This window comes from Peromyscus leucopus, chromosome X (assembly GCF_004664715.2).
Source record: "Peromyscus leucopus breed LL Stock chromosome X, UCI_PerLeu_2.1, whole genome shotgun sequence".
In the NCBI taxonomy this organism is placed as follows: domain Eukaryota; kingdom Metazoa; phylum Chordata; class Mammalia; order Rodentia; family Cricetidae; genus Peromyscus; species Peromyscus leucopus.
The window spans coordinates 103,786,381-103,857,350 of record NC_051083.1 but is presented as its reverse complement, the minus strand read 5'-3'; the positions used below and the strand labels follow the sequence as shown (position 1 = coordinate 103,857,350).

General features: G+C 44.8%; 2 protein-coding genes and 1 long non-coding RNA gene across 5 annotated transcripts; all 3 read right to left on the bottom strand.

Moving 5' to 3' along the window:
• Positions 1-3,430: 3,430 nt before the first annotated feature.
• On the bottom strand, positions 3,431-6,995 carry Slc25a5 (solute carrier family 25 member 5). Its single transcript, XM_028887304.2, has 4 exons — positions 6,759-6,995; positions 5,280-5,766; positions 4,407-4,547; positions 3,431-3,850 (listed from the first exon to the last, which is right to left on the bottom strand). The coding sequence occupies exons 1-4, from the start codon at positions 6,867-6,869 to the stop codon at positions 3,693-3,695; spliced, it is 897 nt and encodes a 298-aa protein (XP_028743137.1). The 5' UTR covers positions 6,870-6,995; the 3' UTR covers positions 3,431-3,692.
• A 10,511-nt stretch (positions 6,996-17,506) lies between these two features.
• On the bottom strand, positions 17,507-19,279 carry LOC114705444. Its single transcript, XR_003736388.2, has 2 exons — positions 18,608-19,279; positions 17,507-17,757 (listed from the first exon to the last, which is right to left on the bottom strand). It is a non-coding gene; the product is annotated as an uncharacterized LOC114705444 (long non-coding RNA).
• Positions 19,280-26,124: 6,845 nt separating this feature from the next.
• Positions 26,125-58,110, bottom strand: Slc25a43 (solute carrier family 25 member 43). Of its 3 annotated transcripts, XM_028887326.2 has the most exons (7): positions 57,255-57,744; positions 50,493-50,734; positions 45,305-45,477; positions 44,237-44,402; positions 41,436-41,449; positions 27,980-28,114; positions 26,125-27,022 (listed from the first exon to the last, which is right to left on the bottom strand). In XM_028887326.2, exons 1-7 carry the CDS (start codon positions 57,527-57,529, stop codon positions 26,822-26,824), a joined length of 1,206 nt encoding a protein of 401 aa, XP_028743159.1. In that variant the 5' UTR covers positions 57,530-57,744; the 3' UTR covers positions 26,125-26,821. The 3 variants fall into 3 exon arrangements, with proteins under 3 accessions (XP_028743159.1, XP_028743160.1, XP_028743161.1); XM_028887328.2 differs by lacking the exon at positions 41,436-41,449 and having other exon boundaries at positions 26,936-27,022; positions 57,255-58,110; XM_028887327.2 differs by lacking the exons at positions 41,436-41,449; positions 44,237-44,402 and having other exon boundaries at positions 57,255-57,733.
• Between the last annotated feature and the right edge of the window lie 12,860 nt (positions 58,111-70,970).

Sequence of the window (70,970 nt, the reverse complement as noted above, 5' to 3'; positions counted from 1 at the left end):
CACCCAGTCTGTAAATGACTGCTGTGAGTGAGAAACGATGCAGTTACAATTGTGGTAGGTATTTTCAACTGTGCTCTGGGAGGATTAAATCACCTAAACCAAGTCCTTTCATTGCTTCAGCATTTTATGTAAAAATGACGGAGCTGGAGGCTGTATAAACTGGAAGGGACTTTAGAGTTTGTCTTCTCCCCAGACTCTGTCATGGATGACAAACTAAGGCTCTGGGATGTTAGAAATGGTTTGATGATTTGCCCCCACCCCCACCCCCAGTTGCTCAGTGATCATGGCTAAAAACCCCAAAGGAAAGTACTGTTTTGGGGTGTTAATAAAGAGCCACACTCAGCAAGCGGTGCTCAGAGTCTAGAAGCCGCCGCTTCCCTGCGCTCTTGCCTCTAACAACATCTGTGAGTCTTGGCTCCCGCTGAATGACACGCTTCTCAAAAAAAAAAAAAAAAATGACATTTTAAAATCCAACCGGTGAGAATATGGTTCCGATAAATCATCTACTGTTGTAACAACAAGCATCAATTTGATGAGGATGGGGAGAGAGACAGAAATTGCCAAGAATGGTGACTTTTGAGGAGGGATGCTAGGCATGGAAGAGGCAGATGGATGGAGAGATCTTTACTTTGCATTTTATGCCTTGTCTTTACGATTTAGCTTTGATTATGATGTACAGACATTAACTGTATCAAAAAACTAAAAGGTAACTTACAAACACCATACCCACAAATATCAGAGGCGAAATAGAAAGCATCCTAGTAACACTGATGCCTGAAAAGCCATTGCACAGTCCATCAATACTTTGAAAATATTTTTTTTTCTCCCAAAGTATCCGTAACAGCAGAGGAGACTGAATGGACTTCCCCGTCTGGGGGAAGTGCCAGCAATGGTCCTTGTTTACAAGAACTCACTTTGCAGTTTAGGTTTTAAAAATAGTTTCTAATTAATAAACCCCTAGTCTAGCACATCTGCATCTCTTTTAACACAAAAATAATGGCTTAAATGACTTACCCTCCACGAAAGCTGTCCCTCTGGGAAGCCACCTCTTGTCTTTCCCCGGCGGTCTGGAGCACCCGCAGCACACCGCTTCCAGAGACTGAGTGGAGTGGCCCTCTGGAATAGAAAGCGCGCTGTGCACAAGCTGACCTGTATTCTGGCTCTCTCACCTGGAATCAGGCTCCACAGATCCTGTTATGCATTGAATAGTAACAAAACAACAGCATAAATTAGGGTGTTGCTAAGATTGTGTACCATCAACGTTTGCATGAGCATAATGGACGTAATGAATTCTATAGCACTATCCTGCACAGCTTGGAGAGATTAAAATCACTTTGTCTTTAAATTAAATTTCAAAAATCATTGAACAACAAGAATAGCAAGAACAACAACAGAACCCCCCCCCCACCTCATCTGAGTCAGCCACCCAATGACAGGAGGTACCACTTCTTGCTTTCTGATCATTAATGCCCAGTCCTACGTTTATTTTAATAGCTGGCAGCTCAGTGAGTACACATCTATTGTAATAACCATAAAGGGGGCTTGGGTCCTCTGTCCTCTTGTATTGTGTTTGCAACCCTTAGTGGAGAGCCTCTTATTCCCTTTCAGGAACAAAATCTATAACTGAAAGGCCTGAGCTGAAGTTTATTTTATATCAATGCTACACAAAATGGTATGTCTAGTTTTTTTTTAAAGGTGGGCTTGAATTTATTCATATGTTCTGCCATACTTTGTTCAATAGGAATGGGTGCTGAATGGCAAAATAAAACCTCACATCGGGGTGTTGATTAGATGCCATGTATCACGCCCACTACTCAACAGGGTTCTTCATCCTCACAACACCCTCCAAGAAATATGGCTAGCATCACTATCTCGCCATTTTACCAGTGAGGTAACTGAGGCTCCTGGAGATTAACTGACTTGTCTGAGGTCATACAGTATGAAAATCCAGGTACTTCTGATCATAGAACTCTGGAAGCTTAACTACCTCCTGATGATCACAGGTACCATTTAGGGAGTGCTTATTACATATTTCCGGGGCATCTGGTTCCCATAAACAATTTAGCCTAAGAAACAGAGGCTTAGAGAAATTAAGTAACTTGTCAAACCTAGAGTTCAGATTTTAGTCCCGGCCTCTGTGATACTAGAAAAGCATTGCTTTTAAATAAAATACTTCCCTCCAGAAACATCTCAGATGATGCTCTTTTCATCGTCTGTGCCGGAACGGGGACCAACCGTTGGAGAAGAATGAATTGAGGCAAAGCAACACCAAGTGCCATCTTCACACAGGAGAGAATGGAGAATGCTGTCGCCTCCTTGTCATCAATACAGAGCTCTTAACTAAACTACACCGTGACTCGGGTACTTGGCCAGTAGGTGCACAGCAAAAGCCTCAGCATCTCCCAGGCATTATTAATAGGTCCCATTATTTGTCTGTGAACAGCCTTAACACACACCAGTGAGTGGTGTTCATGTGTTCCTGAGCTTTATCTGCAAGTGCACCCATCTTACTTCCTACACATGTTGGGACACTTCATCCTTCATATAAATCTCATGGTACCGGCAAAATCCACTGTATTTGAGCCCTAATGAAGAGCTTCTGAAATTGCACACACTCCCCTGTGGACCCCAAATAAGAGCTTATTCAATAGAAACAGGAACATTCTCCCCTGAGGGCTGTGAGCATGTCAGGCAAGATGCAGGTGCTGTTTCTCCTTTGTCAAGGGAGTTCCGAGGTTGTGGCTGTCATCCAGCTCTCCATAATCTTGAAGAGCACTGCAATCTCAGCACTACAGAGCAGTGCCAGGCCTAATCCTCTGCTTTGAATGAGATTAAATAAAAACGGCTCGAGCCAGGTGAAGATGAAAGAAGGCAACTGGATGAAAACTGAGAACTGTGATTACCTCGCATCTCAAAGAAACATTTAAATGAGGTGATATTAACAGTCATTTGAAAATGAACAACTTGGCTTATGGTTCTTGTTTAATAACCACAGGAGTGGGAAAAGCAGGTACATGATACTTTTTGGGAGAAAGCTCATACAGCTATGACAGGCTACAGACCAAAAATGTTTAGATACACTGGTCCCAAATTTTATTTTGCTAGTGAATTGGGAATATTGACAGGTACATATGCAAGTTATTCCTTGAAAAATTGATTGCTGACAATTGGTTTTAAGAGTTCATCTCATCTCATCCGGGTGGTGCACACCTTTAATCCCAGCACTCGAGAGGCAGAGCCAGGCAAATCTCAGAGTTTGGGTCTAGCCTGGTCTACAAAGTGAGTTCTAGGACAGCCAGGGCTACACAGAGAAGCCCTGTCTCAAAATGTTTTTTTCTTCACCTAAGGAGATACTGCTGGCCTCTATTCAAATGTAGTGCTTACCCACATACAAAGCAGATTTTTATATGGAAACAACAACAAACAAGACTGTCTTTAGATATTTTTTATTTCTTCAATTTTTATTATCAGGAGTGACTGAAATAAAAAATATAATTGAGTCCCATCATTATTGTCATTATGGAAATGGCTTTAAGAGAAAACTGGTCAGATGAATATTATTGCTTCCCACTTTTCAACTGGTAAATAGTTGCCATTGATAAAACAGACAAGCCCAGAGAATCTGTCCAGAATGTTCAAGATACGGTGTATTATACAACATGCCTGTTCCCAGGAGAACACCTAAGACATAATTATGTGTACTTCTTGATCTCATCATACAAGACAAGCACAAAGGCACCACCCATTCCCCTGAGAACATTGGACCATGCACCCTTGAAGAAAGCCTTGCTTCCTTCATCACGAGCGATCTTCCTCCAGCAGTCAATCGTGCCTGTATACATGATATCAGCTGCAAAGAATAAAAAGACATGGAGTTGATGTCTATAGGCCAATGAACGCCCGTCCCCATGTTTATAACACTAAAGAAAACAGCCCTACCTTTAAAAGGTATTTTCAGTTTTTTGGGGGGAGTCATCCTGAGGATGGAACCCTAGGGCCTTGCGCATGCTAGGAAAGCTCTCTACTATTGAGCTATTCCAAGTACTTAAGGTCAGTTTTCAACCCAGTATTTACACATTAGCACAGGCAATGCTTAAATATTAATGTTCTGATTGGAGTAGAGGGATGACCTCTTAATACAATTTAGGCACCCCAAGTCACAGGCATCCAAAGGGCTGCTTGCTCACAAGGCAGTTGTGCAGCCGACATGGATGCGGTCACCTTCATCCCTTCACTGTCTACAGTGTTTTATGACACTGGAGATTGAACCCAGGACCTTGAGTATGGTGGGCTAGCATCCTACCACTGAGCTGCTTCCCCAGCCCCAGCCTGCGGTTTCAGTCATCACTAGTTTGTGGCCAGAACTTGCCCCATGCCCATGACTTTTAGGCTCAAGCAGAACTTACTTCCTTTGCGTCCCGACTGCATCATCATACGACGGCGAACCGTGTCAAAGGGATAGGAAGTCAGGCCAGCAACAGCAGTGACAGACTGTGCAATCATCCAGCTGATAAAGATGTGAGTATTCTTGGGATCCGGAAGCATTCCTGAAAATAATATATATACACATAGGTAGGTAGGTAGGTGCAATGATTTTCCAAAACCATCTCTTAATAGCTTCAGGCCAGGTGGTGGTGGCTCATGCCTTTAATCCTAGCACTTAGGAGGCAGGGGCAGGAGGATCTCTGTGAGTTTGAGGCCAGCCTGGTCTACAGAGTGAGTTCCAGGACAGCTAAGACTACACAGAGAAACCCTGTCTCAAAAAAAGCAAGCAAGCAAACAAACAAACAAAAAAACCCAAGAACAAACAAAAACCCCCAAACAACAAAAACCCCCACAAACACAGCTTCAGAGCTTAGCGTGGCGACACAATGGTACAAGCCTGAAATCTAAGGCACTTGGGAACCTGAGGCTGGAGGACCTTGAATCTAAGGTCAGCCTGGGCTAACTAAAGACCTTATCTAAGAAACAAATCAGGAGCTGGGTGTGGTGGGCCACGCCTTTAATTCTAGTACTCAGGAGTCAGAGGCAGGTGGATGGCTGTGAGTTGGAAGCCAGCCTGGTCTACATAGTGAATTCCAGGCCAGCCAGGGAAACACAGTGAGACTCTGTCTCAAAGAAAAAAGACAGAAAAGAGAGAGAGAGAAAAAATAACCAGGGCTTGGGAAGACAGCTCAGTACTGGATTAGTATGCACAAGACCCTTAGGTTGAGTTCCCAGCAGTGCAAGCAAATAAATACCCAAAGCTCCCACACCTTCGAAGTATATAGCATACTTACCCTTTGCGGTGTCATAGATGCCAAAGTAGGCAGCTCGGTAGATGATAATGCCCTGTACTGACACATTAAAGCCTTGGTACAGGCCCCTAATCCCATCAGATTTGTAGATCTTAACCAGGCAGTCACCAAGGCCTTTGAATTCCCTTTCAGCTCCAGCTTTGCCCACATCAGCTGCTAGACGGGTACGGGCAAAATCAAGAGGGTACACAAAGCACAAGGATGTGGCCCCAGCGGCACCACCTGATGCCAGGTTCCCAGCAAAGTAGCGCCAAAACTGGGTCCTCTTGTCCACACCACCCAAAAAGATCTGCTTGTATTTATCTTTGAAGGCAAAGTTGAGAGCCTGGGTGGGGAAGTATCTGATGACATTGGCCAGGTTACCACGCCAGAAGGACAGGACTCCCTGTTCCTTGGGGATACGAACCACGCAGTCTATAATGCCCTTGTATTGCTTATCTGCCGTGATTTGCTTGCTGGCATGCTGCACCTGATGGACAGGAAGAAGGCAATAGGGACAGTTATAACCACAGGGAAGGGAAAAAGGAAGAACATAGACATATAATCTTTAAGGCTCGTTCCTCTTTCTCCAAATCTAGCTTTCAGAATCACACGAGCTGGACACTCCTAAGCGCTGACACCATCACACGGGTTAAGAATTGATCTGCACCATCAGAAGAAGTGGCAAGCCTCCACCGCTGTGAGTGGGGCACCCCCAAGTGGACCTATGACCTTTAGACCTGGTAGAAAGGTCATTCCCTCCATGTCAGATCCAGAGGCATTAGGGTGGGACCTGCATAGGACACGGTCACCTTGGTGACCATGGTCAACTTCTCAGGTCTCCTGAGCCGCTTCCTTTTCGCCCCACCCCCACTTTTGTCCTGGGAGGGGGAAGGGCGACTAAACTTTCGCTCGCGAGTGCCCTCTAGAGGCACAGCGCGGCGAGCGCGCGGCAGGAAGGCCGGCGAGGGGCTGCGCGGGGGCGGACGTAGCAGCAGGCACATGCTCTTCCCAGAGTCCACTTCCGGCCTGCCGGCCGGCGAGGTTAGACCGCGTTGTTCACAGGCGGCGCGGCCGCGGAACCGGTCCGCGTGGCCTGCCCAAAGCTGTAATCTCCTTGCCGTGACCTTGAGGTTCTCGGTAAGGCCAGGTGTTGTTTTCCAGGGCCTGCTTTCAGGCCTATTGCCCTTACCCCTAAATCCGGGGTAGACAGTGTCTCTCCGGATGCCCTATCCTAGTTCTCTGTGCTGGGGATGGCCCCAAGCGCCCCGGCTCCCTCTGGCCCCGACCACTTGCGACACTCCAACTCCAGGTCCTTAAAGGCGCCTTCCTCCAGCTTGCCTCTTGGTCTGACTCTGTGACCAGGCCCGGCCTTCACCTTGCCCCAAGTCTAAAGATTGAGCCCCACTCTCCCTCTAGGGCACCCCCCTTTCTGTGCGGATCCCCGACTTCCTGCCTGGGCCCCTCGATCCCAGGACATACCTGCAGCAGCAGCTTGACCCGCTCGATGGGCGCTACCGCCGTCTTGGAGATGGCCGCGGCCACTCCACCTGCCAAGAAGTCCTTGGCGAAGGATACAGCGGCATCTGTCATGTTGAAAGAAAAAGAAAAGGCAGAGGACTGCGGGACAGGACTGGGTTGACAACCGGCTTTGACTCCCGGGCTCTGGGGCGGAGCAAAGCAAATGGCCGATTTATATAGTGGCAGCCGGGCGCTGAGCTGCCGGCGTAAGGGGCGGGCCGAGGCAGGCGCCCAGCACAGGCGCGCAGAATGGCTGAGCTGCTGAGTGGCTGGGGACCTGCGGGAGGAGTCTAGGGAGGTCGCCCTCCCAGCCTCTCCTGCCCTTGGCACCTGATCAGGCCGGAATAAGGGGCGGCCGCAGGTAGTACTTACAACTGGGACGCTGGATCCTGAGAAGGGCCTGGGAATGGTGAGGAAGGGCGAAGATAAGTGTGCCCAAAGGAGAAAACAAAAACCCGGGCCTAAGGCCAGGCCTAGGGTGAAGACGCTCCAGACAGGCAAAACCTCCCCAAACCTCAGGAATCGAAATAAATATCTATTGGAATATTAAAAGGATTCCATTCAGACACAGACTGCAGGCCACTCAGCCATTTTTGTAAAGAAAATTATTTGGAGAACCAGGACTGGAATTACAGTGAGGCACGCAAATCAAGGTCACACTAGTACAGGGTGGGATCCTGTCTTTGTAAAGTTCTGAACATCCATAATCCAAGGATTTTTGCCTTGCTTTTGAGTTTTTAAAACACTGCACTGAGATTCATTTCTCTTGGTTGCTGAGTTGTTTCTGTGTCAAGTTCTGTGAACTTCACCCTAGACCTGGCACTACCCTGAAGCTTGTCCACGAAGCCAGAGAGAACTGAGGTATCAGCAGGGTGCGATCCTGTCAGCTTGCCCTAGACTGGTTTGCAAACAGTGTAACAAAGATCTTTCAGGGAATTGGCCTAGGAGAGTCCAAAGGACTGGACTCAAGGGGAGGAAATGATTTTAACCGGAAGCCAAATAGAGAGTATCCAGAAGAGGAAAAGGTTTAAAAAGGTTAAGAATGCAGTCGGCATTTGACTCTGGACTCCAGGTAAAGTGCTTTTGGATTGAATAGATTGCTGAACGCCATCTGTAGTGCCAAAGGACCTGTGTTCACTGAGCCCCTTAATCCCTGAACTGAATAAATATTTGCCACAAACGACCTTAAGATCAGGAGCACTCCCTCAGGTTCAGAACGGCAGCAGATAATGGGATCGCAAATCTGCTTCTAAATAATCGATATTTATAGAACTAAAGGGGACAGATGAAAACTTCACTGCATCTGAACCATGGGTGCCCAGCCTTCAGAACTGCCAAAGGCAAAATGCCAGCGGGCCTGTCTACACTTAAGACATAGTGGGTTTTTTAGTTAGGGTTTCTCTTTCTGTGATAAAACACCGTGACCAAAAGCAGCTCGAGGAGGAAGGGTTTATTTCATCTTACAGCTCGGAGTCCATCATCCGAGGAAGTCAGGACAGGAACTCAAACAGGGCAGAAACCAGGAGGCAGGAGTTGATGCAAAGGCCCTGGAGGGGAGCTGCTTACTGGCTTGCTCCTCATGGCTTGGTCAGCTTGCTTTCTTATAGAACTCAGGGCCACCAGCCCAGGGTTGGCACCACTCACAATGAGCTGGGCACTCCCTCATCAATCATCAAACAAGAAAGTGTACCACAGCCGGGCGTTGGTGGCGCACGCCTTTAATCCCAGCACTCGGGAGGCAGAGCCAGGTGGATCTCTGTGAGTTCGAGGCCAGCCTGGGCTACCAAGTGAGCTCCAGGAAAGGCGCAAAGCTACACAGAGAAACCCTGTCTCGAAAAACCAAAAAAAAAAAAAAAAAAAAAAAAAAAAAAGAAAAAAGAAAGTGTACCACAAGGCCAGTCTGATGGGAACATTTTCCCAACTGAGGTCTCCTTTTTTCAGATGACTCCAGCCTAAGTCAAGTTGATATAAAACTAGCCAGCATAATTCTCTTGCCTTCTCCCACCCCATCTATCTCTGTCTAGTACAGTTTTCTCCAGGGGTTTTAGTCCCTTCTATGAGTGTGGTTTGTTAATTGTTAGCTCCAAGAAGCCCAGCAATGCAAAATGATGGGCACAAACTGTAGGTATTTGAAGGAGTGTTGTGGTTTTTTCTTAAAAGTTTCAGGGATCTACCTTATTTGAACCATATATCTACTGTATGCATGTGAGACGTGTGTGCTCTACTGCTGAGCTACAACCCCAGCCCCTAGATTTTTATTTGTAAATTCCATTGGTATATGTGCCTGTTTTTGTGCCGGTACCATGGTGGTTTGGGTACTGTGGCTCTGTAGTAGAGCTTAAAATCTGGTATTGTGATCCCGCCAGCATTTATTTTTCGGCTCAGGATTGCTTTGGGCACTTGGAAATCTTCTGGGCACTCATATACAGTTTAGGATTCTTGGAGGAAATGCCACTTGAATCTTTATAGGGTTTGCTTTGAATCTTTAGATTAGTTTTGTGATATAGCTCTCTTTACAGTGTTAATCCTGGTGACAGAAAGCATGGGAGAGCTTTCTGCCTCTTAAGGTCTTTTAAAATATGCCCTCAGCATTTTAAAATTTTGATTATAGTTTTCCTCTCCTTGGTTATATTTCTTCCTAGGTATTTTATTTATTTTTTTTGCATGCACTCACATATGCATTGGAGACCAGAGGTTGATACTGGGTCTTTTCCTTGGTTGTTTTTACCCTTTTTTATTTTATTTTATTTTTTGGTTTTTCGAGACAGGGTTTCTCTGTGTAGCTTTGTGCCTTTCCTGGAACTCACTCTGTAGTCCAGGCTGGCCTTGAACTCACAGAGATCCACCTGGCTCTGCCTCCCGAGTGCTGGGATTAAAGGCGTGCGCCACCAACGCCCGGCTAATTTCTACCTTTTATATTGAGGCAGGGTCTCACATGAGCCATAAGCTCACTTATTTGGCTCATCTACCTAGGGGAATCCTGTCTGTTTCCTGAGTGCTACATTTATGTGGGTCGTGGCGATCCTGACTCTGCCCTTGTGCTTGTTTGGAAAGATTTTCCCCACTGGGCTAGCTCCCTAGTCTTGTATTTTTAGGCTATTGCCAGTGGGATCCCAGGCCCCCCTGAGTTCTTAGGAAGTTTGCTATTACTATATAGAAAAGCTTTCTTTCTTCTCTCTCTCTCTCCCTTGTGTGTGTAGTGTGTGTGTACCCGTGTGTGTGTGAAGGTGCATGTATGTGCACATGCATGTGGCGGCCTGAGGTTGATGTCATGTGTCTTCCTCAGTTGCTTATATATTGAGACAGAGTCTCTCACTTGAACCCAGAGCTCCCTGACATGATTGGTCTAGCTGACCAGCTTGGTCTAGGGCAATGGTTCTCTCAACCTGTGGACCATGGCTCCTTTGGGGTCACATATCAGATATCCTGTATATCAGATCTTTACATTATGATTCATAACAATAGCAAACTTACAGTAATGTAATAGCAACAAAATAATTTCATAGTTGGGGGTCACCACAACAGGAGGAACTGTATTAAAGGGTTGCAGCATTAGGAAGGTTGAGAAGCACAGCTCTAGGGATTCCCCTGTCTCTGCCTCCTGCAAGGTACAGGTGGGTTGTCACACCCACTAAACTCCAGTCCTATGCTATGGCTTTCGGTGGGCCGAAAGCTACTAATTTTTGTTTATTGACTTTGTGTCCTGAAACTTTGTTGCAAGTGTTTATCAGATATGAGAATTTTCTGGTGGAGTCTTTATGGTCTTTTAACTATGGCTACTATCTATCATCAACAAATAAAGATACATTGACCTCTTTCAAAGCGGCAATTTCGAATCTAGCTTTGTTGATCCTAAGGGAAACCGTGAATACATGTGTAAATAGATGCTACAATGTTTCTTTTTTTTTCTTTTTTTGGTTTTTCAAGACAGGGTTTCTCTGTGTAGCTTTGTGCCTTTCCTGGAGCTCACTTGGTAGCTCAGGCTAGCCTCGAACTCACAGAGATCCGCCTGCCTCTGCCTCCCAGTGCTGGGATTAAAGGCGTGGGCCACCACCACCCGGCACTACAATGTTTCTTTCCTAGCTGACTAGTGATTCAGATTTAGAAATGACCATCTTGCGCTTGTCAAATAGTAGTAAGGCATATTCTGTGAAAGCCACAGTCACCCCTCTGCTGAAACAACAGTTAAAAGCAAAGTTAAGCTGTTGAACTTTGGAGTTAAAAGATTACTGCATTGCTGGGGATCAAACCCTGGACCTCATGCACACTAGGCACTATAGAGAATTTTATTTGAAGACTATGGGTTGTGTTTATGTTTTTTCTTTTCTTCCTTCCTTCCTTCCTTCCTTCCTTCCTTCCTTCCTTCCTTCCTTCCTTCCTTCCTTCCTTCCTTCTCTCTATCCTTCCTTCCCTTCCTTCTTTCTTTTCCTTCTTTTTGAAACGGGGTCTTACCATGTAACTCTACTGGCCTGGTAGCCACCATGTAGACCAGGCTGGCCTGAACTCACAAAGATTCACCTGCCTCTGCCTCCTGGGTGCAGGAATTAAAGATGTTTCCCACTACACTCAGCTGAACAATTTTTAAAAAGATTTATTTGTTATTATGTGTATATCTGTGGTGATATTTTGCTTGTGCTCTTAACGAATGAAGCTTGCCTGGAGATCAGAGTGGAGAACTAGCTACTTACTAGAGGTCAGGCAGTGGTGGCACACACCTTTAATCCCAACACTAGGGATCTCATGCCTTGGAGCCCAGTACTTGGGAGACATGCACCTTTCATCCCAGCCCTAGGAAGGAGGAAACAGGAAGTGATATGGCTGGGTGGAGAGAGGAATGTAAAGCGGGAGGAGACAGGAGGCCCCTCTTTTGGTCTGAGGATTCGGTAGAGGTCCTTATGTAAAGTTTAATTATAAAATATTTTTTAAAAAGAAGTCTTTAATCCCAGCACTCGGGAGGCAGAGGCAGGTGGATCTCTGTGAGTTTGAGGCTAGCCTGAGCTACAGATCGAGTTCCAGGACAGGCTCCAAAGCTACACAGAGAAACCCTGTCTCGAAAAACCAAAAAAAAAAAAAAGTCTTTCTAGTGGCTGGTTGTTCTGCTTCTCTGTTTTCACCCTGCTATCTGACTGGGGGTTTTAATTTTAAGATCAATTAGAATTCATGCTACATATATCTGTGTACTTGTGTTTATGTGTACCACATGTGTACTGGTGTGCAGATGCCCACAGAGTTCAGAAGAGGATATCAGATTTCCTGGAACTAGAGTTACAGGTGGTGTGACCTGCCTGAAATGGGTGCTGGGAGCTGAGCCTAGGTCCTCTGTAACAGCTGCAAGTACCCCTAACCACTGAGCAATCTTTGTAGCTCCAGTTTTTGTTTTTGTTTTTCTGTAGTGCTGGGGCTGGAATTCAGGGCCCTGTAGGTACTAGACAAACATTCTATTATGGAGTTACATTCCTAGCCTTTAAAAAACATTTTTTTGTCATTGTAAATGACAGGATTTCATTATTTGGATAGCTGAGTAGCATTCCATTGTGTGTATGGTTCATATTTTCTGTCTACTTGTCAGGTGATGGACATTCAGGCTGTATCTATTTTGAGGTTCTTGTGATTAGTGCAGAAATGACTGTGGGAAAGATGTCTCGGCCGGGCGGTGGTGGCACACGCCTTTAATCCCAGCACTCCGGAGGCAGAGCCAAGAGGATCTCTCTGAGTTCAAGGCCAGCCTAGGCTACAGAGTGAGATCCAGGAAAGGCGCAATGCTACACAGAGAAACCCTGTCTCGAAAAACCAAAACAAAAAACAAAAACAACAACAAAAAAGATGTCTCTTCCACATGCCAGATTGCATTTCTTTTGGATACATACCTTCTAGTGAGATTGCTGAATTATACAAACACCTGTCTTTTGAAGAACCTCCCTAGTTTTCCAGGGTAGCATTATTAATTTGCATCCTTACCAATGACATGCAAGGATTCCATTTTCTCCACTTCCTCATTGGTGCTTGTTCTTGTCAGTCTTTCTGATAAGAGCAGTCATTACCTCACTGTGGTTTTGGTTTGCACTGCCTTACTAACTAGTGATGTCAGACATCTTTTTTTTTCATGGTGATTGACCAATTTACATGTCTTCTTTTAGGAAATGTCTGATTACGTTTATTGCTATAGCTTTCCGGCCTTTTGACTGAGATCAAGTGTAGGTTTATTGCTCACTTTTAAATTGGATTATTATTATTGTTGTTTCTGTTGAGATTAGGAGTTCCGTGTATTGTGGATGTCAACCCGCTCTCAAGTGTACCCTTTTTGCAAAGTTGGGACTTGAACATAGGGTCTCATGCATGCTAGTTAGGCAAGCACTGTACCACTGAACTATATCCCCAGCTCCCTTGTACTATTTTTGCAACATTTTTTTTAAAGTCTGAAAGTTAAAAACTTTCAAAAGAAAAAGACCAGGAACAAGAAGTCAGGAGAATAGAGAATAATATTAATGATGGTGATGATTATATTGATGATCTATATTTGGTCAGCTCATTAGAAACTCACTTCTCCAGTGAGTCATGGTGGGGCTCTATATGAGTAACTACTGTGCCTCTGGGGGATATGGAAAATACAAGTGTAATAAAGAAACAGGAACTGAAGCTAAGGCACTGTCTGGTAGTTCTGAAGGAAAAAAAAACAGGAAAAGCTCAAGCAATACCAAGGCCTTGGATATCTATGTACCAATGCCTAGAATGTAGGTCATACAATGAATTTTCTACAAGCAGGAAAACACAACATTATACTCATTGTTCAGCCACCATGGGATGGGACTTCTGGCTGGTATGGTCAAGGAAAGGGAAACCTGGCTGAGAGATACCACAGGGAAGTGAAGACCAATGATTTCTCAAGAAGGTTATCACCAGTAATTCATCGACTAGAATGTGAAAAGCATCAGGAAAAAGCTGGACATGGGGGTATGTGCCTGGAATCGCAGCACTCTGGAGGTTGAGGAAGTAAGACTGTGAGTCTGAAGCCCACTGGGATTACACAGTGAAACACTGTCTCAAAGATAACTAGAGGAGGGTAAGCAGGATGGTGCCGTGGTGGAGAGAACAGACTCCACTAAGTAATCCTCTGACTTTCACACATGCACTATTGCACGGGGGTGCCTGTGTTCACTCTCACACGTGATGTGCACACACACACAATCATAAATAAGACAAGCTCTCTCTCTCTCTCTCTCTCTCTCTCTCTCTCTCTCTCTCTCTCTCTCTCTGGTTTTACGAGACAGGGTTTCTCTGTGTAGCTTTTTGCCTTTCCTGGATCTCGCTCTGTAGACCAGGCTGGCCTTGAACTCACAAAGATCCACCTGCCTCTGCCTCCTGAGTGCTGGGATTAAAGGCATAAACCACTGAATCCAGCTAAAATTAATTCTTGAAAAATGTTACTAAGAATTTCACTCTCGGGTGTGGTGGCATACCGTGTAATCTCAGCATTCAGAAGGCTGAGGCAGGAGATTGTAGTTTCAGGCTAGCTTTTGGGAAATAGTAAATTTCAGGCCAGCATGGGCTGCACTGGGAGACCCTCCACCTCTAAAAACCACCACAAAAATAGAACCAAAGAATGAGAGGGAGATACGAATATGTATTGTGGACATACATGAGACATTGCTCAGCAAGAAAAAATGAATAGTACTACATATAGCTCGCTGTCAGAGGCAAGACGTTATGACCCTAGACAAAGACCATCCATTATTATTTCATTATTTAGATAGCAACATATCTGATAAGTTCTTTTCAGAATTTAATTACATATGTTTACTCATTGTATGTGTGTGGGCATGTATGTGCTATGATGTATGTGTGTGTAGAGCTCAGAGGACGGCTTCCCAGGGGCTCTTCTCGTCACCATACCATGCACATCCCAGTAATTCAAGTCAGATCATCTGGCTTGCAGCAAGCACCTTTTTACAGTCCATGTCTGCTAAATTCTTGGCCCTTTCCCTGATAATTAGGAGTTCTCTTGAGAAGCAATGAGGTATGTCACCAGGCTGGACTTTAACCAACAATGGACAAAGAAGATCTGGTTAGTAAGTGTGAGTGGCAAGAATCGGGAAGGGTGTGACTGCGCCATCTGTCTCTCCTAGGCAAACAGCATGCTCACATAGGCTAGGTAAAGTGTGTGCATACATATGTGTCTCTGTCTATGCTTAAGGTAGAATTTAGAGAAAAGATAATGTGGTATTCTGGTCAGATACCAAAGAGAAAGACAATTCATGAGGGAGAGGAGTCCAAAGAGGAAATTCAGATTTGTACAATGTTGAAAAGTTCTGATGAGAAATTAAAAAGGGAAAGACACCTGGTAAATTACAATGTCCACGTAGGTTATTTTCTAATGAGCACAGCTGTTTTGTTTGTTTTTCCCCCAAAATACATGTAAAGGTAACAGAAGGACACCTAGTCTTCCCAGGACAAAGACCAACATACCATAGACTTCTGGGAGTTGACTCACAAAAGGCCAAGTTCAGAATAGGCCCAGGCTTGTAAAATGGGAAGGAGCACAGTAAAGGGTTTTAACATTCTTTCTTTATTATTTTTCTTTTCTTCTTTTTTTTTAAAGATTTATTTATTTATTATGTATACAGAGGAGGGTGCCAGATCTCATTACAGATGGTTGTGAGCCACCATGTGGTTGCTGGGAATTGAACTCAGGACCTCTGGAGGAGCAGTTGGTGCTCTTAACCTCTGAGCCATCTCTCCAGCCCCTTATTTTTCTTATTTTTCTTTTCTTTTCTTCTTCTTCTTTTTTTTTTTTTTTTTTTTTTCGAGACAGGGTTTCTCTGTGTAGCTTTTGCGTCTTTCCTGGAACTCACTTGGTAGCCCAGGATGGCCTCGAACTCACCGAGATCCGCCTGGCTCTGCCTCCCGAGTGCTGGGATTAAAGGCGTGTGCCACCACCGCCGCCGCCGCCACCACCACCACCCAGCTATTATTTTTCTTTATTAAGAAATTTTCTACTCACTCCTCATGCTACCCACAGACCCCCCTCCTCCCTCCTCCCACCCTCCAGCCCTCTTTCCCAAGCCACTCGTCATCCCCACATCCCCCAAGTCGAGGTCTCCCATTGGGAGTCAGCAGAGCCCAGCTCACTGAACCTAGGCAGATCCAAGCCCCTTCCCACTGCACCAAGGCTGTGCAAGGTGTCACACCACAGGCACTGGATTCCCAGAAGCCTGCCCATGCACCCGGGACAGATCCCGATCCCCCTGCCTGGGTGTCCCCCAGGGTTCTAACATTCTATTTAGAGCAAGGCATTTAAGGGTGCGGATTTAATGGCGGCATGTGTGCAAGAGAGGACTGGGAGTGCTGGATTCACTGATGGCTCAGCGGTTACAAGTACTTAAGAGCACTTGGTGCTCTTGCAGAGGACCCAGCTTTGGTTCCTAGCACCCACACGGTGGCTCACAACCACCTGAAACTCCAGTCCCAGGGGATCCAACACCCTTTTCTGGTGTCTTCAAGCACTAGGCACACATGTGGTGCACACACATACATGTAGGCAAAGCACCAACACACACAAATAAAGTGAGTGTGTGTGTGTGTGTGTGTGTGTGTGTGTGTGTGTGAGAGAGAGAGAGAGAGAGAGAGAGAGAGAGAGAGAGAGAGAGAGAGAAAGAGAGAGAGAGAGAGAGAGAGAGAACTGGGAGATCTTGGTTGATTGGACCTTGCCAGTGCCAAAAAGTGCTGATGATTCTTGCTTGAGTTGGACTAATGTGGTATAGAACATAAGATCAGGGAAACTTTCAGTTCCATTTTGTCTTTGCTGGCCAACCTGTAGTGTTAGGTTCAGTTCTGGGTGCCACACTTAAGAGGAAATTTAGAAACTAGGACAGCCGGCTGGTGGTGGCGTGCTGGGGCATGTCTTTCTGTATGCTGTGAATATATGTTGTTCCCACTGGTTAATAAATAAGCTGCTTTGGCCTATGGTAAGGCAACTTAGAGGCAGGCAGGAAATCCAAGGAGAGAGACGGGAAAGAGAAGGGCAGAGTTTGAGGGGATGCCAGCCACCACCAGGAGAAGCAAGATGTGAAAGTACCAGTAAGCCACAACCATGTGGCAACTTAGAGATTAATAGAAATGGGTTAAGTTATAAGAGACAGCTAGCAGGAAATCTGCCATAGGCCATACAGTTGAGAATTAATATTAAGCCTCTGAATGATTATTTTATAAGTGGCTAAGGGAACATGGGGCCAGGCAGGACTGGAGGAATGCAGACTGTGGGGCCGGGCAGGACCAGAGAAAATTTCTGACTACAGTGATAGAATAAAAAGTAATTTACCACCCAGTGGTGGTGGCACACACCTTTAATCCCAGCACTCAGGAGGCAGAGGCAGGTGGATCTCTATGAGTTCAAGGCCAGCACAGAGTGAGATCCAGGACAGTCAGGGCTACACAGAGAAACCCTGTTTCAAAAAAACAAAAACAAAAACAAAACAAAAAAAGAAAGAAAGGAAGGAAGAAAAGAAAGAAAAAGAAACCAAGATAGATTCAAACACGGCCATCATGAAAATGAAAGTGAAATGATATCATTATATCATATGAGAAATGGCTGAGTTAATGAGAGCCATTTAATTGGAAAAGTGCTTTGAGTAAAGGAAGAGCAACCTAAAAGGATGATCAGAGAATTCTATGTGGAATCACCACAGGTTGATAGGCACTTCATGAAGGTAGACTTCAGTCCAACAGGAAATTTTTATTGGGTGGGGCCAAATATGAGCAGAATACAATAATCTATATGTATAAAATGTCATAATAAAACCCATTGTTTTATGTGTCTGGGGGATGTAGTTCAATTGGAAGGGTACTGCTTTAGCATGCATAAAACCCTGGGTTCAGACCCCAACACTGCATGGTGATATACATCTGTCATCCCAGCACTTAAGTTGTGGAGGCAGAAGAATCAGATGTTCAATGGTATCCTAGGCTACAAACAAAGAAAAGAAAAAAGTAAAAGAAGAAATCAATTACTTTCATACACTAATAAAATAATTAAAATAAAATACAAAAAGAAATTGCTTTCTAAAATGAGTGATTTCAAGGCAATATGGGGTTGTATGATGGGGTGACCTTCTTCTTATTGGAAATTCAAACATTCAGAAGGAATAGTCACATATTTAGCAGGACACTGGAGGAGGTCATATAGGGCCTGGCCTTATTCCTTCAGTATTAAGAAAAATACAGGTTGACTGACTGAAAAGATTGATTGATTGCTGAGGACGGACCCCAAGCCTTAGGCATGGTAGGCAAGCACCACATCACAGAGCTACATCCTTAGCCCTCTACATCTGAATTTTAGCAAATGGTCCATTCTAACCGCTTAACCAAGGTGGCCATCTATTTAATCCAGTTGGTAACAATGCATTAGACCACATAAGCAGGATTTGAATTTCCAGTAAGCTCCCAGAAAAGGCACACTGTTCATTTTCAGATCTGCTCACATTGCCAGTTACGTTTGCAGTATAATTACTGAGGAAGAATCTCCTTCTGGCTAGTTAGTTGGTATATGGCCTTCTAGAATATTCTTACTTTTGCCTAGTTTGTTTGTTTATTTATTAATATTATTTTGAAACAGGATTTCATGTAGCCTAGGCTAGCCTTGAACTTACTATATAGCTGAGGTTGGCTTTAAACTACTGATCCTCCTGCCCCCAGCTTTCCAGTGATGGGATTACAAGCATGTGTACTATGCCTGGCTTATTGTATAGCTTTTATTATATCACATATATTGCTCCAAAACCTTCTGCCTCCCCATTGCTTACTGGATCAAACCTAACCTCAGAGTAGCATTTGAAGTCCTTGTTTCCTTTTTCTCCTTCTACCCCAGTGCTTGGAAGGGTTTGCTTTCTGGAAGGATGAGAAGGCATTTGATGGATTTCAGCCTTGGATGACTGCTCCAGATAAAGTAAATAAAAACAAAACTAGTTTTACTGCAGTGTTGTTGACAGACAACGGCACTGTACATTCTTTTCTTGTTTGAGGGCTCAAGCCTACGGCATTATGCATACAAGGCAAACACTGATCTACATCTTCCCAACCTTTGTTTGTCATTGAGACAAGGTCTTCCTAGGAAGCTCAGGCTTGCCTCACACTCCTGACTCGCCTGCCTCAGTCTCCCAAATACTGAAATTATAGGCTTGTGCCATTACACCCATTGAAAAATGTACGTATTTGAAGGGCACAATTTGATAATATTTTACATATGTGTATACTTCTGAAGCCGTTCACACAGTGAACTGACCCATTACTACAGTTTTCACATGTAACCCCTCCATCCACGCAGTTTTCAGCATGTGGTCACTTTATCTTAGTTTACATTCCCTAGAATTTTGAATAAATGGAACCAGGCAGCCTATGTGCTTTCCTTTGCCCTGGCTTCTCTTGGCATATTATCCATTGGTGAATATTTGGGTCATTTCTGCTCGTTGCTTATTTTATGTGAGCATAGGTTTCCTTCCTTCTATCCTCCCTCCCTCCCTCCCTCCCTCTCTTCCTTCCTTCCTTCCCTCCTTCCTTCCTTCCATCCATCCTCCCGCCCTTCCATCCTTCTGTCCTTTGTTCCCTCCGGGCTGTCTTAACCCTGTTTTTCCCTTAGAGTGACTGCACCATTCACTGTATATCCCTGACAGCAGGGCACAAGCATCTATCTCATCTTGGCATCTTTGGCTTCTGCCTCCTCGGTTTCATTTCTTATTGTGTTCCCCACTCTAGGAGTTTCTTCTCGTCCCCTCTTTCAGTGGTCATGTTCTAGCCCTCTGTTTTAATTTTTAAATTAAATTATCTTGTGTTTGAGTGTTTTACCTGCATGTATCTGTATCCTATATGCATGCACGGTGCCTGGAGAGGTCAGAGGGTAACATCAGATCCCTGGAACCTGAGTTACAGATGGTTGTGAGTAACCATGTGGGTGCTGGGAACTGAACCTGGATACTCTCAAAGGGCAGCTAGTGCTTTTAATCACTAAGCCAAATCTCCATCCCTCCCTCTCTTTTGGTTTTTCAAGACAAGGTTTCTTTGTGTAGCCTTGGCCATCCTAGAACTCGCTCAGCCAGGCTGGCCTCAAACTCACAGAGATCTGTCTACCTCTGTCTCCTGAGGGCTGGGATTAAAGGCATACATCATCATTACCTGGTAAAGCACTGGCTGGTTTTATTTTTGTTTTGTTTTGTTTTTGTTTTTGTTTTCTCAAGACAGGGTTTCACTGTATAGCCCTGGCTGTCCTGGAACTTGCCCTGTAGACCAGGCTGGCCTTGAACTCATAGAGATCTATCTGCCTCTGCCTCCGCCTTCTGAGTGCTGGGATTAAAGGCATGTGCCACTTCAGCCTGGCCATCTCCGTGTTTTAAATACCCTTTGTTTGCTAATGACAGCCAAGTTTCTGTCTTTCACCATCTCTCTTCTCTGACCTTTTGATCTGTCCCTGTTATTCTAAAACAAAACAAAACAAACACCATTAGGGTTCTGTTAGTTTCCTGTTGCTGTTGTAATGACCCACTACAAGCACAATGAGCTAAACAATACAGACTCACTACGCTACAATTCTGTACGTCACAACACCGATGCAGACCTCTTTAGGCCCAAATCTGTGGGTTCATTTCTGGAGGCTCCAGGGGAAAAGCCAGTTTGTAGCCCATTCAAGTTATTGACAAGTTTAGCTCTGTTTGGCTGTAGGACTGCGGTTCTTGTCTCCCCCTGGCTGTCAGCTGAAGGTCATTCTGAGCTTCTTGAAGCCATCACCATTCTTTGGCTCCTGGACTCCTCTGTGTTCAGAGTTAGTCCTTGTCATGTCTCCTTTGTCTTTGCATTTCAAGCTTACTCCCCATTCTTTGAGTCTGTCTCCCCAACTTTTGAGGACTCTTGTGAATAGATTGGGTACACCCTGACAAACCAGAATTATCACTCCATCTCACTGACTGTATCTGTCATCACTTGTTCAAGATCTCTTTTTGTCACAGGGAATGGTACCTCATGCCTGTCTGTAATCACAGTACTTGAGAAGCTGAGGCAGGAGGGTTGCTATGTCTCAAAAAAACCCAAATTAATTTTGTTGTGTAGGGAAATACATTAAAAGGTTCTGGGTGTTAGGGTATGGATACTTTGGGGTTATTATTCTATCTACTACAAATTGGGCAATTGTAGGTCCCTAGCCAATTTAGGCTCTAGCCAACTACTTATTTCTTCACTTGGATTTATTCTGGGAAGTTTGAATTTAACATATTACCAATAGAACTTTTAATTCATTCTCTAGCAAAACTCTGACCCTCTTCCATTGTTCCTATATCAACAAATGACATCATCTGATTTGTTAAATTAAAAGCCAAAACCTTAGGTCTCACCCCAACTCCTCCCTTTTAATTCCTGCATTCAGGTGTTCCAAAACTCTAAGTCCAACTGGAAAGTATGCAAAGTATGTCTTAACGTTATTTTTCTTTTTGCAAATATTATTTTTTTTTTCTTTTTTTGGTTTTTTCGAGACAGGGTTTCTCTGTGTAGCTTTGCGCCTTTCCTGGAGCTCACTTGGTAGCCCAGGCTGGCCTCGAACTCACAGAGATCTGCCTGCCTCTGCCTCCCGAGTGCTGGGACTAAAGGCGTGCGCCACCAATGCCCGGCCGCAAATATTATTTTTATGTGTATGGGTGTTTTGCTTGGGTGTATGTCTGTACACCACATGTGTACAGTGCTTAAATAGGCCAGAAGAGGACATTGATTTCCCTGGGGACAGAGTTCAAACAATTTTAAACCACTGTGTGGGTGCTGAGAATGGAATCTGGGTCCTCTGGAAGAGCAGCCTGTGCTCTTAACCACTGAGCCATCTCTCCATCCCCTATTTTTACTATTTTAATTTGTTTGTGTGGGTTTATGGGTAGGTGCAGATGGGTGCAGGTGCTCTTGGAAGCTAGAAGTGTTGGAGCCCTCTGGAGCTGGAGTTGCTGGCAGTTGTGAGCCTCCCAGTGTGGGTGCTGGGAATTCTACTCCAGTCCTGTAGCAGGGCTTTAATCTTTGAGTCATCTCCCTGGCCCTTGAACTTACTTTTGTTCTTGCCACCGTTCTAGACCAAGCTATCGCTTATAATTCCGGTGTCAGCTCTACTCTAACCTCTCCACACTACCAGAATTATATTTTAAAATGGAAAACCAGATTGTGTTGTTTCTTCTTCAATCTTCCATTCTTCTTATTATACTTAGAATAAAATTGAAGATCTTGCTGTGGCCTCTGTGACCGTATAAGATTTGGCTTTTAGAGCCGAGGCTGTGGCTCAGTGACAGATGGCCTGCCTGACATGTGCAGGGCACTGGATTTTATCTCCAGTATTGCAATCAAACAGATGCCAATGATCTGCCTCTCTAATCAACCTCGTCTCATACCTCTCCTTCACTCTGTGACACACTCTGGCTGCATTCCCTTCCTTTCTGTTCACTAAATTGGTTTTGGACAGCCAGCCATTTGCACCTGTTCTTTCCATCACTGGAGACATTCTTCCAGCTTCTCTCTGTGCTTGGCTCATTCTTGTCTCTTAGGTCTTATCTCCAATGTCACCTCTCAGAATGACCTTCCCTGGCTCCCCAATTGAAAGGTTTTCCCTTCCCCCACATAATCCTTTAATGAAAGCACTCTGCTTATTCCCCTCCCAGCATTACAATGTAAAACTACTCAATTTAGCCAGGCAGTGGTGGCACAGGCCTTTAATCCCAGCACTTGGGAGGCAGAGGCAGGCAGATCTCTGTGAGTTTGGGGCCAGCCTGGTCTACAGAGTGAGATCCAGGACAGGCACCAAAACTACAAAGAGAAACCCTGTCTCGAAAAACTAAAACCAACCAACCAACCCAACAAACAAACAAACAAACCCCAACTCCTTAGCTTTCAGATCAGTTGTCTGGTGATCTCTCTGCTCACTAGAATATGATCTCCAGGAGGACAGTGATCACATTTGCCTTTTGTATCACCGCATTCACAGTGCCTAGCAATTGCTGAATAAATGCATGAAGCCAGTCTTCTCACCCTGTCTCAAGCACTCTTGGCTTGCTTTCTTTCATCTCTGTGATACTGCTTATGCCCTTGTATTAGTTACTTGTTTGTTGCTGTGATAGACGCCATGACCAAAAGCAGCTTATAGTTCCAGAGAAGGCCTGGCAGCAGGTGGTAGGCAGCCAGATCAAGAAGCTGAGAGATAACATCCTCAACCACATGCAGAAATCAGAGTGGAAGAGGGGCGAGGCTATACACTTTCAAACTCTGCCCCCAGTGATGCACATCCTCCAGCAAGGCTGCTCCCCCTAACAGTTTTGTAACATCCCAATCAGCACCATCAGTGGCAACCAAGCATTCAAATATATGTACCTAATAGGGGACATTTCCATTCAAATTACTATAGTCCTTCCTTCAAAACTAAGTTCAGAGCCAGGTATGGAGGGGGAAACCTGTAATTTTGGCATTTGGGAATGTAAGGGAGGAGGATTATGAGTTCAAAGCCAGCCTGGGATACACAGTGAAATACTGCTTTAAAATATCAAAATGTAGTAGGCCATGTGGTCCCAGACCTGTAATCCCAGCAGTCAGCAGTCTATGGCAGGAGGATTGCCATGAGTTTGAGGCCACCCTGGAATACACAGTTTCATTCCTGCCTGAATGGACTACAGAGGAAGGCAGAATGGGGGAGATGCCAGCCTGCCGTCCAAGGAACAACATGCCAGCAGACCGGTAAAGCCATGGAACATGTGGCAAAACACAGATTAATAGAAATGGGTTAATTTAAGATAAAAGAGCTAGCTAGTGAGAAAGCCTGAGCCATTAAGCCATACAGTTTATAAATAATATAAACCTCTGTGTGTTTACTGCGGGACCAGGTGGGTCACAGGAAAACTTTCGACTACACCTTAATTCAAGACTCATTACCTCAGAGCTCCTGCTCATTACTAGGCCCTATACCCTGTGCTGAGCCTTTTAGTCACTTACTCAGCACTCATAGATTGAGGAGATACTACGCTGTCATGCTTTGCTTGTGTTTGCTTTGTAATCCTAGTCATTAATGAATGTAGGTATGTTTATTCCATAAGTCACTCCTGGAGTATCTCACCACACTTCTTTATAATTCTTCTGAAGTTCTTTTTTATAATTTTTATTTTATGTGCATTGGTGTTTTGCCTGCGTGTATTCCAGATCTTGGAATTACAGACACCTGTGAGCTGCACGTGGGCATTGGGAACTGAACCCAGGTCCTCTAGAAGAACACTCAGTGTTCTTAACCACTGAGCCATCTCTCCAGCCCCCTCTTCTGAAGTTCTTAGTCCTGTGTGGTGCACACTGGTAACCAGAAGTCAGGAAGGCAGAACATCTTGTTCCACCTCTAAGGAAATAAAAATAGCTCTAAGTTCATTTTAGGAACAGAATTAGAATTTTAAGGAGTTGTTCTGAAACTTCAGGAAAAGGAGACACATTCTTGATTTTATTGAAAAAAATTGCAACTCCGTGAGGCTAGAGAGATGGCTTAGTTAGTAAGAGCACATATTGATCTATAGAAGAAGTTTCCAACAACCACAGTCAGTAGCGTATAACCACCTGTGACTCTAGATCCAAGGGATCTGATGCCTCTGACCTCCATAGGTGCCTGCACTCACATACGTGTACCCAACACACAAATAACTAAAGGTAACTCTTTAAAAAAACCAAACCAAACCAAACCAAAACAACAACAAACCCTGCAGCTAAGAAAATACCTCTGTGCCAAGTGGCATCTCTCTTGTATTTGTGGAAGAATGCACAGAGTACTAAGATATAAATAATCTGAGGTTAGATTTCAACTTTTGTCAAAAACTATGCTCATAGAATTCAGCATTTTCTGAAATTTTGTTTTGTTGCTTCAAAGAAAACCACAATGGACAAACATGGAGTGTTGACTGGATGCAGTATTGCCTCCCCACAGACATTAACACATCAGGATACACATGTCAACACCACTCTCTATAAAACAGTCTGCTACAGGAGTTGGAAAAATGAGTTATTTTGTATATGTAAACCAGACTAAGGTCTGAGAACTTAACCATAGTTTTATAACTTTGATTAGGAATAAATGACAGTTTTCTCTCTTTTAAAAAATTTAAGGAAAAAAATTTAGACTTACTTATTTTATGTATGTAGGTGTTTTTCTGCATGTATGTATGTGCACCAGGTCTGGTGCTTCTTGAGTTCAGAAGAGGGTATTAGATCCCTGGGACTGGAGTTATGGATGGTTTTGAGCCACCATACAGGTAGGTGCAGGGAATTGAACCCAGGTCCTCTGCAACAAGTGCTCTAAACTGCTGAGCCAACTCTCCAGCCCCATTTTTTTCCTTTAGAAAATAAGTTTAATAAATAAAATACTTTCAACATTCTGAAAACTTTCATGTATATGGTAGAGGGAAGGAACAGAAAATATATGTGAATTTATGTCAGAAATATATTTATTTACTTACCTATTGTTTTCTGAGATAAGATTTCAATATGTATATGAGGAACTTGAACTTATTTATGTAGCTAAGGATGGCCTTGAACTCATGGTCTTCTTGCCTTAGCCTCCCAAGGGCTGTGATTGCAGATGGGCACTACTACATCTTGTTACATATTAATGCATTTTAAAATGCATACAATGGTAGTATTAGAGAAGTATATTTGTATAAATTTTACACAGAATCCCAATTTGAGTTCATTAAAACAAAACCAACCAAACAAAAACCTCTCCAATGGGTGATTAGCCTAAAGGATTTTTATTTCATGCCATTTGTGGGGGAGTGTGTGTATCGTATGTTCTATTTATCCTTTCTAGGCAACTAGGACAATCTTGTGAGAATAGTGGAAGATGACTGAATAATTTATTTTCAAGGTAGGCTTACAAAGCAAGTCAAAAAGGCAGATAATTAAGGCCGATGGAACTGTGCATGACTTGAGTCAGGAATATCAGTGCATCATTAAGAAGTCATGGGGTGGCGGTGGCGGTGGCGGTGGCGGTGGCGGTGGCGGTGGCGGTGCACGCCTTTAATCCCAGCACTCAGGAGCCAAAGCCAGGCAGATCTCTGTGAGTTCGAGGCCAGCCTGCTCTACAGAGTGAGTTCCAGGACAGCCAGGTCTACACAGGGAAACCCTGTCTTGAAAACAACAACAAAAAAAAAGTCATATGGAAAACTGCCTTCTTGAAGTAGAAGCAGTAGAAGCTTCTGGTGCCTAATTTTTCTTTTTCTTTCTTTCTTTTTCGAGACAGGGTTTTTCTATGTAGCTTTGGAGCCTTTCCTGGAACTCACTTGGTAGCCCAGGATGGCCTTGAACTCACAGAGATCCGCCTGGCTCTGCCTCCTGAGTGCAGGGATTAGAAGACGTGCGCCACCACCGCCTGGCTCCAGGTGCCTGATTTTTCAATGAAGAATGAAGGTTCCGAGGATGAGCATTGCAGTACACACTTATAATCTCAGCTGGCTGGGAGTCTAGGCAGGAATACCATGACTCTGAGAGGAGTCTCGATTTTGTAGCAAGATCATTTTGAAAAAAAGAAAAAGAAACATCAAAAAGTTCTCATTTGGGGTTTTTGATAAGGCCTAACCGACATGGTGGTTGGTGCTCTCAGAAGCCAACAAAGGTATGAGTTTAAGAAGTCTGTGTGATGAAGCCACAGGTCAAAGTGAGAAAAACTTGCCCTACTCTGCCTGCGCTCCCATGGCTGGGCTCGTGACATGCCCTCTGCCCTGCTACCTCAGCTACAAGGTGCTCTGAAGTGTTGTGGTAATGTTCCTTCCCGAGGTTTCTTCTGGGGTATACTGCGCATCTGATTGCTACTAGGCTTCCTTGTAGTCTGGTGGAATGCCATTGCGACAGAGCAGTGTCAGAAAAGCTTTCCAAGGCCCAGGTATTCACAGGGAAGATTCAGGGTTTCCAGGTGATGCACTGTTCCTCCTGACGTGCACAGGTAAGAGGCCATAGTCATCTGTGATTGCGCGCGTCTTCCACCAGCGTCGTTCCAGTCAGCTTTACAGAGTTGGCTTTTTAGATTCCAGTTTTCTGGGTTTGAAGAACTTCTTTAATTCCCGTAACTCCTGGGGCTTCAGACTTTGGTCCACCCCTGGGGTCAATTTATAGGTCACCGGGGACAGGATATAACCATTTTGATAAAGAAAAATTCTCTTACAGAACTCAAACATACTAAACATAACTCCAAAATATGGAACTACCTGTTAAACAGAAAATGAAAATGGCATTAAATTCTTTTTTAAAAAAAGATTCACATTATTTATTTATTTGTGTGTGTGTGTGTGTGTGTGCGCGCGCGCGCGTGCGTGCGCGCACACACCCATGGGAGCCATAAGAGGGTATTAGATCCCTAGGAAATGGAGTTATGTGTGGTTGTGAGCTTCTCAGCATGGGTGTGGGGAACTGAACTCAGGTTCTCTGGAAGAACAGCAAACACTGAACTATCTCTCCAGCTTACATGTTAAATAACTTTCTATAAATGAAAAAATAATTTTAACTTAATTAATTAATCAATTTATTTATTTATTTTGGTTTTTTGGAGACAGGGTTTCCCTGTGTAGCTCTGGCTGTCCTGGAACTTGCTCCGTAGCCCAGGCTGGCCTTGAACTCACAGAGATCTGCCTGGCTCTACCTCCTGAGTGCTGGGATTAAAGGTGTGCGCCACCACTGCCTGGCTAATTTTTATTTATTTTTTTATTGGTGTGCACTAGGGAGTATATGGAGTAACACTCCCTGTTTAATCTTTCCTCTTTAGCTAATTTAATGAACACATCAGGGAAGTTACCCTGAATTGAACTCAACACTTTGGAGCCATGTATTAATTTATTAAGAAAATGTGCTTCTGCAGGGGAGTTGCACCAGGGTAAACTAAGATAATAGCTGTGGGCAGTACTACACGGTCATTCTTTTTGGAATCAAATAATATAGAAAGAAGGAAAACTGGTACAGTGTGGGAGGGGAAGAAGGATGTCAGAGCCACTGAAGGGCATGCCCTGGGCAAGCACTGGGTCTACATTAATATGCATGTAGTTGATCTGCCACTGCTCATTTCTTTCTTTTTTCTTTTCTCTCTCTCTCTCTTTTTTTGAGACAGGGTTTCTCTGTGTAGCTTTGCACTTTTCCTGGATCTCACTCTGTAGACGGGCCACCCTTCTCACCTTCAGTAAGTTAGCTGTCAGTCCGCTCCAGAGCCCCGGCACCCCTTGGCTCTTCACTATCTGCCGGAAGCAGTCCACTGCTCCTGAGAAATGGACATCGACTCCTCCACAGTGGGCAAGATAAGGACTTTGAGCCTGGCAGGAAACAGAAGGTATGAGGAAGTGATTTACATAGGAATTGATGTCCTACACAAAGTAGGGTCTCAAGTTTGGACTCTGGAAGCTCTGGGCCAAGATGGCAGCAAAAAATAGTAACTTCAGAGTTCATGTTCTTCCATGGTCTTAGAATGAAAAAAAAAGGTTTTTGTTTGTTTGTTTTTCTTTTTTATATAAAGTTTTTCTGTGTAGCCCTAGCTGTCCTGGAACTAGGTCTGTAGACCAGACTGGCCTCAAACTCACTGAGATCTGCCTGCCTCTGCCTCCTGAATGCTGAGATTAAAGCCACCACTGCCCAACTAGAATAACATTGTTTTGAGACAAGGTATTCCTTTTCTTTTCTTCCTTTCTTTCTTTTCTTTCTCTCTCTCTCTCTCTCTCTCTCTCTCTCTCTCTCTCTCTCTCTCTCTCTCTCTCTCTCTCCCTCTCTCCCTCCCTCCCTCCCTCCCTCCCTCCCTCCCTCTCTCTCTCTTTCTCTCTCTCTCTTTTCTGAGACAGGGTTTCTCTGTGTAACTTTGGCACCTTTCCTGGAACTCACTTGGTAGCCCAGGCTGGCCTCAAACTCACAGAGATCCGCCTGGCTCTGCCTCCCGAGGGCTGGGATCAAAAGGGTGCACCACCACCGCCCGGCTGAGACAAGGTATTTCTTCTGTAACCCAGATTGGCTGGGACTTTACCATATTTCTGTCTCTTGAATGCTGAGATTACAGGTGTGATTCCCATGCCTAACTTAGAACAAATATTGATTTGCTATAGAACCATGATGCCTTCCTTGTTCACATATTTGTGGTGTATTTTGCTTAAAAGAAAGTAGGCATTTTGGACAGAGTCAATTTTATACTTACATTCCATCCTAGCCTATACCCAATGGACCTGTTACATATTCCTATGCCTTTAACCTTTTTTTTTTGAGATTTATTTATTTTTTGTTTTACCTATAAGGGAGATTTGTGTACCAGGTACAAGTGAGGATATCAGATGCCCTTAGAACTGGAGTTATAGATTGTTGTTAGCTGCAAGGTAAAGATAAGTGCTCTTAACTACTGAGCATTCTCTGCAGACTAACCTTTTTTTTTTTTTTTTGGAGCCGAGGATCAAATCCAGGGTCTTGTGTTTGCTAGGCAAGCGCTCTACCACTAAGCTAAATCCCCAACCCCGAGACTAACCTTTTTTGGTACCCTCCTAACTCCTTATTTTAAAGGATCCCTCTCTGTGGTGATATAAAATTGTGTACCCCAATAAAGCTTGCCTGAGGAACAAAGGACAAGCCACTAGATTAGACATAGAGGTCAGGCAGTGGTGGCACACACCCTTAATCCTATCACTCGGGAGTTCAAGGCCACACTGGAAACAGAGCCAGGCAGTGGTGGCACACACCTTTAATCCCAGTACTGGAAAACTCGAATGCCTTTAATCCCAGGAAATGACAGCAGTGTGGAGAAAGGTATATAAGGCGTGAGGAGACAGGAACTAAGGCAGTTCAGCTGAGACCCTTTCAGGTAGACTCAGGCTTTGAGTTTGAGGATTCATGGAGTTGGTGAGGTAATAGGTGTCTTGCTCTGCTTCTCTGATCTTTCAGCTTTCATCCCAATATCTGGCTCAGAGGGTTTTTTTGAGACAGAGTTTCTCTGTGTAGTTTTGGTGCCTGTCCTGGATCTCTCTCTGTAGGGCAGGCTAGCCTTGAAGTCACAGAGATGTTTGTGGTGGGAGTGCGCCACTCCCACCCCCCAGCTGGCTCAGAGTTTTTTTGTTATATGACCATCTAAGATTTGAACACCTCTCCTAAGAAACCACCACATAGGAGCTTATCTCCCCACAACACAAATGTTCCAGGGTTGAGAACAGAGTTATTTGTGGCATTCTTCTGGTTGGTTGCCTATTGCTGTCTGCTTGACTCTTGTGACATAATTGCTCATCTGGGGCTCAGGCCACTTCATATCCTTGTCCCGTTGTCATTGTGGACCTCCTGGCCACCCTTCGACAGTTACTGGAGACTGACACCTGGTGCTTCAGTTCAAGCCCAGCTTCACCATCATCTCAGGTAACTTCAGAAAGAAAAGGGGGAAGAAAATATTAAGCTGGAGAGGGGAGATACGCTGTGGGCATGGTCCAGGGGGAGTTGGGAGAGAGGACTGAGGGGTACATATCACCCAGATACTTGTACATGTATATAAACTTTTCCAAGAGTAAGAGATGCAAAAAAGGCCAGTCTGGGCCAGTCTCTGTCTGGCCCTCATCCTCAGGGGTCCTCACTTTTACACCTTTGGTCACCTTTCCTTCAGCTACTCATGGACTTCTTAACCACCCCAGAACTACTGATAAAACTGTCATCATTAAAATGGTCAATCCCTGAAAGTAACTCTCTTGTCTCTATAATCGCAGTACTTGTGAGGCTGAGGCAGGCACCCGCACGGGTGTGTATACTCACCCCCCCCCTATACATAGTTTAAATGAAAACAAATCTATGGAAAAGAGAAAAAACAAACTGGGGGCTGGAGAGAGAGCTCAGTGGTTAAGAGCACCTGCTGCTCTTGCAGTGGGCTAAATTCCATTCCCAGAACCTATGTCGGGTAGCTCACAACTGCCTGTAACTCCAGTTCCAGGAAAATCCAATACCCTCTTCTGATTTCTGTAGGCATCCACACTCATGTGTACATAGCCACACACACACAGACAGACACACATGTGTATAATTAAATATAAATCTTAAAATAGAAACAATAAGCTATTGCTGAATACAGCGGCATGAATACATTCCAGAGGAACTATACTGAGTGAGCTCTTCTCAGAAGATAACAGTACAGGGATGGAGAACACACGAAATGCTATCATCTTAGGGGTGGTCCTGGAGGCCTTGACTGCAAAGGGAGGGCACGAGAATGTGGGGAATGACCGAACAGTTCTAAGTCTTGACTGTGGTGGCAGTCATCCAAACCTATACATCCATCCAAGGCTCCTAGAACTCTGCACCAAAACCAGCTAGTTGGGCTGTTGTGATTTGGGAATCAGAGAGTGGGCCAAGATGCAAAGAGTTGAGTCTGTCGATCACTCTCATTTCCCATGACAGAGCGAGCCAGGTTAACTACCCAGGGAGGAGGTGATGGGTGTGCAGGGAGGAGTTTGGTAAGGTTTGAAAAGTCGTTTTGAAGGACATGCCAAGGACAGCCTGAAGACCAGCTCTGCAGACTGAGGAGTGCCGCAGATCTGAGGCCATGAATCTTCCCTGGCCCCCAGCTGCCCTTCCATGCATTCATCTTCAGCTGTACGAATCAGAGGGAGTTTGTGGGGTTGACGATAAGCTGAGGGACAAGCGGCATGGATTTCAGAATGGGAGCAAAAAAGCCACAAGAATGAAAAGCCAGGGGCCTGGAGTTGCAGCTCTCTTGGTAGAGCGCTTGTTAGCACTCTAACAAAGCCCTGGCCTCCCTCTGCAGCACCGCATGGACTGGGCGTGGCCATCCATGACTGTAATTCTAGCACTGGGGCGGTGAAGGCAGCAGCAGCAAAACTCCAAGGTCATCCTCAGCTGATATCAAGTTCAAAGCCAGCCTGGGATATGTGAGACCCTGTCTCAAAGGAAAGAATGCAAAGGGGCTGGAGATAAGTCCTGTCAGTAAGATGCCTGTTATACAAGGTCTGGTTTCAACCCCCAGCACCCATGGAAAAAGATGGGCATGGGGGTGCCTGCTATGCAGTGCTGGTGAGGCAGAGACAAGGTGATGCCTGCAGCTCAGTACTCAGCCATCCTAGCTACTCGCCTAGTGCAAGGTCCCCGTGAGAGACTCTCTCAAAAACCCAACACTGACCTCTGGCCTCCACACGCATGTGCAGACATCTGACAGGCACCAAAAGACAAACTCACAGAGTGGGGGAAGAGGGAGGGAGGGAGGAAGGGGCAGGGAGAACATGGGACCGAGGAACATGAAGCCAAACAGGACATAAAGGAGCCAGCCAGTGACCAGAGGCATTAAGGAGCTGAGGGACTGTGCTGAATAGAATCATAAGGTGTCTTTGTCCTTGATGTGGTTTTATGTTGGTACTTTGGGCTGCTGGGGATTGAATTCAGGACCTTGCATATACTAAGCAAGGCCTCTTCGGGGTTCATTCAGCCCCGTTTGTGTTTCAGTAAATAGCCCCATCCTTGATTTCATTCAGCTTTGCTGTCCCTCATTCTCATTCTTACTGGGCCTGCCCACAGGGCTTGCTACTTTTCTGCCATTCTCTAAGCATTGGAGCTAGACAGCTTGCGATAACTCACTAGCCTGTAACCTTCAGCAAATGCCTTGATCTGTCTGAGTCCCCCTTTCCCCTGTAAAATGGAGTAATAATAACATGCACCTTATAGGATTGTTGTTTATATTAAATAATTTAGCACATGCAAAGTGCTTAGAACTCTACTTGATATAGAGCAAGCACTGAATAAGTAATCGCCATCATTAAGGCAATCATCATTATTACAATTATCTAAACTTGGAGAAGAGACAAGTATGCTGAAGACCAAGCCAACCTGCTAGACTGGAATGCTAGATTGCTGGGTTCTTAAATTGGATCTTCCTAGCAAAGAGAAACGGAACCATAGTAGATGGCTAGTCACAAGATTTCTTCTACACAAACCCAGGCAACTCTCTAGGCTAGTAAAATGCAGCCGCCTGCTTTGGATCCTAGCCCTCAGGAGGAGCACGCTGGATCCTGCAGTATACCACCACCTGAAAGAACTCAGGAGAAGTAGGCCCGGCTCTGCAATGCTCAGTGTAACCTTGACTAAGTCATTGACTTCTTGGGACCTTGGTTTCCTCACGTGCGTACTAAGGAAACTGAAATGGAATGACCTTGAAGACCCTTTCCAGCTTATATAATCCTTGCCGCTGGCCCAACTCCACATGCCTTCCTACCTCTAGGACTTGAAATCTGCCATATTCTCTGTCTGGCCACGTTTGTCATAATGATGAGAAGAAATGGCATTTTTTCTCAGGGAAATTTTCTCAGATACCTAGACTAAAATTTATCAAACACTTCTTGGGCAGGAGAATCACTTGAGGCTAGGAGTTCAAGATCAGTGGGTCAGGGAAGAGAAGGGAAAAATAAATAGGAAAAAGATGATTTGTCAGTGTAGCAAACAGGAGCTCAGAACTTTACAGCTTGACACTTGGAAATGACCTTGATTTTCTGGAGATGTGTAGGATTCAAAGTGAACGCAAAGCTGTGCAATTCCCAAACAATCTGAAGCATGTATGTGGAAGGCAGCTACGGTAACAGGCTTGAGTCCTTTGGCAAATAGCCACTGTGCTGGTTAATTTTAACTGTCATTTTTATAGAACCTAGAGTCACCTGGGAAGAGAGTCTGAATGAGGAATTATCTGGCTTACATTGGCCTGTGGGCACGTCTGCAGGAGACTGTCCTGATTGTTGATTGATGTAGGAAGAACCACCCCACTCTGGGTAGCACTATTCCCTAGGCTGGACCCTGACCTGCTTAGAGGTAAAGAAAGCTAGCTGAACTCAAATGGAAGGAAGGGAGGAAAGAAAGCAGGAAGAAAAGAAGGGAGGAAGAAAAGAAGGAAGGAAGGAAGGGCTGATGGGTTTATTCTCTATGCTCTTGACTGTAGATATGATGCTTTAAGCTCCTGCCTTAGCTTCCTCACAATAACAGACTGTAATCTGGAATTGTAAGCTGAATAATATCCCTGTTCTTCTGAGTTGCTTTTTGTCAGACTATTTTATTATCGTTACATAAATGAAATTAGAATCAATAATTAAACCACAGCAGCAATAACAAGCCATTAATAATACTGCAGTCAATGGATCTTTCTGTCTTGTGAACCACATGACTCCTATCACTTTTGGTGTAGCCAGGCCCCATGTCGTTGCGCTGTAGCCGGGCAGCTGCCCTGCAGTGGTGTGCCCGCCTGGGAGCTCCCCTTGATTCTGCCAGCGTAAATGTCTTACATTTCAGCATCAGACCTGAGGACTGACGAGCTGCTCCGAAAGCCTGCCGTCATTTCAGGAAAGGCGAGCAAACCCAGCAGATTAGTTTTGTGCTTGTGAAGAGAGGAGAGGAACAGTCAATGCCAGTGTGGCCACCGAGGGCTGGGGGTGGGGAAGCCCAGAGCATAGCTGAGCCTCCAAGAGAGCGCATTTGAGATGCAGGTAAGCAGCCTGTGAGGGAGCGTGAGTAGACTGTGCAGAGGCCCAGGGGCTTGAGCCAAGGGGCTCCCCCACCCCCACCCAGGAGTTATGGCTGAATTTTCTAAGCGCAAACCTTGACAGCAACATCTTGACTGGAAGGGAGGGAGAATGTACATGAAGAAAACAAATTTGGAAGTTGACAATTTCCAGGAGGCTGAGGACATACAGTTATATGCAGGACTGGTGCTTGGTGGCTTCTCAGTACACGTCTGTCTTTCTGGGGATGGAAAGCAGGGCCTTTGTGCATGTCAGGCCCTGAGCTATATCCCTGGCCCCTGTTATTTTATTTTTAAAATTTGGCCTGGTGAGATGGTCCAGCCAGTTAGGGCGGATGATGCCAAGCCTGGCAGCCTGGAGCCACATGATGGAAGGAGAGAACTGACTCCCGTGGGCATGGACGCTGAATAGGTGCTCCAAGCACATTGAGCACAGCATTTGCGATGGGCCCGTGTTCAACAGCGCCCTTCAGTCTTTGCACAGTTCTCTGCCTGATGCTCTATGCACTGTGAGGAAGATGAGGCCCAGAGGCCCTGTGGCCTATTCCTGTCCACACACAGGACTAAGGGCCACGCCGGGACCATGTCATCACCCGCTGTGAGCTGATCTGTTAACCAAAGGCTCACAGGGGACACAGCCATGGGCATAAGTAACTGTATGGTGGGAAAACTGGTGAAAGTAGGTGCTTCATCTCCAAAACTGCTGCAAATGAGCAAGTGGGCTAGTCAACTCCATTTCCCATATCCTCCAGACAACCCCGTTTTCACATCCTTCAGACAGCAGAGGCCTCCCAGGTGGCTGCTGACCTTTTGTGTCTGACAGCAGGTCTTGCCTGGGGCCTCTCTTCCCTTCCCTTTCTCTTCACTTGCTCTTCTGGGGGCTGGAGGTGGGAGAAGGTCTTATCTTAGCGGCTCTTAGTGTTTAGACGGAGCTTAGCACCAAGTGGCTGTTTAGACTCCCCGATTTTTATTGCTTCCAAGGAACAAGGCAGCTCAGGTCAGGAGAAAAGGGCAGAGTTCAGTTCACTGGGCTGGGAAGGCCCGCCCTCCTGTTCCCTCCTTGCCTGGCCTCTAGGGACAGTCTTGTTTCCCTCATCAAGAACTGCTACCCCCAAAGTATTTAGGGCACTGTATAATTTTTGAGCGCACAAGGGTGGGGGGGGGTGGGCAGGTTTTCTTTCCCCTTCACTTTAAAAAACAGTGCTCAAAAACCCAAGCCCCTCTTGCCCTAATGGATGCTTCACCGTTGCTTCTAACTGCTAAGGCAATGACACTCACTCGGGCAGAAGTGAGTCCTCAAAGGGGCCAGACATCGGGGAGCTGTAATAAAGGTGAGGGTCACAGTCTCCCTCACCACCCCGAGAGCTCAGCACTCAGCCCTCAACACTGTACTTCAGGACATCTCCTTCTTCTCACTAAGAAGAGATGCTGTGCCATCCAGGAGACGCTCAAGTGGGCAGAACCATTAAACTCCATTAGCATCTTCTACTAGTGGCCAGGAGAGCAATTTCCTTGCCTTTCCTGGAGTCTTGCTCCTGCTCCCTCCAGGGCTCCCAGGACTTCCTTCTCGGTCCTTTGAGCAGCCTGTGGCTGCCTAATGGTCTGTGCCTGTGCTCTGTGCTTTCCTATGCTTGCTAAGGCTGGCAATGGGGCTTCCAGGGCCAGGCTGCTGCTACTGAGGTCCAGAATAGTACAGTTTTTATAAGAATATTTTTCCCGAGCTGGGCAGTGGTGGCGCACGCCTTTAATCCCAGCACTCAGGAGGCAGAGCCAGGCGGATCTCTGTGAGTTCCGTCCAGCCTGGGCTACAGAGCGAGTTCCAGGAAAGGCGCAAAGCTACACAGAGAAACCCTGTCTCGAAAAAAAAAAAAAAAAAAAAAAAAAAAGCATATTTTTCCCATTTTAATTTCAGGTAACTAGCTTCTGGCCCAAACCAGGCTTATTACATTCCAAATATTTGTGTTGAAATCCTCATCCTCATGTAACGTTTCAGGAGGTGAAGCCTTTGGGAGGTAATGAGACCATGAAGCCAGAGGCCTCGGGAATGAGGTGAGTGTCCAAAAAGCCACACCAGCAGTTGCCCTGCTTCTTCCACCATGGAAAGACACAGCACGAAGGTGTCATCTAAGAATGAGAAGTGAGCACTCTCTGGATGTCAACTTTGCCTTGACTTTGAACTTCCCAGCCTCCAGAACTGGGGGAAATCCATTTCTGTTGTTCAGAAGCCACCTCTCACTGTTCTAGAGCAGCTCAAGAGGAGTAAGCCTTCTGCCTGTCAGTTTTTGGGCCTTTTCACATTGTGCACTGAAATTTTCAAGCTGCCAGTCCTCAAGGACCAGCTCCCCACCTCCCATTAGAGGCAAGGGAACAAAAGTCTAAATTAGCTAATTACCTAGCATCTAGGAAAGAGCCCCGTACTTCCTAGGGGATAAAGGAAAGGCCTGGGGAAGGAGAGACCTGCTCTCACATACACTAGCTGTGCGACTCCTGGGCAAGCAGTTTCCCACCCGTGAAAGAAGAAGAATCCTGATAGTCCTTATTCTGGAGGTCGATAAAGAGGATGAAGTGAGTTAAGAATCTGCCTTGTGTATATTATCTGACCAGCAAATGGTAGTATGTTGCCATTACAGTTCCTTAATCCACAGCAGGCTTCTTACTGTCTTTATCTCCTGTGACAAATAAATCCTCATGCCTCTAGCCCTGACAAAAGCTTCAGCCAAGACAAGCACAGATTCATACACATCCTTCCACTTCCTGGAAAACGGTCACCTAAGGACTATCAGTTGGATGGTGCTGTGACAGGTCAAGTGCCCCGGGCCCACGTGAAGTGATGGGAGGTTGGGATGCAAGAGGAGCGCAAATGAAAACAGTGTGGCCATGTTTTGTTCCCTGTCATCTTTTCTTGTTTGGCTGAAACAGGGCCTCACTAAATTGCCCGGACTAGCTTTGAACTTGCTTTATAGCCCAGGCAGGTCTGAAAGTTTGATCTGAAAAGCCTGATCCTCCTGCCTCAGCCTCCCAGATGTTGGGACTATACGCTTTGGACACTGTGCCTGGCTCTTTCTTGTCCATTTAACCAGTCAACAGCTTGCAGCCCTGGCTTGCACAGGGCAGGAGACCGCACTCTCAGAACAACACATGTAGGTAGTGTTAGGGGACAGGAAGAGGTTTCTTTAGGGAAGCAGGCTGGGAAGAGGGCAGGCTTGGGTGTTCTTACCTTCAGCTTGTGTAGGGACAAGCACACAGACTTGAGGGTCACTCAGTGCCATAAAGGTTCAACTCTGTACTCACAGGGAGATCCCCTAAGCCTGCCTTCAACAGCATTCATTTTTAAACAAGTATCAAGTGCCTGTTACGTGAGACTACACGTTACAGGGATATACAAAAGTATAACATATACTCCCCATAGGCAAAGAGCTTACAATTTAGAGAAAGGAGCCAGACATTTATAATACCATCTTGTGACATGGTCCCTAAGAGAGCTACATAGGTTGAGTATCCTTTGTCTAAAAATGATTGGGACAAGAAGTGCCTCAAATTTTGAATATTTCTTAACTTTGGAATATTTGTTTATAATGAGAGATCTTTGAATGGGAGCAAAGTTTAAGCATGAAATTGACTATGTTTCCTATCTCCCTTGTTAGCACAAGGGTAATTTTATGCAGTCTTATACATTTTTATTTTGTGTATTATTTTTCATTTTTATTATTATCTGTACATGTGTATGTGTATATGGTGTATGGGTGTGTATATGTGCTAGTGCATGTGTGCCATGGCTTATGTGTAATGTGTGGAGGTGAGAGGACAATCTCAGATGTGGTCCTGGCTTCCATTTTATTAGAGACTGCATCTCTGTTTACTGCTGTGTGTGCCAGGCTATCTAGGCCATGAGTTTCTGGGGGATTCTTTTAATTCTGTCTGCCATCTCAACATAGGAGTGCTGGAATTATAGATGGACACTACCATGCCTATCTTCGTATGGGCTTGGAGAATTCAAGCTGAGACCCTTGCGAGTATGCAGAAACCATCTCTGCAGCCGACATACAATCTTTTTAGTGGGCCTGAATTTTGTTTGCAGTTGTGGAATTTTCCATCATGTGGATGCTCAAAGTTTCTGACTTTAGCGCATTTTGGATTTCAGAGTTCCATAGTAGGGGTGCTCAAAGCTAAGCGAGCTAATGCCACTGGGATTGAGGGAGCTTTGACAGGGAAGGCACAGCAGAGCAATGATGCTGAGATAAAAAAAAAAAAAGAATGGAGAGAAAATGATCAGAATTAGGGACCCAGGGGTAGGCCAACAGCATTCTTTAAAAGGAGTTATTCACCTACGAACTTCTTGGAATGCAACTACTGTGCCCCTGGACATGGGGGTATAAGTGGAAGTCACTGAAAAACAGCATCTACCTTTTCAGAGAATGTACTCTATAGTTAACTCGGTTTTTTCTTCCCCAGAATTCCTTCCCCAGTGGTCTGCATTGTGGTTCTCAAAGGGTCAAATATGTGCCTTTACATGGTAAGTGCCTTAGGGGTGGGAAAACCTAGCAAACAAAAGCAACAGTTCCAACGACCAAAGCAAGCTCAGCTGAACCTTTACGGAGACAGAAGCGATGGGGAGGCAGAGGTAGCTGCAGGAACAAAGGCCTGTTGACCGGAATATAAAATACATTTGGTCTTCAGGGCTTGGGGGAGGGGAACGTCTTCACTATTGCAAGTGGATGCTGAATTGAGCAGAGACCAAAAGAAGACACGTTTTGCTTTGCCCAGTCAGTACTTTTTTTTTAATTCGGAACCTTGAAAAATACAAAGATTTTACATCGAAATCTGGATTTAGAGGTTCCCTTGAAAACTGAGCTTGCATTTTAAATGACAACCATCCTTTGGAGGAGAGAAGCTTGCAGCCTAGCTGCAGCCTGCACTAGCTCATTTCACTCTTTTCTGGTATGCATATTTAAATGCTAATCACATTCTGCGAGCACAGAGTTTAGCTTTCCAGAATGCTTTCAAAAGGCACGACGACGACGACGGCTTAGAATGCAGTTGAAGGCTTATTGTTTGGGGCTGAGTGCCTGTTATCTGGGTTTCCCTAGCTCTCCTGTCCATTCTGCTTCGGAATTCCTCCAGACATTTAATTTTGCAACTCCCTATACAAAGGGCCTCTACACAAAAGAACAGTGAAGCTGGTGAGGGAAACATGCCAGACTAATGGGCCGTCCTTTATTCTCTAAAGGTGATGGAGAAGGAGCAACACAGACAGGGCTAAAGAACATTTGTTCTGCAAGAAACTCATGGGGTAGGCTGCTGGGGTGGAAACGAGTGCCGATCCCGGAGGCAAACCGCCTGCCCAGTTCAGTTACTCGAAGATGGGTTTGTAAGCTACGGAACCTTGGAGTGCCTCCGTTTTTCTCATCTCGACCAGCAAGATGGCTCAGCAGGTAAAAGTGCTTGCTGCCAAGACTGATGACTTGAGTTTAAGCTCCGGAGCCGGCGCGGTGCACAGAGAGCACTGACTCCCTCGAGCTGTCTGAGTGCACCGGGGCCCGCAATAAAACAGGCTTCGTAGGAGCAGTGCTCATTTGGCACTTGGTAAATTGTTGTAAGGATTGGATGACGTAATGAACATACAGTTGGCCCAGTGCCTACTGTATCTCCCTGCTCAGTGCTGATGATCACTTTCAGAATCAATCCTAGGGAACAGTATGTGCTACAGTATGAGCTGATAAGGTCCTTGATTGGAGTCAGGGCAGGAAGAAAAGGGGCCCTTATGGGAGAGTTAAGAGTGCAGAAGCGACCCGGCTTTGGATTGGTTGGGTGAGGGGACGGCAGAGCTGAACCTAACTTCTGGCTGCTTAGCTTGGCTGTGTGGGACAGTGATGGCCCTGAAAGGGAACACTTGAAGAAGACAGTTTTAGGGGAAGAATAGTAACTTTGATACACAGTGGGTTGGAAGCGACCATGGAGATGTGACAGCCAGTGGTACTGATCAGCAGGCTGTGAGAAACATGGGCCCAGGACTGAGGGAGGGAGACTGGGCTGGAAGACGCAGCATGGAACACAAGAAGCTCTGAGTGGAGGTATGAAGTGACTGTGTCCTGCTCAGCAAAGGTTGCTCAAGGTGGTGAGCATCTGGGTCAGACTGGAGTCTGTTTGAGCAGGCTGGGGCCTCTGTTTATTCACTGACCATGTGCGTTCTGCTCTGTCAGCTCGGCCACTTGGATCCCACCTTTGTCCTCCACTTTATGCACGTTCAGTTCAAATGCTGACCTGGCCCAGTCCTGCTTGCCTTGTGAGCTCTGGTGGCGGCAAAGTCCACCGGGGTACAAACCAACAGGCTGATACGTGGCTTTGTATTTGATGAAATGGAGATACCCAATACGAGCAACAGAGTAGGGAGCAGGCAGAGTGGAGAGGGTGCCTGCCCATGGACCCCCTTCCTGATTCATTCAGAAGGCCTATCAGACTCCAGGTTCCATGTGGGCAGTGGCTCCCCAGATTCCCAGGACAGTGTTCCCCAACCTGTCTTACCCTCTCACATACTCCTGCCTATGGAACCATTATTTTTTTTTTTATTTTTATTTTTTTTAGCATTCTTTGGTCCTTAATAGGGGCTTACAAATTACTACATAAATTAATTTTCATCAACATTTCTCCCATCTTCTTTTTTTCTTTTCTCTTTTCTTGAATCCTTCCCCTTCCTTCCTTCCTTTTTTTTTTGAGAGAGAAAGTCTCACTCACTGTGTAGTTCTGGCTGGTTTTGAACCTGCTGTGTAGACCAGGCTGTCCTCAGACTCACAGAAATCCATCTGCCTCTGTCTCCCAAGTACTGCGATTAAAGGGTTAGACCACTATGCCCTGCGTATTGTTTCTTCAATACACTTAGTACTGCCAGGATCTTCTGACCCAGGCTCTTAGCCAGGGGTGGAGATCCAGACAGAAGGGCCAGGCTCTATCTGGAAGAGCTTGGGTTCAAATGCCCGAAGTGTGAAAAGATTTCAGGCAGGGTTGTGTTAGAGTCTGAAAACACACCAGGTAGAGGCACTTCATTCCACTCGGGCATGCAGCTGACCCTTCCCCCCACCAGAAGCCTTTTCTCAAAACATGCACATGCATAAATTATTTACCTCTCCATCATCCTCTAGCATGCCAAGCACGAAAAAGAAAAACAGAGTAAAGTGAGTGTAAGCTTGGTGAAGGAAGGGCCCAGGTGGTTAAACAAGACTTCTGATTATTGTCATTAGTGTTCAGAAGGGTTCCAACCTGGTGTGGTATTAAACAGACAGACTGTATGCACGAGTGTCTGCATAAAAGCCTATTAAGACAACCAGGCACTCAGACAAAGGCGCCAGCCACTGTGGGTGCTGGGAAAAATTCCCTGCTTAGTTGGCTCTCCACCAGACACCTGCTGTTGATTTGCTTCATGTTGGGCAGTGCCATGGAGAAAACCAATGGAATGCAAATGTTACCATTAACTGTGTTCAGGTCACAGCAGCTAGGTTGCCCTGTACAAGTCCCTTGTGACAAATTAAGTTGGTAATCCAGTGGGGGCAGATGGTTTTTATGGTGTTCTCTTCTAGATGAATTTTGCATTGTGTGCTTTACAAGAAAAAAAAAAAGACTTGAGGTGTTTCCTGTTGCCTCTGGCTCCTTATCTTCCTAACTGAAAATGATTTTGATCTGGGATTGTGAGGTTGGTAACTGTTCCTGAGCTGAGGGCTCGTATACCTTTTCAGGGCTCAGATACTCTTCATTTACTGCAGTGACACCTAGTGGTGAGAGAAGGTAATGCCGTGTTTGCATTTAAAAGCCCGTGGCTTTGTCCTGGGTATTAATTTAAAAAAATGTATATATATAGAATGGACAAGTTATTATATTTATTAACCCATGAAAATAACATTCTTGATAAGATCCATATTAATTGACTTACTGTATTTTCAGGTGGTATTTATGATGTCATTCATAATTAACTGCCTACCCAGTTTTACAGCTTGATTATGTTGTGTTTTTTAAAACAACCAGTATGATTTTGCATTTATCTGAAAGCTGTTTTCTCTGCTTTTGTTGTTTTCTTGAGGCTATATATGAGAATGACCTTGAAGTTTTGGTCTTTTTGGCTTTATCTCCCAAGTACTGAGATTGCAGGGATGTGCCACCACACTCAGCTCTGAATGCAGTATCTTGAAGCTCTACGTATGCATTGTCTAGAAGGTTTCCATACAAAGGGAAAAATGGTTTAGACTGCACTCAAAATTTCACTGCCAGTATCTCTTGCCCTCGTTGGTGGCAGACTGTTATGGGAAGGGTATAGCTTATTATATATGGTAAGGGTGCTTAGTACCCGAGGACAATGTGCAATGCATGATGAACGTTAATGCCTTTAATATGTAAAGACCTGTTACCAATCAATAGGAAAATCTAGATATCCCCCAAATTGGCAAAGGGCATATAAAAATTATAAGGAAATGCAAGGGGCAACTGTGAAAACTGTGCAACCTCACTTATAATGAATTAGAATTAAAGTAATACAAATACATTTTCAGCTATTACATTTACAATGACTTGAGAAATGACAGGTGATGTCATGACAGGAGCTGGATCACTCTCCCTTATTGCTGGTGCAAATGAAACCTCTAACTTTTTGGAGTGTAACTTTCAGTAAGAGCCTGGGCATGGTGGCGCACGCCTTTAATCCCAGCACTTGGGAGGCAGAGGTAGGCAGATCTCTGAGTTCGAGGCCAGCCTGGTCTACAGGACACATTGAGACCCCGTCTAAAAACAAAACAAACAAACAAAAAAACCAGGAGAGAGAGAGAGAGAGAGAGAGAGAGAGAGAGAGAGAGAGACTCAGAGACTCTGTGTGTGTGTGTGTGCGCGCGTGCGCGTGCCACGCGTAGCTCATGCTTAAACTCCCAGTACCCTGGACCCTGGAGGCTGAGGTAGGAAGCTCTTAACTAGTTTGAAGCCCTTCCTGGGTCACGTGGGAAGATCAAGGCCAGCCCTGGCAAATTAGGGAGATCTTGGCACACACAAAAAAATGTAAGGGCAGGGGATGTAGCTCAGTGGTAGCAGAATGCCTATCTAACTCACACATGTCCTTGGGTTCAATCTTCAGTACCTACAAAATAAAATGCTTTAGACTGATTCAGGTCTTGTGACCTGTAAGTCAATTTCTAGGGATATGATGTGAAAAAAAAAAAAACCCAAGAGATTTCATTATGCTGTTGTTATACCTAAGAAGGAGTAATAGTCTCATTATTTAAGAACTGAGAAATTTTAACTATTTCTAACACATTCATATGGTGAGATAACATTTGACAATTAAACATTTAATGGCTTGCAGCTGTATCTGCCATGTGATAAGTGAAAAGAGCAGACTACTAACTTTTATTTATAGTCTAAACACAATTTCCTAAAAAATGGTATATACCAATATGTGAACATACATAGAAGAAAAACTAGTAACTTATAGTCTATGGGAGTTGGCCTAAGAATAATTTATTATTTTCCTAAAATTTCTGCAACAACATGTACATTACTTTTATTGTGGCCAAACATACATAATGTGAGATCAACCATTTTAACCATGTTTTAATATGTGCATTATTTTTTTTTTCAAGACATAGTTTCTCTGTGTAGTTTTGTGCCTTCCCTGGAACTTGCTTTGTAGACCAGGCTGGCCTCGAACTCACAGAGATCCGCCTGGCTCTGCCTCCGGAGTGCTGGGATTAAAGGCGTGCGCCACCACTGCCTGGCTGTGCATTATTTTTTAAATCAGAAGTTATGTTCATTTTTTTTTTAAATTTTCTGGAGCTGAGGATCGAACCCAGGGCCTTGTGCTTGCTAGGCAAGCACTCTACCACTGAGCTAAATCCCTAACCCCTTATGTTCTTTGTAAGTGGCACTAAGGAGACTCTTCATTTTGTACCTGCACTACAGTCACACCAGCGTGGCGGTGGTTCATCTGGACAAGGACAGGAAAAAGGCAAGCCAGACAGATGAGATGTTTTGTGGACCGGAGTGGCAGAGTGGAGTGTCATCATGTCTGAAGACAGCATTAGTTTGTTGGCACTGACCAGACTGGTCAAAGGATGCTGTAGTAGAGAAAGAGGAAGTGGGGAGGAGCATTGAGAAACTGGAGGGACGACAAGTCAGAGTCACGTGGAGAAACTAGTGGGACTACTCATTTCAAGTTTCAAATGCAAACGACTCCGGATTCATTTCCACACAGAGCTTCAGGGACACACAGATTATATAAGAGAGGCTAAGGAGGCAGATAAGCCAGTGGAGTGAGCAGGGTGAGGGAAGGCACAAAACCTTCAGTCTAGCTTGGATTCCCATTACCCACACGTGGCTGTAATCAACACCCTCATGTTATATCAACTGATCAGATTTGGTTTTGTTGATAAGAATTTAGGCTGAGCTAGTTCTTCAATTTGCGTCTTTACTGTTTGCTTTCACCTTTGTGCCCTATAGTGAACTTGTTTCCCTGGGTAATTGTTAAGACAATGCATGGCCAGTTGCGCCAAGATAGCACCGGTTGGAAATGCAGCTTCTTTCTGACGTCCCTTGCTGTTCTATGGTTCTTGGTTTATTTTAGTCCTAGCCAATCAATTTTACTGAGGGAAGGCACAGTGACAAGAAAGAGTGCTATGCCCTCCTTGTGGTGGTATCAGGAGGGCAAGTTAACAGGTTGCATACTACAGTGTCCTTCTTTTCTGGTGTTGCAGGAAGGAGAACTGTAAGTGATGTATTCAGTGACCAGGAAAGAGAAGGGAGACTCACCTGGAAGCTTTCTAGCAGATAGCTAGTCACCCTGAGGTTAGCAGAAGTGTTACAGACTGCACAGTATTTGCATAAGCAGCTGAACTCGGTAGAAACATGGCATCAGTGGTGGGGTTATAGGGCAGATGGGGGGTGGGGATGGAATCTAGCCTTCTTTGTGGTTACCTAACTGCAAACGCTTCAAGCCCCCCTCCCGGCCAGTGCTCCGCACCTGCATCTTTCTCTTCACAGTGTCAAAGGGAAAGGAAAGAGTCTGGCTCACAGCAGCAGCCACGCAGACATTGGCAAAGTTCTGCAGGCGAGAGAAGCGGTCCCGGGGTCCATTCCAGATCTTCTCCAGGTTCATGTAAACTAGAAGGGAGCCAGCAGAGAAGGGAACAGCACCTGGGAATCAAGTACAAGGAGACGTTGCTGTCTGGGGGGGACCACTGTCTGGAGCAAAGGAATGCCTATGGGGGATAGACAAGAGGAATAGCATGGGGTCTGGGGATGTTTAAAGCCCTCCCAGCTAAGGAGCAAGAGGGCATGTTCTGGGGCTGGGGTGACGACACCATTTGGTCAAGATGCCGGAACTGGTTCACTCAGGGTTGGCGCAGTTTACTGTCAACACATAGTACATAAAAGACCTAGAAGCCAATCGTGAGAGCTGGGTGTGGTGACACACACCTATAATCCTAGCACCTAGGAGGTGGAGGCAGGAGGATCAGGAGTTCAACTCCATCCTCACCTACATAGCAATATTTATGCCAGCCTGGACTACTTGACTCCACGAGACACTGCTTCAGGCAGAAGAAAAAAACAACCAAACCTGGATGCTGAACTTGAGTTTGTGATACAGATGTTGAACGGCTTATGGATGAAATACACTGGTGTTTGCAACTTAAATTAAAGTCACCAAAGGAGCCAGGTGGTGGTGACGCACGCCTTTAATCCCAGCACTCAGAAGGGAGTGGCAGGCGGATCTCTGTGAGTTCAAGGCCAGCTTGATCTACGGAGAGAGTTCCAGGACAGCCAAGGTCACACAGTGAAAACTTGTCTCAAAAAAAAAATCACTAAAGAAAAAGATGGACCGATGAATGGCTCTGAGGGATGTATAAACACGTGATAAAGGGAAAAGTATTAACTGGGGTCTTCAGGGAGTATACAATTATTTACAATTTTTAGAACTTTCCTGTGTGTTTGAAATACAAAAAAAAAAAGGAGAAAAGAATGAAAAGAAACATTGGGGAGGAAGACATTGGGGGAGCAGGGAGTCATTTCCATGGTACTGAAGAGATGGTTCATCAGTTAAGAGCAACTACTGTTCACGCAGAGGATCACCTACATCAGGTGGCTCACAAGCACCTGTAACTCCAGCTCTAGGGAATGTGACACAGTCTTCTGGCCTCCACAGGCACTGATACTCGTACACACACACACACACACACACACACACACACACACACACACACACACACGGTTACAAAGAAAATAAAATTCTTTTAAAAATCACTTACACATTCCAGAACATTCAGGTTCAATTCCCATCACAAAGGAAGTTAGTAGGCAGCACTTGATCTGGTTTTGGAGGCTAGAAAGGGATTAAAGGTGTGTGCCACCACCGCCCCCCAGAGGGAGTGCTCTCTAGTGCAGAAGGAAGCATTCTGTGATAACTGTAGCCATGGATGTTACCTGACCTTGCCTGGATGTCTTAGGGTTGGTTAGCATCATACACTGTGGCACACTCACCTTCCTAGTAACTAAGATGATATAGCAAATACCACACTATTTAGTACTCTCACAAACTTCCAGGACCTTTCAGAGCCATCGCCAGTTAACAGATGGACTAATTTGTCCCTCAAAAGTGAGATTTGGGCTAGAGAGATGCCTCAGTGGTTCAGAGCACTGGCCATTCTTCTAGAACATTCAGGTTCAATTCCCAGCACCACACTGTGGCTCAGGACCATTCGTAACTCCACTTTCAGAGGATCTGACACGTTTTTCAGGCCTCCATGGATACTGCACACATGTGATACACAGACATACATACAGGCAAAACACCCCTACATGTAAAGTACAAAGTAAGAATACAAAAAGAGATCTACTAGATGGGATATACGGCTGCGGATCTAGCTCAGTAGGAGAGTACTTGCAAAGTTCCATCCCTAGTACTGCAAAAAAAGGGGGGGCAGAATACAAGTGGGATATTGTTTATCTTTAGGCATTGGTGTGATTTAATAAACACATATTATAAATATATTAAAAAGGACTCACCATTTTTCTATTTTTATTCAAAAACATGTGGGGGAAGCTGGGAGTGGTAGCACACGCCTGTAATCCCAGCACTAGAGAGGCTGAGACAAGAAGAACAGGAGTTAAAGGCCAGCCTTGCCTACATAGTGAGCTCAAGCCTAGCCTGCACTACATTAGACCCTGTCTCGAAATAGGAATTGAGGGATCTTTTGCTGTGTGCTGGGCCCTATGCCAGGTACTGAGATTACAACCCAGAGCAGGCTAATTTCTGGAGATATTTACCATCAAGTACAGGCGATAGCTATTGACAGAAAAGAGAATTATCTCTGTCTCTCTGTGTTATGTCAGAGATGGAATATTCAGTCCCAACCCCACTCTACCCACCACCACCTTTCCAACTCTTTGACATGGATCTCAGTAAATTGCCTAGGCTTATTTGAACTCTGTAGCCCCGGTGGGCCTTGAACTTTCACTTCTGCCTCCACCTCCTGAAGCTAACGGGGAGGGGGAGGAGAGAGGGATTACAGACCCAGCATGTCTCTAGTTGTTTGAGATAGGAACATTATGTATCCAAGAGTAGCCGGGAACTCATGATTCTTCTGCTGTAACCTCTAGAGTACTGGGATTGCATTATATGCGTGTATCACAACACTTGGTTTAGAACAGAGAACTTTTGAAGTGGGTTTTGAGCAAAGAGTAGATCCATTAGACACCGGGAGAGTGGGAAAGCAAGTCCAGGCAAAGGCTGGGCATACTACCATGTACGAAGAGTGTGATTCTCTAGGAAGCACACGGATTACTATATGACTTCAACATGAGAGCAGGTAGAGGCATGCTACAGAAGAGGATTGAGGTAGGGCAGACAGGCAGAGGCCAGCCCTGAAGGATCTAGAATGCCATAGGAATTTTGGCTTTCCCCCTTAGCTTTTTAGGATTGCAGTGGAATGAGGGCAGAACATTTGGAAAGATCAGCCCCATCTGGCAGCAGTACACAGGGCACACCGGGCACAGACCCACAGATACGAACAGAAGAGTCTGACTCTGTAGAGTCAGTAGGAAAGACAACAGGGGCTTGAGCTAAGGCAGAAGAGCTGGCTTGACGAGGGAACAGGCTTGTGCATTCAAAGAGGTCACTAAGTGACAAAGCTTAGTGACTAAAGGGGAAATAGTCAGAAGAGGAACCAAAGTGCTTCCTGAGTTTCTTCAAGCTTGGGCTGCTGGGAGAAAGGAAGGCAGTCCTATTTACTAGGGGATTCACAAAGAAGAGTAAGTTTGAGACGAATGAGGATGTGAGATTTTGCAACTAGGGAACATAGAAGCCAACACGTCCAATAGAGGCATGGTTCCATTAGGAACTGGCGTAAGTCAGTAGCTAAGGGAAAGGGCTCCAGAATCATAGTGTCAGGGTATCCCACTGCCTGTGTGACCTTGGGTCAGTCATGCAGCTTCCGATGTGCACCTCCTTCCCCATCTGTAGAATGAAGAGGTTGTTCAACAGGCACAAAGTTAGACAGCCCTGGTAAGGTGGCACACATCTGTAATTCTAGCACTCAGGAAGCTGAGGCAGGAGGATCAAGCAGCCTGGACTACATAGCAAGTTCCAGGCCAGTCTAGGTTACTTAATGAGACCTTGTCTCAAAAATGAAACAAACAGTGAAATGTTAGATATGAAGACTGAGCTGTGGGGTTCTATTGCTCAACATGGCGGCTGTAGTTGATAACAATGTATTGCACATTTCAGATTCTTGATAGGAGAATGGGGGAACTCATAATAGAGAAACGATAAATGTTTGAGGTGTGGATATGCGACGTGCTCTGATTTGATCATCATTGAATATATACATGCAGCAAAATATCAAATGATAGCCCATAAAAATGTACAAGTATATATCAATTAAAAATAAAGAGAGCTGGAGAGATGGCTCAGCAGTTAGTATGCTGTGTTCTTGCAGGTGAGTTTGGTTCTCAGCACCCATGTGAGAAAATCCATCCAATGTCCTCTTCTGGACTTGATGGGGACCCACATTTCTGAGCACATAACTCTGCATACAGATATAGATATATACATATGATTAATAAATAATAAAAATTAACTTTTGTGGGGGGAGGGAGAGTCTTCAAGAGTGTGGCCCTGGTAGGTTGACCATGATCCTGCACAGAATGGACTGGGTAGGTTATTAACAAAGAAGACATGAAGTTGAGGAGGGGGTAGATCTTGGAGGAGTTATGGGAGGAGTAGGATTATGATCAAAACATGTTATGTGCAATTCTCAAAGACTTAATAAAAATATTAAGTTAAAACCTAAGAATAAAAATAAAAAATTTTGAATGAGAAATTGTAGTCAAAGCTTCTAGAAAAGTACTTAGTACCCAGTGGGTACCCCTAAAAATGTTAGCATTATTATTAAAGATATTAGGAGTCAAAATATACTCATGTTTGTTGAAGCTACTAGCTTAGGATAGAGTCATCCAGAGAGGGGATGCAGGGTAAGAAAGCCAGTGTAGAAGGCTGGATATGGTGATATGTGCTTGTAATCTTAGTACTCAGGAGGCAGAGGTAGGAGGATCACTCCAGGTTTGAGTCTACCCTGGTCTACATAGTAAGTTCCAGGCCAGCCAGGGCTACAGAGTGAGACCCTTTCTCTAACAAACAAACAAACAAACAAACAAACAAACAAACAAACACACCAACAGAAAACAAATGGTAAAAATAAGGCTGAGGGAGGAGCCTGGGAACCAAACATAAGCAAGCTGGCAGTGTCAGATGACCCAAATGGGCCAGATATGTCGGATAAGAAAGATGTGAAGATACCCAGGAGACAGTGGCACCCTAGAGACCAAGTCTCCAGAGGACAGGGTGACTAATCTCATCTAGTACTGCTGAGATGGACTGAATCCTTCTGAATTTGGCAAACAGAGGCTCTGTGTATGTGTAGCTCTGTCCAAGGCTATACCTATCACTGCGATCCTGTTGTGCCTACTGGTGGAGATACACACTGAAGACTCCTGTCCGCTGGGCAGTTTTTAGGGTGGATTTGAAGCCAGGCTTTTCTGAGGCACTTGCATTGTTTGATCTACAATCTTGAGGCCTCTGAAATTGATTTGAATGTTCATGAAGGTATATAATACCTTCACATGTGTCAAGAAGAGATCAAATTCCACCTTACCTAAAACAGTGAGGGACACCCCTCGATACAGGGCCAGGAACCCTTCTTGTTGATAAATAGTAGAAAAAGCATGGATAAGACCCCTATAAGATGGTTCCAGCATGTTCTGCACAATCAGTCGGGTTTTGATGAGGTCTGTAGGGTATGTGACAATCATAGAAACGATGCCTGCAAGACTTCCGGCCACAATGGAGCTCCACTGGGAAATATGGCCCAGGTCATCCATGAACAGCACAACGAACCTGCAGGGGGAAACAGAGAAAGCTCAAGATATGAGCTTTGGACTATGCTGGCATGCTTTACACCACTTCAAATGTTTCCTAGCGTTTGGAAGTGCTTTACAATGTGAAAAACCCCATAGAATTATACTGGGATTACTGAGTAGTAAATTTGAATTCCACTATCCTCATATAATGCTAGCTAGCTATAAGGAAGAGCTGTCCAGCTTCTGACTGATATCTTCCCCAAATTCTTCCCACTTCTTTATCAGCATTTTCTCCTTTTATCTGCGTAACCATCTAACTTGCTGGTGGCAATTGCTATACTGGAATGCATACTTTCCATACTCTTGAAATTTAAAGGGAATAGAAATTCCTGAAATAACTGCAAAATCCAGACATTTTCACTCTTCTCCAGCCCTGGGAACGGAATCCAACATCTTCTACACATTAGGTATGCACTTCTGTTACTGAGGTGTATGCCAAGTCCAGCATCCCAGAAATTGGGTTCTGAGCCCAGCAGTCCAAGCCAATATCAACTTTAATCATAGCCATGGGGCTTTGGCTTCCTGCAGAAGGCCCTACATCCAGCTAGCTGATTAGGCTAGGATTACTAGCTAACCTACAACGAGGTGACTGACTGGATGACAAGGCTGCCACCAATTTAGTTGTTTCAAGGCCTTGCCCCCACCCCCAGAAATGCTGTCTGACAGTCACGTGGTGGTTGGACTTCTTGGAAACCCTTTGGTTCTGGGAGATGTCTGATTGGAGAATTGGGTTTGGTTTTGCTCAAATAAGCTCTGCTAAACTTAGTATAAAGAATGAGTTTCCTTTATAAGGATAATTATAAGTGAAGCTGCGGTTTTACTAGTTATCAGAAAAATGATGGAAAAACAGTGACAAGATATCCGCTTCTCATCCAGCAGACTGGTATCATGTCAAATGATGGAGAGAATGTGTAGAAACCGACACCTCACCCTTTGCTGGAAGGAATGTAAAATTGGCAGGGTCACTTTGCAGTATCTAGTAAATTTGGAGAAACATATTTTCTACCCTGTAATTCCAGTTCCCAGTTCATAGTCTAGAGGAACTCTTACAGATCTACATGTGAAGACACACTACAAACATTTCTTTTAAGAATGAAAAGCTCCAACAATTAAAAGTGAAAATGTAGGGGAATGGAAAAAAAAAAGATGGCATTGTCGTTCAATGGATCCCATCTGGTTAAAATGAATAAGCTTAGACAAATCATAGAAACACAGGAAAGAAGCCATGAAAGCATACTGATGAATGAGCAAAACAAGCCGCACAGTGATCTGTGGTATCTGACAACCATAAACAATCAAACCCATAGGCATTGTTTGAGGTAAACAGGTACCTAGGAGGAAGTAGAAAAGTCGACCCCTGGGAAAGCGGGGAGGGACTAGAATCAAGAACGAAAATGAAGAGGACTCTATGTCCATCCAGGCTTTATTATATTTAAGGGAGATACATGGGTGGCAGGTCTTGCCACATCACACAGGCCTGTAGTCATGGCTTCCCAGGAGCTTGTGGCAGAAGAAGCACTTGAGCTCAGTAATTCGAGACTGCTTGGCTAAGAAGCCAACTCAAAAATGAAACAAAGGAACCGAGGATGGAGTTCAGTGGTAGCATGTTTATTTAGCATGCTCAAAGCCCTGGACTTGATGCCCAGCATTACAAAAAACAAAAACAAAAGCTAACCAACCCCCCTCCACACCCCTCTCAACATCAACAAAGATATTTTGGGCTTGGTGGTATGGGCCTGCAATCCCAGCACTTGGGAAATTAAGACAGGAGAATCTTGAATTTGAGACCAGTCTGAGCTTTGGAACAAGTAAAAGGCCAATCTAGAATACAAAGAGAGAGACCGTCTAAAAATAGTATGTAAAGCATGGGAGGTAGGTGTATGAGTGTTTGACAAACTATTCTTTGTATTTCTCAGTAGATTTACAATTTAGTTAAAATTACTTTGCATGGACTTTTCTAAATGGAAACCACCGGCCTCTGCCTCTTCAGCAGATCCTACCGGCCCGTACAAATCACAAACTACCCTATTATAAGCCTTTTTGGGAAGCAGGGCATCCCCAATCATGAGTGCCTACCCCAGAAGAAATACTTATAAGGGTACTTCTGTACAGCACACCCTTCTAGGCTACAAAAAAAGCAAGTTAATTCCTTAGTGATGAGGCTGGGAAACTAGAAAAAATAGTACTTTCTGCCATAGAATGGTACAAGGGGGTATGATACTGAGAGCTTGGAATAAAACTAAGTGAACAGAGTTGGGCTAAAACAATAAGTTTATCTTTTTCAAAATGAAAGCATTCCCAGTTCTTTGGCTCTCAAACTTCCAGTGGAAGGGTAGGTTTCCTGTTGTTCAGATGACAGCTGGCCTGATGAATAATGAGTGGCATTCAGATGAAACCATCTGAAGTTTATTCGTAACATCTCCTTCAAGGGCTTATTGGTGCATCTCAATTGGAACGCTGGCTCTGCTCCCAGCACTGAAGGGAAATGATACACAGACAATTAAAGCTGGCAGTCACCAGTGGGCCACTGGCCTCTGTGTTAATGCCGGCACACTGTTTCTTTCCCCTGGCCAGTTAGCTTGGAGGGACAGGAGATACACGGAATCGGAATGATGGTCTGATTGTCTGCAGCGAGCTGGGAAAAACCCTACTTGGAGCAAAAGGCAGCATCGTTCTTTCTCATTGTCCCTTTTGTAGTCTGTATCCCATGCAGCCATTCTAGGACATGGGCTAATTATTGCCCATTTGTTGACCATAATGCACCAGCTACTGCACTAGTTCTCAGCACAGATCACCTAGGAGGGCTCAGCAGTCCTGACAAGGAAACGACTGGTAGAGGCATTTAGAGGGAAGGAGGCCCTTGGCTTACTAAAGTACTTGAACTGGGAAGAGGAACCCTATCTCATTATGTTGGTTTGTTGTATGAACTAGTCTTAACTATCAAATGCAGGAAAGGAAAAGGAAGAACTGAAGGAAGCTCTTTCTTCTAAAACTCCTAACCTCTAATCTTCCCTTAGAAGAGCAAAGTCAAGGGGCTAGAGAGATGGCTCAGTGGTTAAGAGCCCGGCTCCTCCTGCAGACAGCTGGGGTTTGGTCCCACAATGGCAGTTCACACCCATCTGTAACTCCAGTTCCAGGGGATCTGGTGCCCTAATCTGGTGCACCTATGTACATGTAGGCAAACACTCAAATACGTTTTTGAAAAGCAGAGTCAGTGTCAGGCTACCAATGACATCATTGTGGTCCTTATATGTTAACACTCTGTTTGGCTGGGGAGGCAGTGTTCTAGTTTTGATCTTCCTCATGTACATACAAGCATAGACGCTTTTTTTTTTCAGTGAACCCGAGACCGAATGCACTGGTGATCTGCAGGAACTCCTTCCTTTCAGCTAGTGAAGTCTATACACACACCGGATATGTGTGATCAGTTCTTACAATGCTAACACAAGCTCATGATTGGTTATGAAATGAGGAAATGGGGGGTGGCTCTGAAGAATACACAACTCAGGGACCCAAACCAATATATATGCAGACACACAAGCAGTTGTGCAATAAAGTTGGAGGAGGACCTTCTTTTGGATGCATTTGAAAGCCTCCCATTGTGTCAGCTATCGTTTGCTTGTGACGGAAACATAGCACCGAACTTTCTAACCAGTAATCTCCTTTCATTGTCCATCCAATGAAGCAGACATTTTAGTTGTGTCGTAGTGGACAGAACCCCGGACTAAGGAGCCAGAGGATGTTTTCAAGTTTCCACTCTGTCACTGTAATTGTGGATAATTTTTCAACCATTCCGTTCACTGAGTACGCTGGGTGTTTTGTTCCAACCCATGACCAGACGGTGTACCGTTATTCCCTGCCACCTGCTCTGCAAATTCATGGTCAGGAGAGAGTGCAAGTGAGTGGGTATAATGATAAGCCATGACTACCATCTTTATGTAGAAGGATGGCCTCACGACTGATCAACTTTTCTAACTATACCTTGTCATTCACCAGAATGCTTCCTTTCAGTTTGCAGAAAGAAAACAATCTGTCAGAAAAAAAATATTAGCAAGTCTAGTCTACGTAACTCTCTGCTCTTCTCTTCTCTCTCTTCTTTTCTGTCATCAACCCATTTCAGATCACTCTGAGCTGCTGCATGGTGTGACAGGCTCCTAGCTGCACCACCGCCCACAGCCTTTCTCCTCTTTCTTCCTACTCCGCCACCATGAGACAATCCTTCCCCTTGAATTTCTAATCACAGCCCTGCCCCCACCCTGCGCAAACAGTTCCCACAGCCACCCTCACATACCAAGTCTGATTTCCAAGATCTCATTCCAACCTGCTTTTCCAGCCGGTTGTGCCGCATGCCTTTCCTCTTTGCCTGTGTTGACATTACCTGCAGCACCTCATCTTTGCCCATGAGACAGACTCCTACTCATTCGCCCAAGGCCAAACTAGATCGTGTGTTCACCTCTGTGAAGACTTCCCGTCTTCTCATCCCTCACCTGAAGTGTACATTTCTATAGTATCTTTAACATTTATTATTTTTTATTTTTATGTGCATTGGTGTTTTGCCTGCATGTATGAGGGTGTCAGAAGCCCTGGAACCGGAGTTATAGACAGGTGTGAGCTGCCATGTGGGTGCTGGCAATTGAACCTGTGTCCCCTGACAGAGCAGCCAGTGCTCTTAACTGCTGAGCCATCTCTCCAGCCCTCCGAAGTGTACATTTCTATAGTACTTGATCCACTGGCAATTTATATTAATTAAATTAAATGTTATGTTTGGGGACTGAGATATACCAGTCTTCCTTTTTAATTACTGTATAAACTGAGGTAGGGGGACCATACTGCTTTCATTCTTGCACTGTCTCCAGCATCGTGTGCATGGTACTTACTTCTGCATCCTTACTAATGTCAACTGAGTGCAGAAAGAAAGGTGGCATGATGTACTACAGTATGGGGTTTGGAATCAGAAGGCCAAGTAGTACTGCCACTGACTAGACGTGCCCCAATGTGAGCTCGGTTCTGTACCAGTGAAAATGGACATAGTACTTCCTGTCCTATGGACTATTCTAGGCAGGAAGCAGAAGCTGTAAAAGCCGAATGATGTACATATATAAGATAGCTAATAGAAAAGCCAAGCCATTAGAATCGGGCTTTGAAAATCTGTGTCCTCCTGGTTATCCTTTGTCCACATTCTGTCTTATCCAAAGAAAGATTTCCCTACTGCTTTGTGGAGAAGAGAGGGAAATTGGGAGAAATTGAATCATTAAAACTCAAGAGTGCATGCCAGATGTTGCTGGGGTAACAGCAGAAGCCAGGCAGAAGCCACAGAAAATGGCCTGGAGCACTCAAAGGTAAGGATGAGTGCCAAATGCCAGGCAAGCCTCCCAACTCTGGCCTTCCAAGTAACAGTGTCAAGGTAAAACCCTTTGACCCTCTTCCAAGACTGAACTATGTGGTTAAGACTGACTAGTTCTTAGGGCTGGGAATACAGTGGCAAAACACCTCACTCGCCTGCTCCAAGGCCTCGGGTTTCATCTCCAGCACTGGAAACAAAATGAAATAAAACAAAACAAAAAGTAGCCTGACCAGCTTCTGCCTGTAGGCTGTTTGTTTAATTCAGAGCCAAGGCCAGCCTTTAGAGCTGGCACTATGCCTATCTAATGAGGAACGCAGGGGCTGTCGTCCCCAATAGAGAAATAGTCCCTCCTTTAGTGATGCCATTGCTGGCTTTCTTCTCTTAGGCTTCCTTCCCAGCTCCCATGCAAATATTCTTGAGCTCTTGTTAAGGTCACTCACATGCGCCCGTCATTTGCATCTCTACATCTTTCCCTAAGTAGCAGTGCTTGATGTGGGAGAAGATGAGAAAAATCCACAGGATGAGATCAGTGGGTGGCTGGGGGTGGGAAAGCATTAGGCTGAGGAGACAAGTCCCTGCTGAGGAAAAGGAAACTGCAGGTCCCATTGGATCCTAAAGCCAAGTTAGGCTGTGTCTGGAGCTGGGGATGGGCAGGAATCTTTCTGAGGCAAAAGACTGTCCCTCTTCCCGTACTGAGCACTTATTCCTTGGTACACTGGTCTCACAGACACACCTTCAGAGCATTCTCTCCTAAGCCAGCGAAAGCAAACATTTCCAAGTTACTGGACACTGGGAATGGTCAGACCTTATCTCCTTGAGAAGCCTTTTCATTTCTTTACCCCAAATATCATTTGCTAATTCTGCCTCCTCCCCTTATTCCTCCCAGAAAGACTAAAGATTTCACAGAACTACAACTCGCAGGGCGGGAATCTCAAAAGCATGTGCAAAACTGGTACCTTGCTTTAAGGGCCACACATACGACCTTGTGGCCCCAAGAAACCTTCCCCCCCATCCCCAACTCCACCCCCACCCCCGCCGCGTTATCCGGAAGGAAGGGAGGCTGGGACTTTTTAGGATTCCCAGTGCTGGTGCATCAGGGTGGTGGCTCCGCCACCCCAGTCCGACCTCCCGACCTCTCCCTCTGGACTCTTACTTTCGGTAGGCGGCCAGCTGCACCATGCTGCAGGGGAAGAGGCGCAGGCATGCCACGCCGTTCCCCTTCCACAGGGCCCTCGGCCCCTCAGCTAGCCACACTCGGCGTCCAGTGGCCCACGGCCCCTGGGAGGGGCCTCGCACCCTGCCGACCTGGGCCAGCACGGTGGCGAGCTCCAGGGGCGCGGTGAGGCTGAGGCTCAACGCCCCCGCCAGCCCTGCACACAGGAGCCGCTGGCTGCCGGTTAGCCGGCCATCCCGCCTCCACGTAGCCATCGAGACCCAGCCCCGCGCGCGGGCCACCTCGTGGCTGGTGTCCCAGGGCTCGCGGGCCACCCCGGTAGAGTGGTCCGGCCAGGCCCCGCCCGGCTTGGGGCGGACTCTGGTGATGAACTAGGGAAGCCGGGCCCACGCCTGAGCTGCGCCTCCGGGCTAGGGTGGGATCGGAGGCGACTTTCTCAGGTATCTGAGGCATGCCCAGTCAGTGTGTATTTGCAATGCAATTGGCCAGACTGGGGTTTCCATTTTCTGTGGCGAATAGGCACCCTGTTCTCAAGGCCAAGCCAGCAACACTTGTTTCCTAGGTATTCACAGGTCCCTCTACCTTGTTGCTTCTCTGTCCCTTTTCACATTCTATCTCCGCCTCCCCTGACTGTCTTCTCTTCTATCAACCTTTTATTCTCAAACCCGACTAAAAGGCTGTGCAGAGTGAAGAAAGGACAGACCTCGGATAACAACCACAGCTGCTACCTAGCAGACACTTGCCAAACACTCGGTGCATTCAAACCAGCTTCTCAGCAGATATGGCCTCATTTGCAGAGGCTGTGGGTGTGGTTAAAAGGTGAACTCTGGAACCTACCTGCCTTAGAATCCTTGGCCCTGCAGATGACCGGTCATATGACATAGGGATGCCTCAGATGCTTCACCTGTACCATGGAGATGGAACTTTCTAGGAGTTGCTGTGAGGATTACATGAACACTGACTGGGAACAGGTAACCAGTCTGTCTGTGTTGCTTTCATGAGGTCGTGATTAGATACTACCTTATAGAAGAGGAAACTAAGACACGGAGACGCTCACTCAAGGCTGAGTGTCCACTGCAAGGCAGAGGCAGGGTTCATATGCAGGTCGATTTTAGGCCTGCATCTACTCAGGGCCACATACAAGGGCTGCATAGTACAACTGCAGAGTGGACATTCAGTGATTCTGTTAGGTAAGGAACAGGGCAATAAAAAAGGTGCTAACCATGGCTTGGCCAGAATCTAAGAAGGATTTTAATGAATTAAACACTTTCCGCTTTTATTTCCGTTTTTTTTTTTTTTTTTTTTTTTTTTTTTTTTTTTTTTTTTTTTTTTTTTTTGGTTTTTCGAGACAGGGTTTCTCTGTGTAGCTTTGTGCCTCTCCTGGAACTCACTTGGTAGCCCAGGCTGGCCTCGAACTCACAGAGATCCGCCTGGCTCTGCCTCCCGAGTGCTGGGATTAAAGGCATGCGCCACCACCGCCCGGCCTTATTTCCGTTTTTAAAAGGGCACAACAATAATAATTACAAGGAAAGGGACAGTTAGCAAACACATTGTTAGTGTAAGACATCCCAGGTTGGTAGTTGCCTTTAGGTCTGCATCTCGTTTTCTGTATTGATGATCATAATGCTAATGGAACGTTTTCCGTTTAAGTTAGGCATATTCATCCAAGGTGACACGTACTAACTGTACATATTCATGGGATAGAGTATGATGTCTGAGCATGTGTCACAGGAATTTCAGGTCCTTGCCTCAGTTCACAACTAAGAAACTGGGGAGATGGTTCAGTGGGTAAAGCACTTAGGGCAGGCATGAGGACCCCTAGGATCCATGTCAAAGCTGGGCATGGTGGCCCGTGTCTGTCTGAAACAGTGAACTCCGGGTTTGGTGACAGAACTTGCCTCAGAAATTAAAGTGGTGCTGTCAGAGCCATGGGGGAGAAGATAGGCAGGAAGAAAGGTCAGAATGAAACCAACAACCGTGTATGTTAATTTAAATTGAAAATAAGTAAAAGCAATATACTGAAAAATAATGAGGACAATGATCGGGGAAGACAATTGATGTTGGCCTCTGGCTTCCACATGTACAAGCATGCCTAAGCTTGCTCCCCACCCACCCCTCTCCTCTTCGCTCCCCACCCCTCCCCTCTTGCTCCCCACCCTCCTTTCCCTCTTTGCACATATATGCACCAAAATTAGTGAAGGGTCTATATTGCTTTGGCTGGAACTGAGCAAACAGAAACTTTGAATCCCTCTCAGCTCTGTCCACATCAGTGTTACAACTTACAAAAGGTGAAGCGCCAGGCTGGAAATAATGCATATATAAATGTAGCAGTGAGTCCAAGTTATTAGAAGCCAGAGATAAATCTTTTCTCGTGAGAAACCAGCTTAGCCTCTGGTAAAAGGGCTCCTGGGGGTGGCTTATCCTCACCCCAGCATGGATTTTTCCCAGGGGAAATTCTAATCCTTAGGGCCCCTGTTACATAGATACAGTGTACAGCGATCAAATCAAGGCAATTAGCATATCCATCACTTTAAACATTTACAATAATTTATTGTAGATTTCAAAATAACCAAAAAGAGGATTTTTGAATGTTTCCAACACAGAGACAAAGAAACTTGCTGAAAAAAAAAAAAGGAACCATTTTAAGTCTTGCAAGCTATAGGCCAAGAAAGATGAGGTCTATTTTAACCTCTGCAGTATGTTTTTTCTATGCAGATACACAGAATATTAAAACAACTAGCAGCAAAACATGTGTTTGATGCCTTCTGCATTTTCATGGTAACGTCTTGACAAGATAGTTCTTATTTTCCTCAGCTAGTGTCTTTCTTGTCTATTAAGCACTGGGCATGGCAGTGTTTCCACTGGGAGCACTTATTTGCATGACGGAAGCCTGGCTCTGCTCTGCAGCTGGGGGAATGCTTATTTGTCTTGCCTTGTGAGTTGTTGTGGCTCGTGGTAAGGGAATTTCCTAGCTGTGGAAAGTGGCAGAATGTAGCTTTCCAAGGCTGAAGATCAGAAGACGAAGGGTTGTAAAAGGGCATGAATTGGAGCTTTGGGTTGTGGTAAGGATACCTTCAGGTATCAGTTGTGCCCTAAGCACTCTGTTACCACTGGGATTGGGCCCCAAAGCTCTGCCATGACACATCACCGTGGGACTGCAGCTGCCGCCGCCGCCGCCGCCTTATCCTATTGCACAGAGAGTTGGCTCAGTTGAGCAGTGTCAACTAAAAAAGAAAACCATTTTCTTTTGGTGCTATGGAGTTGAACCTGTGGCCTTGTACATACTAGGCAAGTACTCTACCATTGAGCTATGACTTTTTCAAGTCAGCTTGTATGGGAACTTCAAACGTACCTTCTTGGAACTGTGTACTCTGCTTTTTATTTCTTTTTCTTTATGGTTCTTTTTGTCTTTAGATTTTCAAATGAGCCAGAGATGGAACCACTTTAAGTATAGAAAGCTATAGGCCAAGAAAGATAAGGAGGTCTATTTTAACCCCAGAAGCATCTTCCCTGCAGTTAACACTGAACAGTAAAGTGACGAGCAGCAAAGTGTGTGTTTGATGCCTTCTGTGTTTTCAAGATAATGTGCTCACAAGATGTGCTCATATTTTCCTGAGCTAGAGTCTTGCTCATCTGTTAAGCACTGGGCATGTGATGCATGTCAGTTTTTTTTTTTTTTTAAATCATGTCCTGGGCATGGACCCCAGGGTCTCACACATGCTAAGCAAACACATTGTGACATGTAGACTCCAACGTTACTTGTTCTTTTTTTTCATACCTATTTAAAAAATCCTCTACAATGATCCCTGAGACCTCCAGTCTCGGGAAGTGTGTAGCATGTGAAATTGAGATATTATGCTAAAAGCAAACATATAACTAAAAAGAGAAGCAGTCAGTAAAAAGTTGTATAAGTAATATTGTGGCAGGAAGCAGATGGGTGGCCAGCTGATGCCAGCCAGTAGGTAGCCTCCTGTCACCTCAGTCACTCCAACTGTCACCTTTCAGTTTCTCTTTTCACTAAAGAAATCCTTCTCAGCACATTCCCTTAGCTGCACTCGCTGGTAGCTTCTTAGATGATTGTTTGTCTGGCTCTTTGGACTAACACTAGTTAATTCCTCTTCTACTTTTCCTTTCATTCTTTACTCTTGTGGAATTTTATTTTATAAATTGCAAAAGCAGTGTAGAACTGTTGTTCTAAGACAAATGGAACGGAAATATATCAAGGACACTGAAGTTCTCTGGTCTATGCTCTCAGGTAACCACAGTTAAGAGATGTGCATGTGTGCGTGCGTGCATGCTTGCATATGTGCTTGCGTGGGTGTCTGCATGTCTGTCTGTCTGTCTGTCTGTCTGTCTCTCTCTCTCTCTCTCTCTCTCTCTCTCTCTGTATTTCTTGCATTTTCTGTGCTCCCTTCTTTCCTTTTAAATAGACATAAAATCAGTACTCTGAAATGATTTTTTAAAGCCATCCTTTTATAATCAGGTTGTCTGTGGAGAAGGAAACCTGTACATTAGAGACTAACGGAATTTGAACTCTGTCCTTTTATACTGTTTGTTGCATTTTCTCCTTTCCTTGCACCATGGGCATGAATTACAAAAAAAAAAATTCTCTCCACCAGCTTTCTTTGAAGCATTCCCATCAAATGCAATGTTTTCTGTAACACTATCTTGCCCTTGATGAGCTAGGAATTTAACTAGGGATGAGGGGTGGGCAATGGAGGGTAGGGGATAGGGGATGAGAACATAAGGGAATGGGATGATTGAGTTGGAACAGGGATGGAGGGGGAAACAATGAAAGAGATACCCTGATAGAGGGAGACATCATGGGGATAGGGAGAAACCTGGTGCTAGGGAAGTTGCCAGGAATCCCCAAGGATGACCCCAGCCTGGGCTACTAGCAATAGTGGAGAGGGTGCCTGAAATGAACTGGCTTGCCCCAGAGATCAGACCGGTGAATACCCTAGCTGTCATCACAGAGCTTTTCTCCAATGACTGATGGAAGTAGATGCAGAGATTCACAACCAAACACCAGGCAGAGCTCCAGGAGTCCAGTCAAAGAGAGAGAAGGGGGATTCTATGAGCAAGGGCATCAGGATCATGATGGGGAAACATGCAGGGACAACCAAACCAAACTTGTGGGAACTCATGAAAGTTGGATCAATGGCTGTGGAGCCTACATGGGACTGGACTAGGTGGGCCCTCTGCATGGTGAGACAGTTGTGTAGCTTGACCTGCTTGAGAGGCCCCCTGGCGGTAGGATCAGAATTCATCTCTGGCGCGTGAGCGGGCTTTGTGGAGCCCATTACCTATGATGGGACACCTCGTGCAGCCTTGAGGCAGGGGGAAGGGCTTGGATTTGCCTCTACTGAATGTGCCTCCACATGGGAGGCCTTGCCTTCTTGTGGGAGGGAGTGGGGGATGGGTTGGGAGGGCAGGCTGGGGAGGGCAGGAGGAGGGAAGAGGGGGATCTTTGATTGGTGTGTAAAATGAATGAAAAAATTTTGATTAAAAAAAAGGAGAAAAAAATTCTCAATGAAGTTCTGAATGAAACAAGATACAATCTTTCATAAACACGTGTGCTAGTTAGTTTTGTCAGGTTGACACAATTTAGGATCTCCTAGGAAAAGAATCTCAAATAGAATTGTCTAGATTAGGTTGGTCTGTGGACATGCCTGTGAGGGATTTTAATTGGTTTAATTGAAGTGAGAAGACAAACCTTTTTCATGGGAGAATGCACTGAATGAGTGGGAGAGAGTGAGCTGAGCGCTGCATGTGCTCTTCTCTCTTTGGTCCTGATTATGGATTTGATGTGACCAATCAGCTCCCTGAGCTTCTGTTTCTGTGACTTTCTACCTGTGGTGGACTGGAACCTGCAGCTGTGAGCCCAACAAAATACTTTCTCCCCTAAATTACGTTCTTTTTCCTTTTCAAGATTTTTGGGCAGGTGAGATGGTTTAGTGGAGAAAGACACTTGCCAGCCAAGCTTGATGACCTGAATTTTATTTCTGGAAGCCATACAGTGGAAGGAGAGAACCAACTCCCAAAAGTTGTCCCCTAACCTCAACACATTCCATGGTGCATGAGAGCCAGACAAATAGACACACAATAAATAATATTAAAAATTTAAAATATTACTTCTGGCTTTAAATGTGTTCTGTGTGTGCCTCTATGTGGCTTCGTGCACATGAATGCAATGACCACGGAGGCTAGAAGAGAACATCAGATCCCTTGGAGCAGGAGTTACAGGAAGTTGTAAGCTGCCCGAGATGGGTGCTAGAAACCAAACTTGGGTCCTCTGGCAGAGCAGCTAGCACTCATAAAAGAAAACATTTAATTGGGACTGGCTTACAGTTTCAGAGGTTTAGTCGGTTATTATCATGGTGTGAAGCATGGCAGTGTGCAGGCAGACATGGTGCTGGAGAGATAGCTGAGTATTCTTGATCTTGATCTTCAGGCAGCAGGAAAAAGCTAGGCCTGGCTTGAACTTCTGAAATATCAAAGCCTGCCCCCAGTGACACACCTACACGCCTATTCCAACAAGGCCACACCTCCTATAATGCCACTCCCTATCTGGACCAAGCATTCAAACACATGAGTCTATGGGGGCCGTATCTATTCAAACCATCACATGACTTAATCTTGAAAGAATCTCTGATTGCTAGGCACCACATCCTCAAAGTTCCATAACCTCCCCAAACAGTACCACCAGCTGGAGACAAAGGGTTCAAGTACATGAGCCTATAGGAGAACATTTCTCTTTCAAATCAACACACCACGGTAATCTCCAAATCTTGAGATGAAGCCACAGTTGCTGTTATTGGCTTTGATGATAGGCCTGCAGGTTCAAGAAGATCAAGGCTGGTGTACCGGATATCACTTAATGTTTCTGTGATAAGTGTGTCTAGGTTGTTTCCCTGGTATTTCCAGGTTAGAACCTATGCATTGTTTCAACTTTATGTCGATTGATCTTTATAACAGAACATTGATTGGCTGTTTACAGCTCACACCAGGATGAAACAGGATGTTATTGCAGAGAACACAAAAATAATTTTGATATACCACAAAAGAAGTTTGTAAAACTCACTGAACGTGGGGCTGGAGAGATGTGGCTCAGAGGTAAAGATCACTGACTGCTCTTCCAGAAGACCCAAGTTTGGTTCCAAAACATTTATGTCAGGTGCCTAATAAATGCCTGTAACTCCAACTCCAAGGGGACATCTTCTTCTGGCCCCCGTGGGTACCCATACATACATGGCATTAATACATAGACAATACTCATTTACATAAATAAAGATAAATAAAAATTTTTGTTTATTTGTTTTCCCAGGCAGAGTTTCACTGTGTAGCCCTGGCTGTCCTGGAACTCGCTCTGTAGACCAGGCTGGCCTTGAAGTCACAGAGATCTGCCTGCCTCTGCCTCCTGTGTGTTGGGATTAAAGGCCTGCACCACCACTGCCCAGCATAAAAAAATAAACAAACAACAGAAAAAAAAAACTTTTATGGGCTGGAGAGATGTCTCAACCATTAAACCTTAATGCTTAAGACAAAAACCAAGCTGGGTATGTGGGGATGACACTTAGCGGTAGAATGTTTGTGTACCACACTCAAGGACCTGGCTTCAATCTCTAGCACAGGGAAGGAAAAAACGGGGGTGGGGAGGGGTGGGGAGATGGGGACTTAGCTGACTTGACTTTGACCTTTGGGGAGCCAGACAGAGTTGGACTTGTACTGGTAACTTGCCGCTTGCTAGCAGGTAGCCTTGGTGGCCTCCCTCTCTGTCTGGGATGATGGGGTTTCCCAGTCCCCCCGCCCCAAAGGTGCCTGTGGTTGTTGCTGTTTACAGTCTGTTGGATTCCTCAGGTGACGTGCTGGTGGTCCCCATCAAGCTCCACAAGTGTCCTTTCTGCCCTTACACTGCCAAGCAGAAGGGCGTCCTCAAGCTGCACACCCGATCACACACAGGTGGGAGGCCTTACCCCTGCGAGACCTGTGGCAAGAGGTTCACACGACAGGAGCACCTCTGGAGCCACGCCCTGAGCGTAAGTGTCGGTGAGGCCGCTGCCTGGCTATGTCCAGTTTCTAACCTGAGGGTCAGCCTGTCGTCACTTCTCTGTGCCCCCGAGGTTTTTAGAGAATTTGGTGATGTTTTCTTTTATCAGCTTAAAGCCGGCTGGTGGTGCTTAGAAAGTTAACACTGGCATGGGAACAGAGAAATTTTCTAAGAAGCTTAGTTTTTGCTCAAGGATGGCTGTCATGAGGCCAGAACTGTCAGGGCCGGCAGACTAGGGGCCTTTTCCCCTGATATGGATGTAGAGTAAGCTGTATCCCCAATTTCCCATCAGACTCAGCACACTGGGGTGGGAGAACAATGTATTTCCATTTTTATAGCAAGTACTCTTAACTGCTGAGTCATCTCTCCAGCTCCTTGACCCCTTTTTTGTGACATTTACGGAGTCCACTTATGATGACAGGTCCACAGATCCAACCGTCCAATCATCTGCAAAGGTTGTCGAAGAACCTTTACCAGCCACCTGCCGCAGGTGTTACAGACGCTCATGATGAAGATGACGACTTGATGCCTGTCAACCTTAGCCTGATGGAGGCTTCATCTGAAAGCCACGAGAAGAGTGACATGGACGACTGGCCCATCTATGTGGAGTCTGGTGAGGAGAATGACCCAGCAGCTAGCTGAGCCATCTTTCTAGCTCCCCTGAGTTGCTTTTGTTAGGGTATTGTATCACAGCAACAGCTGACAAACTAAGAGAACACACTACTTACATTCCTGGAGAATACTGAGTGTAGTCACACCCCAGAAGACATGTTTTTATCTTTTTTTTTTTTTTTAAGATTTATTTATTTATTATGTATACAGTGTTCTGTCTTCATATGTCCCTGCAGGCCAGAAGAGGGCACCAGATCTCATTACAGTTGGTTGTGAGCCACCATGTGGTTGCTAGGAATTGAACTCAGGACCTCTGGAAGAGTAGTCAGTGCTCTTAACCACTGAGCCATCTCTCCAGCCGACATGTTTTTTCTTTATGAGTAAAGCAGAGTTAAGCTTTTGACTCAGATCACTGATGAACAAGTTTTGCAGCTATAGGGTCTGGTGGGATCTTTGAAAACCATGGTTATGGGACTGTCTTGTACGTTACAGAAGGACAGCATCCTGCCCCTTTTCTATCGAATGCTGGCAGAATACCCTATTATGGTACCTCCCTTTGAGTTTCCAAACTGTACCCTTATGAGGCAATGCCGTTCCTGTTGAGAACCACTGCTCAAGCTGTTGCCTTTGCTGGGAATGATCTGTCCACCCATGTTTACAGAGCCTGTTCTTTCTTGCTTTCTTTCAGAGGTAAGTTTAAATGTCATCTCTTTTCAGAGGGCTTGACTGGCCACAGTCTTTAAAGCCACCTCCCCCTACTCAGTCGACTACATTGCTTGCTCCCTTTCAGCTCACTGCCTAGCTTTTAGTGTGCTCTTTTCTTTCTTTCTTTTAGTTTTTTTAATGAATTGTTCTAGTTCTCTGTAACTGACACCCAGTTACCTCTCAAAATTGACTCCCAATGACCAAGAAGGAAAATCAGCATTTAGCATGACTCTTCCTTGACAGCCTTTCTCTAAACTGTTGATCTTCCTCCCTTGGTTAATCCTTTCTGCCCAGAAGCATTTCTCTTAGTTGATTCCAGATCCTGACAAGTTGACAATCAGGATTAACCATCATTGCATTCATCTATTTTGTCTCCATGGACACCAGATACTATTTATGCTCTTGACTCCATGGAGGTCAAGTCTCACACTACCCCCTTCGGTGGGGAGAATGGCCCCTATAGGCTCACATATTTGAACACTTGGTTCCCAGTTGGTGAAACTCTTTGGGAAAGATGAGGTGTGGCCTTGTTGGAGGAGGTGTGTTACCGGGGGTGGGCTTTTCCATTCCCAATTAGCTCTCTCTACCTCATGGCTGAGTCTTAAGATGGGAGCTCTCAGTTACTGCTCTGGCACCATGCCTGCCTGCCTGCTGCCATGCTCCCCCAAACATATCAATCAATAAGGCTGGTGAGATGGCTCAGCAGGTAAAGGCACTTGCCACTAAGACTGACCACCTGAATTTGATCCCCAGGGTAGAAGGAGGGATCCAACTTTTCTGAGTTGTTTTCCGACGTTCACACACATGCATACTTTCCCCAATTAATAAATGTAAGTAAAAAGCAAAAGTAAATCAGCTAGTAGGTTGACAAATAAACAAGCCACTATCATCCTTAGCTCACTGGACCTATAGAGAAATTCCATGAAACAATCAAGGAACAATTGTATTATTATATGTGTTCAGTTAAATATCCACCCAACTCATAAGGCTACTATGAAAAAAGACAATTACAGACTGTTCTTTTTCATGAGCATACATGGAGAACCCAAAATAAAACACTTGCAATAGAGTTGCATTTGTCTTAGTAATAAAACAGAACTAATATTAGAAAAAAGCTATTAATTTAATAGAATAATAGAACAAAGGAGCCCAAACTAGCACTTCTTTTTATGTAACAACAATTAATGAAAAAAAGAGGCCATGAATTTGAAAGAGAGCAAGGAGGAGTGTATGGAGGGTTTGGAGGGAGGAAGGGAAGGGGAAAATGATAGAATTATGTTACAATCTCAAAAAAAAGAAAAGAAATTTAAAAGATCCTATATTTTTATGTGTGTATGTGTGTGTGTGTAGATATGTACATATGAGTACAGGTGTCTTCAGAGGCCAGAAGAGAGTATCAGATCCCTTGGAGCTAGTGTTACATACAGGATTTTTTTTTTGATATTTTGATATCTAGTTTCTTGAATTCTTTATATATTTTGGAGATCAGCCATCTATCAGATGTGTGGTTGGTGAAGATCTTTTCCCGTTCTGCAGGCTGTCGTTTTGTCTTATTTACTGTGTCCTTTGCCTTACAGAAGTGTCTCAGTTTCAGGAGGTCCCATTTATTAATTGTTTCTCTCAGTGTCTGTGCTACTGGTGTTATATTTAGGAAGTGATCTCCTGTGCCAGTGCATTCAAGACTACTTCCCACTTTCTCTTCTATCAGGTTCAGTGTAACTGGATTTATGTTGAGGTCTTTGATCTACTTGGACTTGAGTCTTGTGCATGGCGATAGATATGGGTCTATTTGCATTCCTCTACATGTTGCCATCCAGTTATAGCCAGGACCATTTGTTGAAGATGCTTTCTTTTTTCCATTGTACAGTTTCAGCTTCTTTGTCAAAAATCAGGTGCTCATGGGTGTGTGGATTAATGTCAGGATCTTCAACTCGATTCCATTGGTCCACATGTTGGTTTTAAACTAATACCAAGCTGTTTTTAGTACTATAGCTCTACAGTAGAGCTTCAGGTCAGGGATGGTGATGCCTCCAGAGTTTGCTTTATTGTACAGGATTGTTTTAGCTATCCTGTTTTTTTTGTTTTTCAACATGAAGTTGAATATTGTTCTTTCCAAGTCTGTGAAGAATTGTGTTGGGATTTTGATGGGGAATCTATATATTGCTTTCAAAAGATTACCATTTTTACTATGTTAATCCTACCTATCCTTGAGCATGGGAGATCTTTCCATTTTCTGATATCTTCTTCAATTTTTTTCCAAAGACTTAAAGTTCTTGTCATACAGGTCTTTCACTTGCTTAGAGTTACCCCAAGGTATTTTATATCATTTTTGGCTATTGTAAAAGGTGATGTTTCTCTGATTTCTTTCTCAGTCCTTTTATCATTTGTATATTGGAGAGCTACTGATTTTTTTGAGTTAATCTTGTATCCTGCCACATACTGAAGGTGTTTATCAGCTGTAGGAGTTCCCTGGTAGAGTTTTTGGGGTCATTTATGTATACTATCATATCATCTGCAAATAGGGAAAGTTTGACTTCTTCTGTAGTGGGTAGCCATTCCAGCTTGGATCTGGAAGTTCCAACCCCCATTGAGACTCTGGCAACTGTCACGCCTACGAGGCAGGGTGAGGGGAGGCGCCTGGAGACCCGGAGAGCTGGATGGGCCTCTCTGCGTGCTCTCTCTGTTCCGGGACCCTGAATGTTGGAGGTGGACCGAGCAGAGCTCTGGAGAACACCGCTGGATTGCGATACACCTTTCCCAGACCCTGCGACCTACCTTTCACTTAATTTGTGAGTTACGCCATTAAATAAATATCCTTTTAACTACGTGGAGTGGCCAAAATAATTTCACCAATATTCTTCCTTTTCAATTTGTATCCCTTTGATCTCCTGATGCTGTCTTAATGCTCTAGCCAGAACTTCAAGTACTATATTGAATAGATATGGGGAGAATGGACAGCCTTGTCTTGTTCCTGATTTTAGTGGAAGCACTTTGAGTTTCTCTCCATTTAATTTGATGTTGGCTGTTGGCTTGCTGTAAATTGCCTTTATTATGTTTAGGTATGTTCCCTGTATTCCTGATCTCTCCAAGACCTTTATCATGAAGGGGTGTTGGATTTTGTCAGAGGCTTTTTTAGCATCTAATGAGTTAATCATGTATTTTTTTCTTTCATTTTGTTTATATGGTGTATTACGTTGACAGATTTTCATATGTTGAACCATCCTTGCATCTCTGGGATGAAGCCTACATGGTCATGGTGGATAATTTTTTATGTGTTCTTGGATTTGGTTTGACAATATTTTATTGAGTATTTTTGCATCAATGTTTATGAGGGAGATTGGTCTGTAATTCTCTTTCTTTGTTGCATCTTTGTATGGCTTAGGTATTAGTGTAACTGTAGCCTCATAAAAGGAGTTTGATAATGTTCTTTCTGTTTCTATTGTGTGGAACAATTTGAAGAGTATTGGTATTAGTTTTTCTTTGAAATTCTGGTAGAATTCTGCACTGAAACCATCTGATACTGAGTTTCTTTTTTGGTTGGGAGACTTTTAATGATTGTTTCTATTTTCTCAGGGGTTATAGGTCTATTTACATTATTTGTCTGGTATTGATTTAACTTTGGTATGTGGTACCTATCCAGAAAATTGAACATTTCTTTTAGATTTTCCAATTTTGTGGAGTATAGTTTTTTGAAGTATGACCTGATGATTCTCTGGATTTCCTTGTTGTCTGTTGTTATGTCTCCCTTTTCATTTTTGTTAATTTGGATGTTGTTTCTTTGCCTTTTGGTTAGTTTGGATAAGGGCTTGTCTATCTTATTGATTATCTCAAAGAACCAACTCTTTGTTTCATTGATTCTTTGTGTTGTTCTCTTTGTTTCTATTTTGTTGATTTCAGCCTTCAATTTGATTATTTCCTGGTGTCTATTCCTCTTGGGTGACTTTGCTTCTTCTTTTTTTTTTTCTAGAGCTTTAAGATGTGCTGTTAAATCGCTAGTGTGAGATTTCTCCATCTTCTTTATGTGAGCATTTAGTGCTATGAATTTTTCTGTAAGCACTGCTTTGATAGTGCCCCATAAGTTTGGGTATGTTGTACATTAATTTTCATTGAATCCTAGGAAGTCTTTGATTTCTTTCTTTATTTCTTCCTTGACTCATTGGTGATTTAGTTGAGCATTATTCAATTTCCATGAGATTGTAGGCTTTCGGTAATTTTTGTTGTTGTTGAAATTTAACTTTAAGCCATGGTGGTCTGATAGAACACAGGAGGTTATTCCAGTTTTTTTGGTATCTGATGAGATTTGCTTTGTGATCAAGTATGTGGTCGAT

What these genes read in the sequence shown, in the direction of transcription:
- Slc25a43 (XM_028887326.2), bottom strand. Translation starts at nt 57,529, where the DNA reads ATGGCTACGTGGAGGCGGGATGGCCGGCTAACCGGCAGCCAGCGGCTC. An exon ending in CAGCTGGCCGCCTACCGAAA is followed by an intron (nt 50,735 to 57,254) that starts GTAAGAGTCCAG and finishes TTCCCCCTGCAG; the next exon opens with GTTCGTTGTGCTGTTCATGG. An exon ending in CTGTGAAGAGAAAGATGCAG is followed by an intron (nt 44,403 to 45,304) that starts GTGCGGAGCACT and finishes TCTCTACTACAG; the next exon opens with CATCCTTTGACCAGTCTGGT.
- Slc25a5 (XM_028887304.2), bottom strand. Translation starts at nt 6,869, where the DNA reads ATGACAGATGCCGCTGTATCCTTCGCCAAGGACTTCTTGGCAGGTGGA. An exon ending in GGGTCAAGCTGCTGCTGCAG is followed by an intron (nt 5,767 to 6,758) that starts GTATGTCCTGGG and finishes CCTGTCCATCAG; the next exon opens with GTGCAGCATGCCAGCAAGCA. An exon ending in CATCTATGACACCGCAAAGG is followed by an intron (nt 4,548 to 5,279) that starts GTAAGTATGCTA and finishes TATTATTTTCAG; the next exon opens with GAATGCTTCCGGATCCCAAG.